Here is a 72089-nt window from a genome sequence, read left to right as displayed (position 1 = left end):
TCCTCTGCAGCCTGCCCCTTGTCGCCGTCTAGCACCACTCTCTCCCCACCTCCCGGCCTCAGTTTCCTCATCTGCAGAATGGGGATCATAAAATGTGCTCTCTGGGTGGAGCGAGCAAGTGAGATTACAAGAGACAGTCTCTCCTGCACCTCAGTGGCCACTCCTGTCTGTCCTTTCCATCACTGCTGGGATTGCTCTTCCAGGTGTCCCCAGCATCACTCTGTGCATCTCCACACTCCGCGCTGCGCAAAGGTGGGGTGGGAAGCAGCAGTGCGGTTTTTCCAGAGGGGCCTCCCCCTACAGTCAGCCCGGCTCCTGCCTGCCTGGGCCCTGCCCCGGGGCGAGAAGGCTGGGCGGCACTTCATGGGGTCCAACCAGCTCCTATGAGGGGGCAGGGTGGTTGGGGCGTGGCAGGCAGGGATCCCAGGGTGCAGGAGCCTGTGGTCACATAGGCAAAGGCCAGAAGGTGGGGCTCTGGAGCCACTGAGCAGCACAGTTACAGGTGTTCCACAGGCACAGTGAGTACCTTGCACCCTGCACCCTGCAGGCACCTAGGGTCTGCTCAGATGCACCGCAGGCCTGGACTTCCACACAGCAGCCCCTCCCCAGCATCCGGGTCCTCAGGGAGCCTAGGGAAATGCAAATGCTAGGGCTTCGGTCCTGTTCTCGGAATCAGTCTTAGGGTGGGGCCTTGGAGTCCACATTTTAGTCACATGGCCAGGATGATGCTGAGAAACATGTCTGAAACTGAGGTGGCAATGCTACCATTCCAGGATCAGGGACAGGGGACCATGCAAGATTAAGGCTGTTGAAAGATCCAGGCAGCTTTGGAATTGACCAGGGGTCCAAGGTTTTGAGTATAACTTTGGGCATAATTTCAGTTTTCCATTGTATTCCAATCCTTTGGAATGAAAAATCTGTAACTATTGTGTTTAGTGGCCCAATAACTAGAAGCCATTCTCAATAACTAGCTGCTCAGGACACCTGGTGTGAATGTGTGGGGTTTAGCGCCTAGGCTGAATGTCCCAGGCTGTGAATGAGTAGGTGGATGAGGAGGAACTCAGATGAAAGGGTCATTGGATGGTGAGCTCATTGCTACTGACTATGTGAGGGAAGAGGGGAGAAGTTAGTCAATAAGATGGCTTGGGGGCAAGGGCGGGCCCTGGTGACAGGGGCCAGGAGGAAACTGAATTCCGTGACTACACTCACAGTAATTACAATAACTGAAGCAGATGCTGAGTGATCATGACACATGTATTAAACATTCTGTGTTGGTTATTTCATAGACACCTCATGGGAATCCAGTATGACCATTTTTTTTCAGGTGAAGAAACAGAGGTGGACAGGCTGGGTGACTTGCCAAGGCCACACAGCTGCTCTCTGGTAGGGCCAGGAATTCAAATCCACTTTCTCCTCACATGTGGTGCATCACCATCACTTTCCTTTGCTGACCTGACTTGTTGAGATCATTTGCAGTGGAGTCATTTGAGAATATATGTGATTTAATAAGTCCAACTCCACGAGTATCTAGTTACTAAGGGCTTATTCTGGTGCTTGGTGCTGTGGGAGATATAAAACAAAGAGATGATGCCGCCTGCTCAATTTCAGTTACCAGCAAGGATTTCTTATTGAGCACTCCTGTGTGCCGGACACCACAGTGAGTATGGCCCACACAGTCCTTTGCCTCATGCAGCCTGCAGGCTAATGGCAGTGAGACACATTACTCCAATAACCACAGCATGTGATTGACAGCTGAGACTGTGAAATCGAGAGCTTCTCAGGACAATGGGGGTGCATGAATCTGCCTGGAGGAGCCTTCCAGACCTCCCACACCTGGCCTAGTGTGGGCAGTCTAGAAGGCTCCTCCAGGCAGATTTTGTACACACATGTATGGTGCACGCATGTAAAGCTAGAACCAACTTCTTTTTATCCATTCACTGAGCACCCCCAGGTCCTAAAGTCTCCACTTCTGGAAAAACACGATGGCTTCTCCCAAAGAGCCCACCAGCTAGTGGAGAGGCAGATGTGAAAACCTGGAGAGGGCTGTTCAGTTGGTCTGTGGGAGCCAAGAGAAACAAATGATTAACTTGACATTCAAGGATGACTTCACAAGGCTACTACAAGAGAGAAATGTCAAGGATGTCCCGGTTGACCACGTCTGCTTGTTCCTGCCATCCTCTCTTTTTTTGGCTCACTGCTGAAGGTGTACCCATGACCTCTTGTTCTGTGCCCCCTGGCATTCTGTCCTTTGCAGAGCACTGCCTATACCAGCAGATGGTAAACTCTTTAGGATGGCAGTTGGCACAGTGCCTGTCACATAGTAAGTGGTCAGTAGAGCTTTGTGAAATGAATGGATAGGATGAGGGGTAGCTTATTTTCAGAGGTTCACAGGAATGACAGAGCATAGAAGCTTCTGGGGATAGCTTTGGAGGAGTGCTATGCCGAATCACAAAGAACTATGGAGACTACGTTAAAGATTTTGGACTTGTGTCCCGTAGGCACTGCAGATGTTTGGAAGGCTTTGAAGCAGTTTTATGTCAACAAGGTTTGCTTTTCTGAAAGCTCAGTGTGGTGGTTGGGTGGAAGATAGGATTGGTACAGGAGAGGGTGGATTCTGGGGAGTTCCTTGGGGTGATTGCAAGAATCTACAATGACTTGTCTGTGTTTCAGGGTAGTGGGCCTGGAGACAAATGATTGTGTTCTAGTCCTATTTAGGAGGTGAGATTGCCAGGACTTGTTCAGGATTGGGTAGGGGACGTGAGGGAGAGGAAGGAGTCAAGGGTAATAATGGCTATAATCTGTGGACTACCGATGGGTTACCAGGCACCTACCTCAAGTATTTATACCCCTTATAAACCACCCTTCAGGTTCTGAGTTATTATCCCTGTTTTAAGGATGAGGAAACTGAGGCTAAAGAGTAAGCGAAAGAGTGAGATTTCAGCAGTGCTAGCCAGAGGAGCTTCGGAGGTGAGGTTATCACTCCCTGCTGTCGAGAATTCAGGCAAGCTGGAGAGCTCACGGGGAATTAATGAGATCAGTTTTAAGCATGTTCAGTGGTCAGGAGATAACCCAAAGGAAATGCCTTCTAGACAGCTGGAAATGTAGGTTGAGAGGTGAGGAGAGAGTTTGAGACTACGGGAAAGATTTGAGAATCACGGGCAAATGGGCGATGGTTGAAACCTCAGTGCAAAAGCAGTTCGGGGAAGTGGTGGGGGTGAGTGCTGGTCCCAGGAGAGAGGCAGAAATGGGCAGTGAGGAAACAGCACGGGCCAGGACCAGTGCAGACTCTTTTGTTAGAAGTTTGGCTCTGAAGGGGAAGGGAGGCGGGGCAGTTGCTAGATGGATGCAGGATGAAGGGAAGGAGCATTTCATGGTGTTTGTTCATTCATTTGTTTTTAAAGCATGGGAAGCCTTGAGTGGGTTAATGGGCTGAGGAAAGGAGGAAAGCTGCTGGCTAGGAGGCCATAGGTTTTTCTCCAGTGGACATTTGAATTGATGAATGTCCTCTGTACATGCTTGAATTGGGTGACCATGTCAGAAGGGCTCTGGAGGAGGTAGCAGTCACCTGCATTCATGCGTTGTTTCCCCAGTCCTCACGTGCATGTTTCTCAGGAGAGTGAAGGACTTCCTCTTTATGGACAATTAGGTAGCTGGATGGTAACTCAACAGCTTCCAAAGAGGGCAGGAGGCTGTCATCCCTGGAGACAGAGGGCTTTAAAAGCAGCATGGAGGCTGGTATCCGGGAACTTCTTGCCTTCGGTTCACATATGAAAAATGCATGGCTTTTCATCACTAGTGTCCTTCTGGCAGGGCATTCTGAGTAGCAACACAGGGGTTAGCACACAGTCTCAGTGCCATGGGCCATCGTGGTCCCCATTATGCTTCACATCCGTGCCCCAAAAAGGACCGGGCTCTGTCTCCATGCCTGACACTGGCAGAGGCTGTGGGGATATGGTAGTGAACAAAACAGGTTTGCCTCTTGGAGCTGACATTCTAATGGAGGGAAGCAGACAACAAAAGAGTTAACAGGGAAATTTACACTAAACATGTCAGGTGGAGAGATGTGCTGTGAACTGATTGTATAGCAGAGTAAGGGGCTGGGGAACAAGGGGAGGGGGTTGCTATTTTACTCTGTAAAAGGTGGTCAGGGAAGGTCCCTGAGAATGTGGTATTTGATCAGACAGCTGCAGGAGGTGTGGACAGCTGTGGAGATAATGAGAGAGGCATGGTCTAGCACAGAGGGACAGTAAATGCAAAGGCCCTGGGGCAGGAGCTAACTACAGCAAGAGCCAGTTGAAGCCCCCACAAATGTATGTGATCCTCTTGTCTCTAGGCTTCAGTCTGGCTCTGTGGTTCTTAAACTTGCCCCCAATTTGTGAATCCATGGGGCAGAGCTTTGGAGCACGTGAACCTGGATTCAAATCTCAGCTTTGCTCCTTTGTACTTACTTTGCCAACTGGGCACCTACTGGAGAGAATCACAGGCTCTTTGAGTGCCTTTCAGTTGGAGGGGAACTTTGGGCATCTCCCTAGTGCCCCTCATTCTACCTGCAAGGAAACCGATACCCAAAGAGAGTGGTTCCTTACCTAACATCACACATGGTGGCCAAATAACCCATTTTCTCAGTTTTGTTAGAAAACAAGATATCTTAACTGGCTCTTTCATCATCTCCCTGATTTTTATTTAGAGTCAACACCAAAAACTCTACAGCTTACTTAGGTCTGTAAAAGCCTGTTCACCATTCTCCAAAGAATACAGAAAAGAACCACAAAAGATTCCCTGCTCCCTGCTTCCCGCACTGGCTCCATGGGTTAGACACACCTTGGGCCAACCAGCTAGTAGCCATCTTCAGAGTGGATAGATGGATGGGTTAAGATAGTGAGGCAGCCCACACAGTTCTTTCGAACATTTAAAATCACCTCACTACCTTGTAAGACAAGAAAAACGCAGCCATCCACACCAGGGGTCAGCATGTTTTTCCTGAAAGAGAAGATAGCATAGATTTTCTGTCACAACTACTTAACTCTGCCCTTGTGGCACAAAAGCAGCCATCAAAAATACACCAGATTTCCAGAAGGGTCTGCAATCATAAAAAGCTAGGAATCACCAATTTTTGCCCTAAAACTGAGGGCATATTTCCTCATGCCACTTGGGAGGGCCTACCCTGGGAGATCTACTGGAATATCATGGAAAGTTTCCACTTGGACTACTTAACCACAAGGGTGGGACAAATGCCAAGTCTTTCCTTACATCAAATCTAATTTCTTACATCTCTCATTGAATCCTAGAATTAAAACCAAGTAGCTTCAAAAGCATCATGAAGATAGATCTTATTCTAACTCTTTCACAAACTCAGCCTGGAGAGTCTGAGCCTCCGACCTGTCTTCCTGCCTTTCTTGTCTGCGCTGGACATGCCTCAGCCACTTCTGGACAATGTGTTTCCACCAATTTGAAACTTTTCATGAGTCTCCACCCACTATTTATTTTTAATTAAAAATTTTTAAATAGACACATAATAATTGTACATACTTATGAGGCACATAGTGAGTTTCAATACTTACAATGTACGGTGATCTAATCAGGGTAATTCACATATTATTCATCTCAACATTTATCATTTGTTTGTGTTGGGAACATTCCAAATCCTCTCTTCTACATAATAAATTATTGTTGACTGTAGTCACCCTACAGTGCTATAGAACACTAGAACTCATTCCTCCCATCTAGCTGTCATTTGGTATCCTTTAACCAATCCTTTCCTACTCTCTCTCCCCTCCACCTTTCCCAGCCTCTAGTAACCACTATTCTACTCTCTACTTCTTTGAGATCAACTTGTTTAGCTTCCACATATGAATGAGAACATGCATTATTTAATTTTCTGTTCCTGGCCTATTTCACTTAATGTAATGTCCCCCAGGCTCATCATGTTGCCACGAATGACAGAATTCATTCTTTTTTTATGATTGAGTAATATTCCATTGTGTATAGATATCACATTTTCTTTATCAATTTATCTGTTATTGGACATCTAGGTTGATTCCATATCTTGGATATTGTGAATAGTGCTGCACTAAACATGGAGATGCAGATATCCCTTTGATATATTGAGTTCCTTTCTTTGGGGTATATACCCAGTAATGGGATTGCTGGATTATGTGGTAGTTTTATTTGTAGTTTTTTATATACCCAGTAATGGGATTGCCAGATCATGTGGTAGTTTTATTTGTAGTTTTTTTGAGATACCTCCATACTGTTCTCCACAGTGGCTGCACTAGTTTGCATTCCTACCAATAGTGTATAAAAGTTCTGGTTTCTCTGCATCTTTGTCAGCATTTGTTATTTTTTGTCTTTTTGACAATATAGCCATTCTAACTGGGGTGAGACAATATCTCATTGTGGTTTTGATTTGCATGCCCCTGATGATTAGTGATGTTGAGCATTTTTTATACATTTGTTGATTATTTCTGGTTTTTTTGAGAAATGTCTGTTAAGATTTTTTACTCAATTTTTTTTTTTTAGGTTAGAGTTAAGCTAACATTTTGACAACATTTTCCAGCTTTATGCTTCAAAACAGATTATAAAATTAAAATGCAAACTGGGAGAAATATGTGTTGCAAATATAATAGATAACTTATAAGTAACATAAGCATTTTTGAAAATTGAATAGAAAAATGGACATAGTAGACATGGCTAACAATTGTTGATTCTCAGATTTCATCATTTAAATTTATAATTGAACAGTCAACATTTATTGACAGCATATGTATATGTTAGTATCAGTAAAGTACAGACTGAGCTGTGTAACAAAGAAACCAAAAATATTGAGACTCAATAAGGTAGAAGTTCATTTTTCTCTCAAGGAACAATCTAAAACAAGCTTGTCCAATCTGTGGCATGCATGCGGCCCAGAATGGCTTTGAATGTGGCCCAAAACAAATTTGTAAACTTTCTTAAAACATGAGATTTTTTTGTGTGACTTTTTTTTTTTCTTTTAGCTCATCAGCTGTCATTCGTGTTAGTATATTTTATGTGTGGCCCAAGGCAGTTCTTCTTCTTCCAGTGTGGCCCAGGGAATCCAAAAGATTGGACACCCCTGGTCTAAACGATAGTGGGCTATTCAGGGGAAGTAGGCAGCTTTGTTCTGAAAGGTCCTCCAGGACCTAAGCCCCTTCTCTGTTGTTGCTCCAGCATCTCCTAGGGTGATATTATTGTCTGTATCATGCTGTCATTCCAGCCCACTGGAGGGGAAGTGGGATATCCAAGGCAGGTGACTGCATCTTCTTTTTTGAGATGGAGTCTCACTCTGTCACCCAGGCTGGAGTGCAGTGGCATGATCTTGGCTCACTGCAACCTCCACTCCCCGGATTCAAGCAATTCTCCTGCCTCAGCCTCCTGAGTAACTAGGACTACAGGCACCTGCCACCATGCCCTGCTAATTTTTGTATTCCCAGCAGAGATGGGGCTATTTATGTTGGCCAGGCTTGTCTTGAACTCCTGGCCCCAAGCAGGCGGGCAGATTGCTTTTTACTCATTTTTAAATCAGATTATTTGTATTTTTGCTGTTGAGTTCCTTGTATATTCTGGATATTAGTCCCTTGTCAGATGAATAGAATGCACATATTTTCTTCCATTCTGTAGGTTGTCTTTTCACTCTGTTGATTGTTTCCTTTTCTGTGTTGAAGCTTTTTATTTTGATATAATCTTATTTGTCTAATTTTGCTTTTGTGTTGTATGCTTTTGAGGTCTTATTTATAAATTCTTTTCCCAGACCAATGTCCTGAAGCATTTCCTCTATGTTTTCTTCTAGTAGTGTTTTATAGTTTTGGGTCTTAGGTTTAAGTCTTTAATCCATTTTGAGTTGGTTTTTGTATAAGGTGAGAGATAAGGATCTGGTTTCTTTCTTTTGCATATGGATATCCAGTTTTTCTGGCACCCTTTATTGGAGAGACTGTCCTTTCCCCAATGAATGTTCTTGGTGCTTTTAAAAAAATCTGTTGGCTGTAAATATGTGGCTCTATTTCTGGGTGTTCTATTCTGTTCCATTGGTCTATTTATCTGTTTTTATGCCAGTACCATGCTATTTTGGTTCCTACAGTGCCTTATTTCCTTTGTGTTGCTATGAAGGAATACCTGAGGCTGGGTAACTTATACAGAAAAGAGGTTTATTTGGTTTACGGTTCTGTGGGCTGTATAAGAAGCATGGCACTGGCATTAAAGTCAAGTGAGGGCCTCAAGCTGTTTCCAATCATGGCAGAAGGGGAAGGGGAGCTGGCATGTACATGGTGAGAGGAGGCAAGCAAGAGAGAGAGAAGGAGGTGCCAGGCTCTTTTTAACAAGCAGTTCTCATGGGAAATAATAGAGCATGAACTCACTCACTACTGTGAAGATAAGGGTGGCAGCCAGTCATTCATAAGGGATCTGCCCCTATGACCCAAACACCTCCCACTAGTTCCCACCTACTAACACCGCCACACTGGGGATTAAATTTTAAAATGTGATTTGGAGAGGTAAACAAACCATATCCAAACAATAGCATATAGCTATGTAGTATATTTTGTAATCTGGTAGTGTAGTGCCTCCAGTTTTTTCTTTTTTCTTGGGATTGCTTTGGCTATTAGGGGTCTTTTCTGGATCCATACGAATCTTAGGATTGCCCTTTCTACTTCTGTGAAGAATGTCATTGGTATTTTGATAGAGATTACATGGAATCTGTAGATCACTTTGGGTAGTATGGTCATTTTAACAATATTAATTCTTACAGTCCATGAACATGGGATGCTGATATGGTTTGGCTGTGTCCCCACCCAAATCTCATCTTGAATTGTAGCTCCCTTAATTCCCATGTGTTGTGGGAGGGACCCAGTGGAAGATAATTGAGTCACAGGGGCAGTTTCCCCCATTCTGTTCTCCTGGTAGTGAATAAGTCTCATGAGATCCGATGGTTTTATAAGCAGAAACCCCTTTTACTTGGTTCTCTCATTCTCTCTTGCCTGCTGCCATGTAAGACGTGCCTTTCACCTTTCATCATCATCGTGAGGCCTCCCCAGCCACGTGGAACTGTGAGTCCATTAAAGCTCTTTTTCTTTATAAATTACCCAGTCTCAGGTATGTCTTTATCAGCAGCATGAAAATGGGCTAATACAGATGCCTTTTATCTTTGCTGTCCTCCTCAATTTCTTTCACCAGTATTTTATAGTTTTTCTTGTAGAAATCTTTCACCTCTTTGGTTAAGTTTATTCCTAGGCATTTGATTGTTTTTGTAGCTATTGACAATGAGATTGCTTTTTTGATTTATTTTTCAGCTAGTTTGTTGTTGGTGTATAGAAATGCTACTAATTTTTGTATGTTGATTTTGTATCCTGCAATTTTACTGAATTCATTTTTCAGCTCTAAGAGTATTTTTGTGAAATCTTTATATATATGTATATATATGCATGTATGTATATATGAGCATGTTATCAGCAAAGAGGGACAATTTGACTTTCCTCTTTCCAATTTGGATGCTGTGTATTTATTTCTCTTGCCTAATTGTTCTGGCTAGTAATTCCAGTACTATGTTGAACAAGAGTGTTGAGAGTAGGCATCCTTGTCTTGTTCCAGTTCCTAGAGGAAAAGCTTTTTAAATTTCCCCATTCAATATGATGTTGTGGGTTGGTTTGTTATATATGGCCTTTATTGCATTGAGGTATGTTCCTTCTATATCTAATTTGTTGAGAGTTTTTGTCATGCAGGGCTGTTGAATTTTATCTAATGCTTTTTCTGTGTATATTGAGATGATCATTTAGTTTTTGTCCTTTATTCTGTTGATGTGTTGCATCACATTTACTGATTTGTTATGTTGGAACATCCTTGTATCTCTGGGCTAAATCTCACTTCATCATGGTGAATAATCTTTTTGATGTGCTGTTGGATTTAGTTTGCCTGCATTTTTTAGAGGATTTTTGCACCTCTGTTCATCAGGGATATTGGCCTGCAGTTTCCTTTTGTGTTGTGTCTTTATCTGGTTTTGGTATTAGAGTGATGCTGGAATGAGGCTCCACTGTCTAAGAACAATAGGGTGTTGCAGATTTTATCATTGTTCTTGCCTCAAGATGTGGTTGTGCCACCTCCTGAAGCAGGAGAGAGAAGGGAGACTCTGGCTTCTTTTATGGCAACAATGGCAGGTCCCTGTCCTGGGTGCTGGGAGGGGGTTGTGGTAAATAGGCATACAAAGGGTTTATTCTCCAGCCCCCCTTATCATACCATAAGACACTACCAAGGAGGGTGGTCTAGTAGCATTGGCCTCCAGGTGTGCTCCTGGCTTCCTGATGTGAATAGATGCCGTTTAGGCCCACAGAAATTTCCTTTAATTTTTTACTGGATCCCATGACTGCTGACTTGCCCATTATCTTATGCTATGTGTTTCTTTAGTTCCTATCTATTTAACCTGGAGAACTTTTCTGTGCTGTGTCTTTTTTTTTCATCACAGTACCATTTTAACTGTAAAATATCAAAAGCAAACCAACATCCAACAATGGCTAAATAAATTATCCATTCAATGAAATGTCATGCAACCATTAACATGACATTTAAAACTATTTTTTAGCTTGGAATATTGTTCAAAATATGTTAAATAGAAAAAAGGCAGGATATAAGATTGGATGTACTGTGATTTTCTTTCTGTAGGTCTTGCAGGAAGCAGGAGTCACACTTGAGCTGGGTAATTGAGGGAAATGTGGGCTGGAGGTCGGGAAACCTCAAGGGATAGAGCCATATCCTGGGGCTGGAGACAGTGAGGATGATAGGATGTGGTTGGCAGTGCAAAGGAAAATGTTACAGATGACTCTACTGTTTCTAGCTTGGCACTTGGGTTGGAAGGTGCCACAAACGGAGACAGGGACTATGGGAGAAACCACATGGTGGAGGGATGAGTTGGTTTTCATCATGTTGGTGTTGAATTGTCCTGGGGCTATTCAGGGGGTCTTTGGAACCATGGAACTGGAGCCCTCTTCTATGATCTTCTGAGTATCAGTTTCTTAGCTATTCTATTTTCTCTTTTCCCATGTTGCCACATGCCATCTGTACCTGTCGTGATTCACGAAAGAGGGCCATCTCTGTCAAGATAGAACTACAGTGTGTCTCTTCATTCTCAGGAACAGGATCAACAGCTTCCAACTGTAAGTGACGTTAGGCCTGGTGCAAGAGAAATCCAGTGGATTCTTGAGTTTTGGAGATATGTATAGACATGCCTGGCCAGGGGAGGGAGAAGGGACAAGCAGGGATGTGGAAGTGAGAACAGCTTAGCTTGGGTAGGGAGCCCCATCAATCATCTCCTTTGTCTTGTACCCCTTTCTCTTCCCTGGAGGTGAGGATAGGGGTGATTTGGGATGAAGCAGGGCCTGCCGCCTTTCCCATTTCCCCTCTTCTTGTGTTGTTTCTTCTGTCACCTATTGTTGAGTAGGATGGCTTCAGCATTCTATCCCTGCAATGTGACTCACACTTTAAAAATGGTCTCAAGGATGTCTCTATAACCTTTAGGGTTGTTGGGACAGTGGAAGTCTCAGCAGGCTGGAGTGTTCCCTCTGGATTTTACCCTTCTTGTTTATGTGGTTTCTCCAAAGTTGAGTGGATTTGCAACTGGTTAGAGTGGTGCAGCTGAGAGAGAGATAGATAGATAGAGAGAGAGAGAGAGAGAGAAGGGAGAGAGAAAGGGAGAGAGACAGTGAGTAAACAATGCTGAGGGCAGAGCTAGGCTTGGTGGAGAGGCTCATCTCTGGTACTTCCTAGCCATATGATCTTTGGGTACATTTTTTCACCCCTCTAAGCCTCAGTTTTTCCCCTTGTAAATGGATACAATAACCGGTCTCTCCCCAGAGAAGCTCATGCTCAAAGGGGGAGCAGGCAGCATGGCCTGGTATGAAGTAATGCACATAAAGTCAGCCATGGTTATTTGGAGCATGACCAAGAAGACCCTTAGGCAACCACCAAACATAAACGTAGAAAAGGAAACAATTAAAAAGTATTTACCAAAAACAAGCTAGATTTTTATTGTTTGCTGGTTATGTAAGCCACTTGTGCTTATCATGGAAAACCAAATGTTATTTATTGTCTTGAAACCTAACTCTAATGTCATTAGTGTATTCTTTCCTTTCAGTCAATTTTTTTTTTTTTTTTTTTTTTTTTTAGCAGGGGCAAGTGTGTATCTTTAAACATACTTAGGACCATTCTGTATATTCAGTTTTGCTTTTCTCCACTGAATCATTTTTTCATGACAATTAAAATTCCTTAAAAATTCTTTTTCATATCTAAATAATAATTCTTCACATTGTAGTGTAGTTCTCTGATGTACATAACCAATCAGAACCTTGTTCATCATTTTGGCTTTTCGCCTGTTTTGACTGTTTTCAATGATGCTGCAGTGACCATTTTTACATTTAAACCCATATTTTCAGTCTCTGGTTTGTTTTAGGATAGATACTAAATGTTCCTTTACTGGCTCAAAGCATTAATACATTTTGAGGGTCTCATTCAATATGGTCAGATTGCTTTCTACAAAATCTTTACCAAATTACACTCGATGGGCAGTGTCTGAGTGAGCGTCCCTTCTGAATGTGCCTTGTCCAGCGTTCCTTATTGCTTTTGTACAACCTTCACTAATTTGATAGGTGAAAAGTGACATATCATTTTAATTTTAATTTGTGTTTGATGACTGGTGAGTCTGGATGTTGTTTGAAGCATTAATTGGTAAATTACTCTTCTATGAATTGTGCTTTCATATTTTTTCTTGCCTATTTTCCTTGTCAGGTCTCAGTGGGTAGGCTGAGACCTATATGTAGGACTCATGTGAGTCCTATACATAGGACCAGCAGTAGGACACTTAGGTTGATCTCATATCTTGGCTATTGTGAATAGTGCTGCAATAAATATGGAAGTGTAGATATTTCTTTGATCTACTGATTTCCTTATTTTGGATATATACCCAGTAGTGGGATTGCTGTGCTGGATCATATGGTAGTTCTACTTGTAGATTTTTTTTTTCTTTTTTAAGAGAGCCCCATACTGTTTTCCATAATGGCTACACTAATTTACATTACCACCAACAGGAGAAACATAGGTTTTTGGTGCAGTGGTTCTCAGCCCTAACTGCACAGGAACATGTGGGTGGGGCTCTAAACTTGTATAAGTGCCTGGACCTCATCCCAGAATGTATGTACTTCTTTCTGTTTTTCTTTTCTTTTTTTTTTTTAGATGGAATTTTGCTCTTGTTGTCCAGGCTGGAGTGCAATGGTGCCCTCTCGGCTCACCACAGCCTCTGCCTCCTGGGTTCAAGTAATTCTCCTGCCTCAACCTCCCGAGTAGCTGGGATTACAGGCATGTGCCACCACGTCTGGCTAATTTTGAATTTTTAGTAGAGACAGGGTTTCTCCATGTTGGTCAGGCTGGTCTTGAACCCCCAACCTTAAGTGATCCGCCTGCCTCGGCCTCCCAAAGTGCTGGGATTACAGGTGTGAGCCACTGTTCCTGGCCGAGATTTCATCTCTTCAGAAACAGAGTTGAACTGGGACCCCATTTGGAGAAAGCTTGGGGCAGTGAGAAGCAAAGTGCAATCTGGTAGAATCTCTCAGTAGCTGGTTCCCTGGGCCACTTAACCTTTCTACGTCTCTCTCTCTCTCTCTCTCTCGATTTGTAAAACAGGAGCAATGATACTTACCTTGTAGGTAAGTGACATGCAGGCAGGTACTTAAAGTAAATCAGTATATGAAACCTTCTAAGATATGAGGAAGCAGGAAATGACACTCACGGCTAACACGTTCACTAAAGTTTTGTCTCTGTGTGTGTGTGTGTGTGTGTGTGTGTGTGTGTGTGTGTTTATTTCTTCTTGGAATATGTCTTCAACTGTCAAAATCTCCTTACAATTCCAGATTAAACATCTTTGGTCTCTGATAGTCACAGCCAGGTTACTACCTGGGAATAACTAAAAAATGTTCCACGTGTAACAAACTGCAGCTTGAAGTTTCCGTTACATTGAGCAGTCCTGTGCATCCAGGTCTTCTGTTCAAGCGTGAAGTTTGATGAAGCTGCTCGAGCTCATGAAATCTGTAGTTGTCACAAGGCTTAGAGGGGCAGTTAATACCTAGCTTTACTTTGTGGGACAAGTGCAGTGATGCATTTATAGTCTAGAATGACAATTGTACAAATACAGAATGGGCAGCACTTTACCCACTCGATAAATTTGCATTAAATTTACAAACATGCAGGCACTGGGGCTGTAAAACGACACGAAGTTGTCCATTGACAGATGAATGGATAAACGAATTGTGGTATGTCCACACAATGGAATAGTATTCAGCTTTGGAAAGGAAGGAGATTCTGACACATGCTATAACATGGATGAACTTTGAAGACGTTATGCTGAGCAAAACATGCCAGTCACAGAGGGGAACATACTCTATGATTCCACTTATATGAGGGTCTAGAGCAGTCAAATTCATGGAGACAAAAAGTAGAATGGTGGGTGCCAGGGACTCAGGGGAGGGACAGAAAGGGAGCTAGTGTTTAAAGGGCGGGGGGCATCATTTCAGTTTGGAAGGATGAAGGTCTCTGGTGATGGATGGTGGTGATGGTGGCACAACAATGTGAATGTACTTAGTGCCACTGAAGTCTACACTTAGACATGGTGAAAACGGTAAATCTTGTGTTATGTGTAGTTCACTACAATTTAAAAAAAAAAAAAAAAGACAAGGGAGTCAGTCACGAATGTTGACATATTACAGGAAGCCATTTCTATGAAACGCCCAGAGAGGCAAATCCATAGAGACAGAAAGTGCATTTGTGGTTTCCAGGGGCTGGGAGGAGGAGTAAATGGGGCGTGACTGCTAATGGGAGGAGGAGTCTTTGTGAGGATGATGAAATTCTTTTTGGAACTGGGTATAGAGATGGTGGTTGCACAACATTGCAAATGTACTTAATGACACTGAGCTGTACACTTTAGAGTGGTTAAAATAGTAAATGTAATGTTATGTCTATTTTACCACAGTGAAAGCAACCCCCACCTCCGCAGTGTGGTGCAGATGTGCATCTGCAGGCAGGTGGTGTTTTCGTTCCCCGTTGCTGCCGTAACAAATTATCACAAACCCGCCTGCTTCAAGCAACACCGAGCTATCGTCTTACAGTTCTGGAGGTCAGAAGTCTAAAATGGGAAGTTCTAGGGGAAGAACCCTTTTCCTTGCCTTTCCTGTCATCTTGAGGCTGCCTGAATTCCTTGGCTCTTGGCTCCTTCCGTCTTCAAAGCCAGCAATGTCCGGTTGAGTCCTTCTCTGGCGGCATCATTCTGACACTGACTCTTCTTCCTCCCTCTCCCTCACTTAAGGACCCTTGTCCTTCAAGTGTAAGGACCTGGCCAATCCAGGATAATCTCCCCACCCATCTCACATCTGCCCGATCGCTATTGTTATGTAAGGTAACATATGTGCAGCTTCCAGGGGTTAGGCCACGAACATCTTTGGGGGCTGTTACTGTGCCACCACAGGCGGTAACGAGCTGAGTTTTGTGCGCCCTGCTCAAGGGCTGGGTCCTGCAGATGAGGTGAGGAGATACTTCTGGCATCCTTATGGCTCCCTGTTTGATTCTGGGGGCCCCTAGGCAAAGGCCAGGCTCTGCTAATCTGGGCCAGGAGCTCTCCTCTCTGCTCTCCCTGACTTCTGTGCTCCCTGGGCCTGCAGTGGCAAGGAAAAGGATTCTTCCCCTAGAACTTCCCATTTTGGACTTCTGACCTCCAGAACTGTAAGGCAGGGCAGGGATATCAGAGAGTTCAGTCCCAGGAGGTGCCCCCAAGGGCACTGAGCATGCGAAGACTTCCAGGCAGTCAGCTCTTCATCCCCATCACATTCTTTCTAGCCGAGGGAAATCCTCCAGATGCAGTGAGTGTGGCAAAGCCTCCCGCCGCCTCTCGGGCTGGACTCCAAGGCAGAGGGCAACCCCTGAGAAGCACAGCCATACACAAGCTGAGACAGGGCCAGGGTCATGGCTGAATTGTGCCCCCCCCACCTGCACCTCCCCCCAAAAAAAACACACATGGCCTCATCCTCACCTTCTGATCTGGCAAATGTGACCTTATTTGGAAAAAGGGTCTTTGCAGAGATCATGAAGTTGAGCATTTTGAGAGGAGATGATCCTACATTACCCGAGTGGGCCTTAAATCCAATCACAAATGTCCTTGTAGGAACCAAACAGAGGAGAAACGCAGACGTGGAGACCCAGGGGAGAAAGCCACATGAAGAAGGAGGTGGAGATTAGGGCCAGGAGGCCACAGGCCAAGGGACACCTGGGGCCACTGCAAGCTGGGAGAGACGAGGAAGGATCATCCCCTGGAGCCTTCCCAGGGAGCACGGCCCTGCAGACAGCTTGGTTTTAGACTTCTGGCCTCCAGAACTGGGACAGAATCACTTTCTGTGGAGTGATTAGGTCAACTGGTTTGTGGTGCTTTCTTATGGCAGCCGTGGGAAGCACACAGAGGCAGATGTATTTAGAGGGGTACCCCCTGCTGCAAGCCTCCTGGGGGCAGGGGCCGTGCCACTCTCCTTCTTGAACTCTGCTGGCCACACTGTGCTCGCTCAGGAAACGGGTGCTGAGTCTACTGCTGCTTGAGGCAGAGCTTACGGATTTGTAACTGCTTCTGTGGTGGCAGCTCCTCCTCGCCCAGCTCCTCCTTGCCCAGCTCCTCCTTGCCCAGCTCCTCCTTGCCCAGCTCATCATATATCAATGATGCTGCCGCCACAAAACATCCCCCCAACCCAGCCAAACTCCTCCTGTCTGCCTGCACCTCTTATCTCTGCTCACCACGAGGCCCCTCCAAGGGGCCGTCTTTGCTTCCATCTCCCGCTGTGGGCTGGCAGACACTGGCGCTCCTAAGGCTCTTTTGGCATCCCTAGAGGACCCAACAGACACCTCCCCACCAAAGAAGTGCACACCTAGATATGTCTAAATCACACACGTCACTGCTGTATATGGTACTTACTATCCTATGAAACATCCACAAACTAGACACTCAGAAAGTGGTGTTGGAATAAGGGAGGTTCTATGGCCCTTCTTCTCCTGTCCCCCACCCATGCACCGCCCACCATTCCTTTCTGTGGACCACTGACCTTGAAGTTTGAACACAGAATGAGCAAGTGGCCTTTGGAGCTGAGGGTAGGACATGGCCTGTTGAGAAGAGCAGGGCCGAGGAAAGACGGAAGCCTGAGAGACACTGGCAGGGGATGGAGAAAGGACTCCTCTCTGCCTGGCACCTCATTCATTCACTTATCCGTTCATTCATTCTCCAGGCCCAGCCCCGCCTGTGGGCCTATGGTGCCACCTCCAGAGCATGTATCCTGTCCTCTGAGCTGTTGTTAATGACTTAGATTTATCTTCCCCTCGGGAGCTCTCTTCCTCTGGTGTAAGCATTATTTTTTAGTATTTTTTCAGTGCCTGGCACTGTGCTAGGCACTAGGGATCCACATACGGCTAAAGCATCGTCCCTGCCCTGGGGGAGGCTCTTGAGGGAAACAGGCACTGCACAGGCCATTGCCCTGGAGCACAGAGGCGTGGCACTCGGCTCCTTGTGGGGTTTAAGAAAAGGGTCCCTGTAGGATGCAGAACTCATTGTCTCCCCTGCACCCCAATAAAAGAAGGAAGGAAAAGGAAGCTGCGCTCTTCCTTCTACATTCCACGGCATCATCATGGACATCCGTACAGTGACCCAGCTGGACAAGCCCAGAGGCTGGCCTGCTCCTGGACTGCACCCTCTCCCCATCACATAGATCCACTCAGAAATGCTTCTTGACTCGCCCCAACTTCCACACCCCGGTCCTGGCCACCAGCTGGTCTCTTTGGGGCCATTTCAGTCCCTTTCCAGTCCCTCCACCACCCTGTTGCCAGAATGAGCTTCACAAATAACATGGACCCATGACCGGGTCACTTCCTTGCTGAAAACACCTCGGTGTCAGCCCTCCATTGCCTTTAGGATCAAGTCCCTGTGTTATACAGGTAGCTAGCCATGAGTGGGGCAGGGGAGGGCTCTTCCCCCTACCCACTGGAAATGTCCCGTGATGGTTCAGCAGTTATCGCATCGCCTCTCTAAAAGTAGTGCCGGCGCCAGGGAGAGGCCAGTTCCTGACGGTCCGCACCTGTTAACATTAAAGTGTTGATTAAAGGCAGGCCCCAAGGGAGAAGCAACTTCCGGGGCACGCACATTAAGAGACAAAAATGCTGAAGTATTTTATGATCTCGCGGATACACGCCACCGGAAAAAGGGAAAAAGCCTGAGGTGGGCATGCGTACAAATCCCTGAACACACTGGGCAGGTGCAGTCCTCAAGGGTAAGGAGGACACGGTGCGTGCAGGGAGCCCACCCTAAGGGAAGAATCATGGGAAATATGTGAGCCTATAAAGTCCCAGGGTCAAGGGGAAAGGCCCTTTTTTTCTCTTTTTCTTTGACCTTCAGGTGCCCACTTGGATCTCTTCCAAGGGTTCTTTCCTATTCTAAAACCTTTTTAAATAAACTTACACTCCTTCTCTGGAACTCACCTCGGTCCCCCTTTCTGCCCTATACCCCTCAGTTGAATGCTTTCTTCTGAGGAGGCAAGAATTGCAGTTACTGCAGACGCGTACAGATTCGCCACCAGTAACTCGGGGTAACTCGGATCTCTGCCACCGCTGACACCTGTTCCTTCATGAGATTTAGACAGTCTCTTCTGTAACAGAAAGGTACAAAGCCAAGCCAAACCTTGTGAGTGGCAAAGCGATCCATCATCAGTGATGTAGTTTGGATCTGTGTCCCCTCCCAAATCTCATATTGAATTATCATCTGCAGTATTGGAGGTGGGGCCTGGTGGGAGGTGATTGGATCCTGGGTGTGGATTTTCCATGAATGGTTTAACACCATCCCCCTGGTGCTGTCCTCGTGACAGCGAGCAGTTCTTGTGAGATCGGGCTGTTTTAAAGTGTGTGTGGCACCTCACACTCTCTCTCTTGCTCCCACTCTGGCCAGGTGACGTGCCTGCTCCCCCTTTGCCTTCTGCCATGATTGCAAGTTTCCTGAGGCCTCCCCAGAAGCAGAGTAACGCCAACACCGTGCTTCCTGCACAGCCGGCGGAACCGTGAGCCAATTAAACCTCTTTTCTCTATAAATTACCCAGTCGTCTCAGGCATTTCTTTATAGCAATGTGAGAACAGACTAATACAATCAGCAAAGTCAAAGGACAAATGACACACTAGGGAAAAATATCTCCAACTCCCATCTCAATATGCAATGAACTCTTACAGAGAAAAGGATGAACCACCCAGTGGGAAAAATGGGTAAAGGATGTGAACAGACCGTTAACAAGAAAGGAAATACAAGAGGCTCTTGAACCTATGAAAAGATGCACATCCCCAGACATGCACATCAAAAGACACTGAGATAATCACTTTTTGTTTGTTGGTTTGTTTGTTTTTACTGATTCAATGGGCTAAATTCTAAATGTCAGATCACACAGTGTTGGTGAGCCTGATGGGACATAGATGCCCCCACTGGTTGTTGGCAGGAGTAGACATTGGCACAACTCCCATGGAGGGCAGTTTGGCAAGATCCATTAAAAATTCAGATGCACAGAACCTTTGATCCCTCCACTGTGTGGGAGGAATATCCAGCCGACAGATGAACCCTCTCATAGATGAAAGAAATATGTTTAAGATCTTCAGTGCAGCATAGCTAGTGATAGCATAAGACTGGGAAAGTTCCAACTGTCCAGCCCGGGGAGACTAGTTAAATGACCAAAGGGAGAGTGATATTATCTCAGGACAGGCAACAGTGATGGGAAATGCAGATGCCACTGTCCAGGAATCAAGTTGCCATGATCCTTCATCTCTGCGTTGTGCCTGCGGGGTGGCTTTTGTGCCACAACGGCAGAGTTGAGGTCTCAAATCTGAAAATATTGACCCTCCGGCCCTGCCCAGAAAATGTTTGCCATCCCCCGCCTTCCAATGACTCTGCTCCTTTTTGTCTGGAAGTGCTTGTCCCTGCTTGGTATTGCCTGCCCACCCCTGTCCTCAGCCTGGGTAACTCCTACTCGTAGTGCCTTTCTCGCTTAAACGGTTCCCAAGGGATGCCGTCCCTGCCCACTCGGTAGGGGCAGGCGCCCTTGCCGTTGCCTTCTGTAGTCCTGTGGCTTCCCCCATTTGGGATCTTAGCACGCATCCCACTGACTTCCAGCTGCTGCTTTCGGGATCCCCTCTGGGGGGCTGTCATCTTCTGTGGCACACCTTGACTGGGGGTGTTTTGTAATCCCGGCTCCCAGCCATCTTATTGGCGTAGCATGGGTGCTCCCAAAGTGCTTCTTGAATGAATGAATGTGTCTCTGTGCTCACATTACATAGGCTTTCAGCTAGATAAACACCAGAACTGCACGTTGTGGCCGACTAGAGTAACTCAGTTTACATTCCTGTTTCATCATAGACTGGAAAAGAAATAGCAAATGCTCCTGCTTGTGTACACTCCGATTATTCTTCTCATCTAGCATGAGCCAATCCCTAGGACAAATATGGTTTTGGGCTCCACGTGCGTGTGTATATTTTTACTCAGTACCGAGCACCGTGTTGGGGGAAGGGGGATTTATTAACGCTGCAGCCAGTGGGAGAGCAGAGAGGAGTCCCCACAGGCCCACGCAGCAGCGGTGAGCCCCGCCGGGGAGACGAGACTGGGTGTGCGAGTTGGGGCTGCCAACAGAGCCAGTGTGCTCGTAGGTTCCAAATTCACACGCTGGGGCCGTGAGCCGGGCCAGGTCAGGTCAGATAGCTCAGCTGAGCATTCTGGGTACGCTAGAAGAAAATACTTTCTTTTCCGTGATGGCCAAGGAATGGATGTGCTCAAGTAACTTCTAGCAGGCCAGTGAGGTGCCTATTTCCGAAGGCCCTCTCGCCTCTCTCGGTTCCTCCCTGTGGTTGCAGGACACTGGCTGCGGGCCACAGGTCGAGCCGGCCCTGGATACCGAGAGCTTCGCCTCTGGGACGGGCTGCGGGCCACAGACATTGGCGCCTGGTGACTCTCTCTGGTGGCCAGCGTCTTCAGGTTCTCAAATCCCGGTGGTGGAAGTCCGTCGTTCTGGCTGTGACATGGAGTGTCAGTGTGCCGAAACTAAGATGCTTGGCCAGCTTTTCTTTTCCTTTCTACAATTGTAATTGTGGTAAAATACACATCACACAAAACATACCACTTTAATATACCACTTTAACCGTTTTGAAATGGACAGTTAGGAGGCGTTCAGCACATTCACGGTGTTGTGCAGTCATCACCACCATCTGTCACCGGAGATCTTTGTCCTCCCAAACTAAAGCCCTGTCCCCGTTCAGCACCAACTCCCCGCACCCCTCAGCCCAAGGCAACCACCATTCGACTTCCTGTCTCTATGAATTTGACTACTCTAAGGGCCTCATGGAAGTGGAATCTTATAGTATTTGTCTTTTTGTATCTGGCCGACTTCACTTAGCATAATGTCCTCAAGGGTCATCCATCTTGTAGCTTGGCTCAGAATTTCGTACCTTTCGAAGGCTGAATCGTATTCTGTCGTGTGCGTGGAGCAGGTTTGCGTATTCATCCACGGATGGGAGCTTGGGCTGCTTTCACCTTTTGGCTACTTCGAATAGTGCTGCTATCGGCCAGGTGCGGTGGCTCACGCCTGTCATCCCAGCACTGCGGGAGGCTGAGGTGGGAGGATCCCTTGAGCCCAGGAGTTCAAGACCAGCCTGGGCAACATACTGAGACATCCTCTCTACAAAAAATAAAACGGGTAGCTAGGTGTGGTGATGTGTGCCTGTAGTCCCAGCTACTTGAGAGGCTGAGGCAGGAGGATCACCTGAGCCCAGGAGGTGGAGGCTGCAATTAGCCATGACCACATCACTGCACTTGGGCCTGGGCAACAGAGTGAGAGCTTGTCTCAAATAACAATAATAATAATAATAATAATACATGCTGTCAAAATGGATGTTCAAAAACCCCTTTGACTCTGCTTTCAATTTAGGGGGGTATTACCTAAAAGTGGGGTTGCTGGGTAATTTTATGTTTCATTTTTTGAGGAGCCATCATAATATTTGCTTGCTTTAAAAAAAAATAACCAAATCTCTCCCCAACTTTGAAATAGAAAATAAAATTATTTTACTAAACAAAGTGATTGATTGTTTTGCTCTGGTTCTTCCCCAGGTACTATTACAATGACAAAGTATCATCATGGAAATAACATAGAGCTCACCTTCGGAAGTCAGGCTCCAGCTGGGACCACGGATGGGGCCAGGGTGCCTGTGACTGCCTGGCCAGAGAAGGCACCCTTCTAGGGGTCTTGTGCATACATGTCTGTTTCCAGGGAAGGGCCCTTCCCCCTTCTGGTTCTCAAAGGGGTTCGTGATCCCCAAGGCTGAGGATGTGCTGGGCTAAGGGACGCCTCCGTCAGGCCCGGACTTGGGCTTGGAGGGATGTTATTCCGCTCCTTAATTTCTTCTTTCTTTTAGTAACTTTGTACGAAATTTGCCTTTGATCCTCTTGTCAACTGGTTTTCCCATGAAATGAGTCCTTCTGCACTTGTGGAAGGGTGGGAGAGGCTAGGTTTTCTGATTCCGCGTATGAAGGGCACTCTCTTCTGGTGACTGTGAGAACTGTGACTATCTGTCTGTTTACTTTCTATTATACGTTCTCCGTTTGTTCTCCCTCTCCATTGTGATTTGGACTTTCTCTTTTCTTTGCCCCTACTGTGCCTGTCTTGCTTGTCTTCTATTCCCAGAAGTTTCTGCTCTGTGGGGGCCTTTGTCCTGGAGGGAAGATTTGAGAGTTAATGGGGTCCAGTCTGTTTCAGCGCCTTTAGACCTTCAGGGTGATGGTGAGCCCTCCCTTGCGTCTCCTCTGGGAGACTGTGGGCTCCTGGATAGTGGGGGCATTGGCCCCTACCTCTCTGTGTGCCTGGTGGCTGGCACAGGGGCTGACCCCACCCTGAGATGTCTGTGAAGACACTGGCCCACCAGCCCCACTCACCACGTGCCTGTGTCCTGGAGCAAGGGCTCGTTCAAGCCAGGGGCCCCTCCTTGGTAACAAATGAGAGAAACAGGCCTCCCCCACTTCCCCGAGGTCTCCTTGACCCTCTGCCCCCCCGACCCCTGAGCAGGTTTATCCAAGAGCCCTGGAAGGCCTTTTGTCACTAGGCCTGCTGGGGGCCCAAGTCACCATGGGGCCCACCTGCAGGCAGGGGAGTGTGGCACTTGCCTCTCCTTCCCGCCCTCTCTCTCCCTCTCTGCCCCCAGGCCCTTCTGACCTCTGCAGCTTCACCGTCCAGCCCCCACCGCCCCCCAGCATTCCCCTCCCCTTCAGAAGCCACTTGGGCCGCTCTAGCCATCAGTGGGCCCTCTGCGCTGCAGCTGGACCAGGAGATTGGCCTGCCTGCCTCCATTGACAGACCGCCCCCCACCACCTCGGGAGGGAGGCGGAGGGTGGAAGAGAGACACACTCACCCCTCTTGCACAGCCACATGGCCAGGCTGCTTCGAGGCCTTCCCTCCCAGCATTGTAGCTCCTCCCTGGGGCGGCCGGATGCTCCTCTCTCATGGCGGCTGCCTCTGCCTTCTGCCTGCCGCCCCGAGGCAGCTGACACTCTCTGAGGAGCGCCCTCCCGTGGTGGGATGGGCCCCCGGGCCCGTGGGGAGGCCCTCTCCAGGGTCCTGCTGCTGGAGAAGGTGGGCACAGGGCCTCACAGTGTGAGAACTCCCCCCCCACCCTGGCCCTGGGGCCCCCACTCCGGCTGGTCTACAGTGAGTCAGACCCGGGGATGCAGAAACACGAATGAACACGCAGTGGTCCAGCCTACTGCCCCCACGGCGGGAGCCTGCAGGCAGTGGAGGGAGCGCCTCAGGCCCGGCCTTCCTGTGCGCCCCGCCGCCTCAACCTGGGGGGCAGCTCCCGGATTTGCAGGGTCTCACAGCAGTTCTGGACGTGGCTGCAGACCACTGTGACCGCACCCTTGGAATTTCCCAGAACGTTTTCCCATGAGTCCTCAGGAAGGCTTCGAAGAGGGCGATGCACTTGAAAGACAGAAGCGGGATGCTCCATTGATTGAGGGTCCCTCTGCCCCTCTTATTGGTCAGGGCTCAGCGCCCCTCAAATCTGTCTTACCCTTGCTTCTTCCCCAAGGGCAGTTTTGGGCTTTGCCTGGGCAGGACTACAGTAGCAGTCCTTCCTTCAGGGCGTGGTCCCCACTGCCGAGGGGTGACCTGCTAGGTGTCTCGCCAGATGTCTGTCTTTGATGTGGTCCAGGCATTGTCCGCACCCAGGCTGGCCTGGGCCTCCAGGCCCTCTGCCCTGCTCTCACCCGGTGCATGTGCAGCCCTGCCTTGGGCCGGGACTCATGGGCCCCCTGACCCTGCACAGGTCCCTCCTCAAGTGCCCCACCCCGGCCAGCAGAGTCCAGACACTGCAGCTGCCCTGGACTCTGCTCTGCTTCTCAGGCAGCGGGTCACAGTGATCTCGGGGCCCACGTGGCAGCTTCCCTTCTCTGACGGCTGCCGTTCTGGGTGCCAGTTCTCTAGTGGGGAAACTGTCTCTTCCTCTCTGGTCCTGGCTTCTGGTGCTAGTGTGGTGGGGGCAGAAGTCCAGTTCTCTTGTGAGTCACACCCAACTGGCCAAAGGCGTGTCCCTGTGTCTTCTCTTTCAAGAGAAGTGTCCCACGTTCCTTTGGCTTTTCTGGGGACATGATTTGGAGTTCCTTTTTCACTCCGGTCACTCTCGTGTAGGGACTGGGTTGTGTCCATGTTCCCCTTTAAAATGTTGTCGGACCAGAGATGCAGCACTCTAGGTCTGGCCCGACTAGAGTCAAAGAGAGCGGAAAACAATACTCTCTTCCTCTTTGTTTATGGCTTGCACTTCTAGTCACACAGCCTCAGAAAATGTGATGTCCCGGAAGCCAGGTGGAGACACCTTGAAAAAGCAGGCATGCTCAATTACATCGAATGTTAACGAAGGGTTTGAGAGCAGAGGACGATATTGGATTCAGCGAGAGAAAAGCCACTGGGGATTTTGGCCAGAGCCACGGCACTGGGAGGTATGTATAGAAGCTGTAATACAAGTGGTACGTGTAGAAGAAGCCGTAAGACAAGTGGGCTCAAGAAGAACCCGGAGGGGAGGAGGTGCAGACAGGGAGGGAGAGGGAAAAGCCCTTCCAAGGAGCAATTCTGTGCAAGGGGAGAGAAGAGAGGGGCAGAAGCAGGAGTGGGATGTGGGAGCACGAAAGGCTCCTGCTCTTTGGAGGTGGGTGATATTAGTGCATACTGGGAAGATCAACTGAGGTGATGGGGAGAAGAGGGTGCTGGGCTAGAAGAGGGGACACCATGAGAAACGGCAGAGCGGGAGAGTGAACTGACCAGGAAAATGGAGTAGGATTACTGGGTGGCTCTAAGGAGCAATGTGAGAGGAGCAGTGATGCATTTAAAAGGAGACCAGTTGGCAGGGTTGCGCTGGGGTCTGGCCACGTTGAGTGTGATGTGAGGAGAGTGGCGTGAGGAGTGATCATGATGCCTTCCAGGATGGAGACAAGGAGGAGGTGGGAGATGTAGTAGTGGGGCTAAGTGATTGGTGGGGAATTGAGTGAGCGTGTAGGAGAGAGAGAAGGGGTGGTCAGCGGGTGGGATCCTTGGCATCAGGTATTGGTGGTAGGAAGCAGGGGATGTGACAGTGGCTGAGGTCGCATGGCTGAAAAGACTCTATGAGTTGAGAAATGCAAAGGATGGAGAGAGCAGGGAGTTAGAGGAGGATTCCAGAGGCCTGAGGAGCCAAGGCAGAAAGGTTGGTGAAGACCAGGCATGGGAGATGACAGGGAGGTGTGCGGATGACTGACTGCAGTAGGACAACGGTCCTGTGTCTTCTGGTCCTGCGGCAGGTGCTCCGAGGCAGGTGTGGGGCTTGGAAGCTGGGAGGCACCCATTCCACAGGGTATGGGCAGGGCATGAGTCATGCGGGGGGAGGAATCGGCCTCTCCCTCTCTGCCCCCAGGCCCTTCTGACCTCTGCAGCTTCGCCGTCCAGCCCCCACCGCCCCCCAGCATTCCCCTCCCCTTCAGAAGCCACTTAGGCCGCTCTAGCCATTAGTGGGCCCAAGAGAGCTGCAGTGGGGACGACACAGTCAAGGCATGGAGGCAGATGAAGGGCGCAGTGGAAGGTGACGATAGAGGCGTTTGTGGCTGGCAGGCTCTAGCATTTCCCAGCATGTGCATGAGCAAGGGGCAGTGGGAATCTCAGCCAGATTAAGGGCAGCATATGCGGTGCTTTATGCAGAAGAGAGTCTGGGTGATGAAGAACAGGCTGGGGGTGTTGGGTTTCTATGACGCATGGGTATCTAACATACAATGATCTTAGCCTGAACCTTCTCCTGGAAGAGGTGGACAACCAGTTGGATGTATCGCTTTCTGCTGTTGATGGGGTCAAGGGCCGGGAGAAGAGAGGTCTCTATGGTTTACATGGTTTAAAAAAGAAGGAATGGTTGAGTTATACTGACTGGGTTCCAGTTCACAGAGAGCATCCCGACAGATGGCTCAAAACACAGGACCAGACAAAAAGTGGGTCCCATTTTCAACTCTGGTGCACGTCCTGAATGTTTCATTGCGTCTGCAAAGTGGGGGCTGAACTAGGTGAGTACATCGTAAGGAGACGGGCAAGAGCCATCCATGCTCTGGGCTGAGGAGCCTGGCCTGGGTGAGGAGGGGCAGTGGTCATGCCCAGTTAAATTTGGAAATGCATGGGACCCCTTCTACTCAAGATAGCCATCCTTAATGGGATGTTCGAATTTAACTGGGCTTCCAGTGTTTTCATTTGCTGAATCTGGTAATCCTAGCAGTGTAGTCTGAGAGCATGCACTTCAAAGGGACTGGGTATTTTTCAGGGAGGATTGAGGGAGAATGATGTGGAAGCCACTGTGAGAAGCAAGGAGGTCACCTATGCCACCTCCGGGCCCTGTGCTCCAAGGAGGGTGGACAAGAATAGCCCTGCTGGAAAGGGCTCAGAGGATGCAGTATCCGGGGGTGGGTGTGGGGAAGTCCTGCTTCCGTGACAGCATGCAAGGGAGGTGCAGAAAGGAGTTTTCAGGAATGTTGGCGGGTGGCAAGGCTGGGGGGCCAGTCTGTGGCAGGACACGGGGCTCTCAGCAACAGGATGCTGAGCTCTGTTGGGCTTCTCCAAAATGAGACTGGGAGGCTGTCCCATCTGGAGGATGCATGGAGTTCACTTCAGTTCAAGGAGGAGACCTATTCCTCCCCTGCAGCCTCAGGAGGGTGCCTACTCAAGACAGTGGCTACCAAATGTTGACAGGCTTCCACTGAATGTCATTGCCCTGCCCAGTGGCCTACTATGAAACCTTATTGCTCATCACACACCTAAACCCTTTGCCCCACTGAGTAGCCTTGCCAGCCTTACTGAAAATCAATGATCACACATGGATGTGTTTATTTCTGCGCTCTCAATTCTATGCCATTGATTTATATGCCTAGATTTGTGGCAGTACCACACTGTCTTGACTGCCATAGCCTCACAGTAAGTTTTGAAATTGGGAAGTGCGAGTCCTCCAACTTTGTTGTTTGTTTCCAAGATTGTTTTGGTTTCAGAGTCCCTTGCAATCCCATAGGAATTTGGGGTCTGCTTTTCCATTTCTGCAAAGGGCTGTTGGGATTTTGAGAGGGATTGCATGGAATAAGTAGGTATATTGGGGGAGTATTTTCATCTCCCTAAACAATAACAATTTTATATTATAGCAACATTACATCTTCCAATCCATGGACACAGTATGGCTTTCCATTCGTTTAGGTCTTTTATTTCTTTCAATAGTGTTTTGTGGTTTTCAGTGTACATCTCCTTGGCTAAATTTATTCCTGAGTATTTTGTTCTCTTTAAGGCTATCGTAAATAGGAGTGTTTTCTTAATTTCCTGTTCAAATTGTTCATAATGTGTGGAAATGCAAATGGATCTTGCATATTGATCTGGTATCCTATAACTTTGCTGACTTTGTCATTAGCTCTGATGGCTTTGTTTGGTGGATTCTTTAGGAGTTTCTATATATAAGATCATGCCATCTATGAGTCTAGGTCATTCTATTTCTTCTTTTCCAAATTGGATGTCTTTTGTTTCTTTTTCTTTTCTTTTTTCTTGTTTTTTTGTTTTGTTTTGTTTTGTTTTGTTTTTGTTTTTTTGCCTAATTGCTTTGGCTACAACTTCAAGTAAACTGTTGACTAGAAGTGGTGAAAGTGAACATCTTGTCTTGGTCATGATCTCAGGGAGAAAGCTTTTATTTTTTCACCATCGAGCGTGATTTTAGCTGTGGATTTTTCATGAATGACCCTTTTCATGTTTAGGAAATTCCCTTCTTATTTTTCTGAGAGTCTTTATCATGAAAGAGTGTTTGATTTTCTCAGATGCTTTTTCCACATCATTTGAGATAATCACATGGTTTGTTTCCTTCATTTTATTAATGTGGTGTATTACATTGTCTAATTTTCGTGTTGGACCACCCTCACACTGATCTCACTTGCAATAAATCTCACTTGGTCATGGTGCATAACCCTGTTAGTATGCTGCCAAATTTTGTTTGCTACTACTTTTTTTTTCTTTGGAGATGGCATTTAACTCCATCACCCAGGCTGGACTGCAGTGGTACCGTCATAGCTTACTGCAGTCTTAAACTCCTGGGCTCAAGAGATCCCCCTGCCTCAGCCTCCTGTATTTGCTGGCATTTTTTTGAGGATTTTTAAACTTTGTTTTCATAAGGGTTATTGTCTGTAGTTTTCCTATGGTGTCTTTTTCTTCCTTTAGTGTCGTGGTAATGTTGGTCTCATAGAAGGAGTTGGGAAGACTCCCCTCCTCTTTTATTTTTTGGAAGAGTTTGAGAAGGAGTTATGTTAATTCTTCTTTAAAGGTGTGGTAAAGTTTACTGGTGAAGCCACTTGGTGCTGGGCTTTTATTTGTTCTGAGATTTTTGATAACAAAACCAATCTCTTTACTTGTTATAGGTCTATAGAGAATTTCTCTTTGTTTATGAGCCTGTTTGTTAGTTGTGTGCTTCTAATAATTTGTCTATTTCCTCTAGATTCATTCTTAATGTAAAATTGCTCATGATATACTCTTAGAGTCTTTTTTTTAAATACCTGTAAGGTAAGTAGTAATGTCCTTGCTTTCATTTCTGATTTAGAAATTTGGGTCTTCTCTTTGTTTTTACTGTAGAAGTGGTATTACTTCTATGTTCCTGTATTGTAAAGAGGGAGCAGCTTAGTAGGCTCCCATATGTACCTTTCTAGGTAATGTTGCCTGAACCAACATGAAGATGATGCAACATCCAAAGTACGTCATTGACAACTAGGTCCTGAGGGAAACAAACTTGGGATGGGTCCAAAGAACTACCGGATCCCCGATTAGAAGAACTTTAGACAGAACTGCATTATTTATGTTGGTAAATAGCTACAGGTTTTCTGGGAGAATGTGTGGCTGAGTGTTTCTGACCTCCACTTCCACCAATAAGCTCTGGGCCTATGAACTGACAGATCTGGACCCTTGGTTGGGGGACCACGGTTTTCCACTGCAGCTGCTAACATCAGCCTTCTGCTTGCCAGCTCAAGTTAGTCTTTTAATAAAAATCAAGTAATAGTCCAGTCAGCTGTCCCTACATGCAGACCCTTAGATACTGCAATCTGTAATGTTGCCACAGGTCCCTGTGCATCAAATGAGCCTGAGCCCACCCTGATTGTGCTGCCCAGTACGACAATGGTGCCCACCTGAGCCCTGATAATTTTGTGTCACCGTCTGGACCCTGCCGTTTGAGAATCCTCTCATTGCCTGCCAGTTCCATGGCGGCGTCGCTTGCTTCCAACCATTGTTTTGAGAGGATTCAAAGCAGAGGTTCTCAAAGATGCCGGGGCCACCCCACTAGCAAATTCCTCATTTTAGAGTGTCTTCTCAGCCCTCGAAGGGGACAACATTCACAGGTAGGGCCACTGGTCTCACATAATGAATCACATCTAATACTGCTCTCCGCTCAACCCTTTCACCAATTGGTCAATATTCTGCCAAGGCAGTTCCCATAACTCCATGTCATTTACTGTAGGCTGTTGTCCAAACGTGAAGCTGCCAACCCAGCAGGATCTGAGGCCAGCCCCAAGACAGGGAACCCCACCTTATAGCTCCGTGCTCCCATGTAAATACACTCTCCCCTATATTGAACTGTATTCTGTCTGCTGTCTTGCTGGTTCCGCATGCCCAAAACCCATTCCCACCTATGCTGTCCCAGGTCATGCCAAGGCGAACTAGTCAGCTTCTGCAGCTTATCTGAATATGAGGTATTTCCCACCCAAACAGAAACCGTATTTCTCTTCTGTGCTGTGATCTTTCCTATTCAAACTTTGTGCTTGTCAGAGCGGTGAAAGTTAGCGGGATGGATGTCAGGTAAGACAAGCAATTTTTTTTTCTTAGAGACTGGGCCTTGCTCTGTCTCCCAGGCTGGAGTGCGAGAGTGCCATCATACCTCACTGCAGCCTCAACCTCCTGAGCTCAAGGAATCCTCCCACCTCAGCCTTCCGAGTAGCTGGGACTATAGGCACATACCACCAGGCCTGTGTAGTTTTTAAATGTTTATTATTGTAGAGACAGAGTCTCACTATGTTGCCCAGACTGGTCTCCAACTCCTAGACCCAAGCGATGCTCCTGCTTCGGCCTCTCAATGTGCTGGAATTACAGGCTCGAAGGCAACTTCTTTTACAGCAGCTCCCTTGGATGAGGTCTTTACAGAGCCTCCATGAATAAGGGGATTGCTCCCCAATTAGCAAGGGTTAGGTTGGTTGCTAATGCCAGGGTGAGGGTTCAGGAGATTCTAGGTATTCAGAATTCTCCTGGTCGTCACCCTTACAAATCTGAGGGTTCTCCTCTTTCCCCATCAGTTGCTTACTTGGATATAGAGACCTACGAATGTGGTGTGAGCCGTCTGTGTGTGTGCAGCTCTGCCAAGCAACAGTTACGATCAGGGCCTGATGTGCAGCAGTCTGCCTTCTGACTGGAGAAGAGGAGGTCACCTTAACCTAGCGGGTCAGGGTGGGTGACAGGCTGGGCTCTGTCATCAAACACACAGGCACCTGTGATGGAGATCCAGCTCAGGGCAATCATGGAGGGGCCGCGGCATCCGCTCAGGCTGGAAAGGATCTCAGAGTCTATATATCCCTCAACCCACCCACATGCCCCGGATGCCTTTCAGTGACCCTGATTCAAGGAGGAGGAGAATAGATGCATGTCCGAGGCATGTCTGCCTCTCTTCAGTGGATGCCCCAGGTGTCAGTGACATCCAAGAGAGACCAGGTCTCCTCCCTTCACCCCAAGCCAACAGGCACCTATGACCTCACATAGTTGGGTGAACCTGGGGCTGCGCTCTCAAAAACAGGCCGTTGGCCCATGACACTGGTGAGAATTTCTCACCGACAGGAGGAAGCAGTGCATCCTTGTTACCTTAAAGATTAGGTTGTCACCTGAGTCACCACGTTCCCATCTGTTTCTATGTCACCTGAAGTCGGTCTTCAGAGCAGAGCCTTCAACCACACCTCACTTGCTCTCCCGACCTAGCATAAGGTCAGGAATGAATGAATGGGGTAGTAAAGTAATACTAGAACCTAGAGATAAACATGGCTCCACGAGAAAGCTGAACTCAGGTGATATGTTGGACTCGGAGAGACAGTGTTGTGGAGTAGCTAAAGTGTGTTGTCTCGGTGTGTGAGGTCCACACAGAGCACGGAGACAGTCTGTTTCCAAATAATTGCCGGGGCCATGAGGATGTCACATGGACTGTCCAGGCAGTGTGCCCAGGAGTCTTGGTCACACTCAGGCAGAGTCTAGAGAGGGTTCCGTCGGGTCTGATGTATACACCACTTGGAAGGCTCTCTTCTAAAATTTCGTCAGAATTTCCAAGCTATTATTGCTTTGGAAGTGTGTCTATATATTTCCTAGACACTCCACCTATGGATTTGGACAATCTCAAGCATGACACAGCTGAAGTTCAAGGTGAGAGACACAGTGGTTTTAAGGTGACGCCAGACAGCTCCTCTGCCAATGTTACCCAAACACATGGCCATGTGAATGCATAACATGGTCTCATGAGAACAGGTGACTTCCTCTAAGAACTAAAAAAGGACTCAGGTTCATGTTAAGGCCTTCACGTTTATTTTAACATCAAGTTTGAAAAACAAACTGGCTTTTCCATAACATTTATCCTCAAAAACCCTCTTGTTTCAAGTTAGCCTAGCAATCTGTGGGCTTCACAAGTTAGGTCTGAATTGCATCTGTTTAATATTATTCCACCAAGGGCCGGCCCCACTTAGCGGAATGAAGGCTGCCCCTGTGACCCATTTTTCCAACTCCCAGCCCTGGCACCTCTCCTTCTCTAGCAGCCCGGAATGTCTTACCAGCCTGTGTCTAGATTGTTGGGACCTGTCGGAGCTAGCCCGTGAGTAAGTCGGAAGATGAAGCTCGGTGGCATTGAGACAAATGGCCACGTCTTGGGGGATTCTGGATCCAGAACAAGGAGCTGGCTTTCCTCCAATTTATGGGCAGGTAGATGGGCTCCTAAGCAGTTGGGCTAGCCACACAGGTGGAGAGAAGCCAGGCCAAGAAGGAGATGGCTCTAGCTGCCCTCCACAGGGGACCGACAGTTAGAGGGAGAAGATCCATCACTGTCAGTTATGAAGACAGCCTGAATCCCGTTCTAGGAAACAGTTCAGCCGTTGAAGGAGGGTGTGGAATTTCAGGGAAATGCAGAGCGACAATCTTGCCTGAGGCTGACAAGACCCTCACTGCACACTGAGATTTCACTCATGCACGTACGGACTACGTGCAAGCCATTCGGTAACTTCATGTTTGGCCTGCAGTTTGCTTTTTGAAAAAGTATGGCAAGGCCGTGTTAACATAGGAGAAAATGTCTCTCTCATGGGATTCAACTCTTGGGGCTACTGTTCAAAAAATAAACAAGCATAGCAGGGAAAAGGCAGGAATTATCTGAAAAAGGAATCTGATAGTTTCTATCTGCGTATCGCCAAAAGAATGAAAAGTCTCACCGATGTTTCCATAAAAATATACACCAGGCTTTAAAGATTATTGTTTAAAAGCTGATACCAGTGGCTTTTTGTGTAAAAGAATATAGGTCCTAAATGAAAGTACCAAGTCCAGTCGAAAGACACTTTATGAAAATCAATGCTCTTGTCTTTCAAACCTATCGGGACAACTACACATCCAAAGACGTTGAGGGAAACGCAAGGGTTTGCAATCGTTTAACAAAATAGCTCTTCACGAGTTTGCGATGAAGACATGGTGATGAATGTGCCACCACCACATGCGAGAGATGGGCCCCAAATGAATTCCTCACGTTCCCAAAGTCTCGAATATCCAGAACATACTTACACGCGTTGGGGAAGGGACGAGGCGTTCTCATTAATTCTAGAAAGGAGGCAGCTCCCTGCAAAGGTATGGGTGCAGGGGGGGAGCTAATTAGCTTTACGGGTGGTTGCTGGTTCCCTTCTTGCCTTCTTTAAGATATTTCTGTCAAACAGCTCTTTCTCCCGGTAATGCACAGGTGGCCCTCGCAGGTACTTCTCCTCTGCTGCCTTGTAATCCAGCCCATCAAGTGTGGCGATGGCACAAATCATGGCTTCCGGCAGAAGAACTTCCAGAACAAAATTGACTTTGTCATCCTTTATCAGAGTCAGCATGGTTTTGTCAATTTGCTTGTAGATTTCTTGTAAATGCTTGGCCACGACTTCCAACTGATCGTCATCCTCCAGGTATGTTTCAATGCAGAGCAAGTCCTTGTGTGGCTTCAGAAACGCGGTCAGCCACCTGGACTGCTTCCTGCCTTGCAAGATGTCCAGAAGGTGGGGGTCGGCCCCCTTTCTCCGCACGATGAAGTCCACCAGCTTCTGGTTGTCTCGGTCCCGAGCGGCCCTCATCCGGTCCGGGAGGATTTTCTTGCAAGGCCTCTTCCCGCCCAGGGAGGTCTCCTCCTCCCAGTCTTCCAGGTCGCCATAATTCACCTTTGGAAAGTCAATCTGCAGGTCTCCCTCTTGGATGGCTCTCCTGATTGGGTAGCTGATGTCTGCGGCATAATAGTCCAGGAAAGAGCCCCGGAAAGAACCCCGGACCAGTCCTTCTCTGTAGTGGGAAATCAGTGAGAAGCACCAGTTGACGCTTTGCTTGTAGGCCTTCTGGGCTCTCTTCAGCAGTTTCTCTTTCTCCTTACAATCCAGGTGCTTCAGCCTTCGAAGAGGAACTTGAATGCCCCGCTTTCCATGGTGCAGGTTGGCCTCAAGCAGGAGCACCCTCGCGGTCTTGTCTGTGTTGCTGACACTCTTGACCACGGCTGGCCAAAACGGATGATCTTGAAATTTGAACCAGACCATCGTTCCCCTTTCAATGGGACGTGGCTCCTGTGGAAAAGCAAGGCTGGCGGGCTGCCCATCCTGTTTACCGCCAGCCCTTTGAACGGTGGTGACGGGATTAGCAAGCTTAGCGTCACCAGGCGTCTGAGGTCCTTGAGGTCTCCTCTGAAAATCTGGACCTGGACGCTTCCTTTTTCTATTGGCAAGCCGGAGTGAAGAAGGCAGCCTGTGCTGACGGGACCCAGAGGCTGTGGCCATACCTGCCCAGCCTGGCTTCCAGGCACCCTCTCCAGGGTCCTGAATGTTCCCCGAGAAGGCAGAACATTCCGGGGATGCAGCCAGGGCCTTCTTCGGGCGGCTGTCCTGTATCTCTTCCTTCAGAGCGGGGGGCGCAGGGCTGGTGAGACCTGGAGGCAGAGATGCACCCTCCTCCGTTACTGTGGGATGCAGGGACATAAGAGTTGAGGCGTTTGCCCTTTTCTTCCCCCTTTTCTCACAAACATGCCGCGAAAGTGTCAGGGAGTCCTGGCAGGCTTGGGGGCTTTGCAACACATGTGCTTGCATTCCAACTGGAGTAGGAGCAATGGCCATGAGCGCCCGTGACCTGTCCCTGCCCAGGGCACCTGGAGTAGGATCAATGGCCATGCACGCTGGTGAGCTGTCACTGCGCAGGACGCTTGGAGTAGGATCCATGGCCATATGTGTCTGTGACCTGTCACGGTGCAGGGCGCCTGGAGTAGGAGCAATGGCCGTGCGTTCTCCTGAGCTGTCACCACGCAGGGTGCCCGGAGTCTGAGAAATGGCTTTGCGTTTCTGTGACCTGGTACTGCGCAGGGCCCCTGGCATAGGTGCAATGGCTGTGTGAAATGGTGAGCTGTCACCACGCAGAGGGCCTGGAGTAGAAGCAGTAGCCTTGTGTGCCTGAGAGCCGACACGGTGCAGAGCGCCTAGAATAGGAGCAACGGCCCTGCTTTCTCTTGAGCTGTCACAGTGCAGGGCGCCTGAAGTAGGAGTAATGTCCCGGTGCGCTGGTGAGCTGTCACAATGCAGGGCGCCGGAAGTAGGAGTAATGTCCTGGTGCGCTGGTGACCTGTCAGCATGCAGGGCGCTTAGAGTAGGAGCAAAGGCCATGCACGTTCGTGAGCTGTCACAGTGCAGGGTGCCTGGAGTGGGGGCAATGGCCTTGCATTTCCATGACTTGTCACCGTGCAGGGCGCCTGGAGTAGGAGCAATGGTCGTGTGCACCTGGGAGCCGTCACCACACAGGGCTCCTGGAGTAGAAGCAATGGCCGTGTGTGCTGGTGACCTGTCACCATGCAGGGCACCTGGAGAAGGAGCGATGGCCCTGTGCGCTGATGAGCTGTCACCGCCCAGGTCACCTGGAGTAGGAGCAATGGCCTCGTGTGTCTGAGAGGTGTCACCGTGCAGGGCTCCTGGAGTAGAAGCAATGGCCGTGTGTGCTGGTGACCTGTCACCATGCAGGGCACCTGGAGAAGGAGCGATGGCCCTGTGCGCTGATGAGCTGTCACCGCCCAGGTCACCTGGAGTAGGAGCAATGGCCTCGTGTGTCTGAGAGGTGTCACCGTGCAGGGTGCCTGGAGTAGAAGCAAGGGCCGTGTTTGCTGGCGAACTGTCACCTTGCAGGGTCCCTGGAGTAGGGGCAATGGCCGTTGAGCTGTCATCACCCAGGGCGCCTGGAGTAGGAGCAATGGTCGTGTGCACCTGGGAGCCGTCACCATGCAGGGCTCCTGGAGTAGAAGCAATGGCCGTGTGTGCTGGTGACCTGTCACCATGCAGGGCACCTGGAGAAGGAGTGGTGGCCCTGTGCGCTGATGAGCTGTCACCGCCCAGGTCACCTGGAGTAGGAGCAATGGCCTCGTGTGTCTGAGAGGTGTCACCGTGCAGGGTGCCTGGAGTAGAAGCAAGGGCCGTGTGTGCTGGCGAACTGTCACCTTGCAGGGTCCCTGGAGTAGGGGCAATGGCCTTGCGTTTCCAAGACTTGACATCGCGCAGGGCACCTGGAGTAGGAGCAATGGCCTTGCGTTTCCGTGACGTGTCACCTCTCAGGGCCCCTGCAGATGGGGCAATGGCCGTGCGAGCTGTTGAGCTGTCACCGCGCATGGTGCCTGGAGTAGGAGCAATGGCCGTGTGCGCCTGAGAGCTGTCGCCGTGCAGGGCACCTGGAGTAGAAGCAATGGCCATGTGTGCTGGTGACCTGTCACCATGCAGGGCGCCTGGAGAAGGAATAATGGATGTGCGCCCTGGTGAGCTGTCACGGCCCAGGGTGCCTGGAGTTGGAACAATGGCCCTGAGTGCTGGTGACCTCTCAACGTGCAGGGTGCCTGGAGTAGAAGCAATGGCCTTGCATTTCCGTGACCTGTCAGACCTGTTACCACGCAGGGCACCTGGAGTAGAAGCAATGGCCTTGCGTTTCCATGACCTGTCACCTCGCAGGGCCCCTGCAGATGGGGCAATGGCTGTGCGCGCTGTTGAGCTGTCACCGCGCATCGTGCCTGGAGTAGGAGCAATGGCCATGTGTGCCTGAGAGCCGTCACCATGCAGGGTGCCTGGAGTAGAAGGAAAGGCCATGTGCACTGGTGGCCTGTCACCATGCAGGGCGCCTGGAGAAGGAATAATGGACGTGTGCGCTGGTGAGTTGTCACCGTGCAGGGCACCTGGAGTAGGAGCAATGGCCATATAAGTCCATGACCCGTCACCGTGCAGGGCCTCTGGAGTAGGAGCAATGGCCTTCCGTTTCTGTGACCTGCCACCACACAGGGCCCCGGGAGTAATAGCAATGGCCCTGCATTTCCTTGATTTACCACCTAGCAGGGTGCCTGGAGTAGGTGCAATGCCCATACCCACCCATGACCTGTCCCCGCACAGTAAACATGGAGTAGGGGCAATGCTCCTGCGTGCGCGGGACCTTTCACTGCACAAGGCACCTGGAGCAGGGGCAGTGGCCCTGCTCGCCCCTGACCTGTCACCGGGCAGGGTTCCTGGAGTAGAACCAATGGCCGTGCGTTTTCGTGACCTGTCACAGCGCAGGGTGCCTGGAGTAGGAGCAATGGCCCTGTGCACCGGTGACCTGTCACCGTGCAGGGCGCCTGCAGGAAGGGCAATGCCTGTGCCCACCCGTGACCCAACCCCGAACAGTGCGGATGGAGCAGGTGCAATGGCCCTGCCTGCCCGTGACCTGTCCCTGCGCAGGGCACCTGGAGTAGGGGCAACGCCCATGCCCACCTGTGACCCCTCCCCGCACAGTGCGCATGGAGTAGGGGCAATGGCCCTGCGCACCCGGGACCTTTCACTGCACAAAGTGCCTGGAGTGGGGGCAATGGCCCTGCTTGCCCCTGACCTGTCACTGCCCAGAGCTCCTGGAGTAGGATCAATGGCTGTGAGTTCTCGTGACCTGTCACAGCGCAGGGCGCCTGGAGTAGGAGCAATGGGCCTGCGCACTGGTGATCTGTCACCGCGCAGGGCATCTGCAATAGGGGCAATGCCTATGCCCACCCGTGACCCTATCTCGCACAATGCGCATGTAGTAGGGACAATGGCCCTGCGTGCTCGTGAACTGTCACCACGCAAAGCACCTGGGGTGGGCGCAAGGCTGGTGTGCGCCCGTGACTTTTCACCACGCAGGGTGGCTGGAGTAGAGGCAATGGCCCTGCGGGACCGTGGCCTGTAACCTCGCAGGGCGCCTGGAGTAGGGGAAATGGCCGTGTGTGCCCGTGACCTGTAACGGCTCAGAGTGCCTGGAGTAGGGGCAATGGCCTTGCGCGTCCAAGACCTGTAACCCCGCAGGGCGCCTGGGGTAGGGGCAATGTCCGTGCGTGCCGCCGACCTGTTTCCGCCCAGGGCGCCCGGATTAGGTGCAATGGCGGTGTCTGCCGTTGACCTGTAACCGCGCCGGGCGCCTGGGTTAGGTGAAATGGCCCTGTGCGCCCATGACTTGTAACCTCGCAGGGCACCTGGAGTAGGGGCAATGGCCTTGCACGCAGATGACGTGTTTCCCCGCAGGGTCCCTGGAGTAGAAGCAATGGCGCTGCGGGCCCGTGACCTGTCCCTGCGAAGGGCGCCTGGAGTACGGACAATGGCCGTGCGTGCTGCTGACCTGTTTCTGCGCAGGGCACCTGGAGTAGGGGCAATGGCCTTGGACGCAGATGACCTGTTTCCCCGCAGGGTCCCTGGAGTAGAAGCAATGGCGCTGCGTGCCCGTGACCTGTCCCTGCCAAGGGCGCCTGGAGTACGGACAATGGCCGTGCGTGCTGCTGACCTGTCTCTGCGCAGGGCACCTGGAGTAGGGGCAATGGCCTTGGACGCAGATGACCTGTTTCCCCGCAGGGTCCCTGGAGTAGAAGCAATGGCGCTGCGTGCCCGTGACCTGTCCCTGCCAAGGGCGCCTGGAGTAGGGACAATGGCCGTGCGCGCTGCTGACCTGTCTCTGCGCAGGGCACCTGGAGTAGGGGCAATGGCCCTGCACGCCCATGACTTGTAACCTCGCAGGGCGCCTGGAGTAGCGGTAATGTCCTTTGGCACCCGTGACCTGACACCGTGCAGGACACCTGGAGTAAGGGCAATGGCTCTGCAAGCCCGTGACCTGTTGCTGCACAGGGAGCCTGGAGTAGGGGCAATGGCTCTGCAGGCCGGTGACCTGCCACCACGCCTGGCACCTAAAGTAGGGTCAATGGCCCTGCTCGCCTGTGACCTGTCCCCGCACAGGGAGCCTGGTTTAGGGGCAATGGACCTGCATGCCTGTGACCTGCCACCGCGCTTGGCACCTCGAGCAGGGGCAATGGCCCTGTGAGCCCGTGACCTGTCACTGTACAGGCAGCGTGGGGTAGGGGCAATGGCCCTGTGCGCCCAAGACCTGTAACCTCGCAGGGCGCTTGGAGTAGGGGCAATGGCCCTGCGTGCCCGTGACCTGCCACTGAGCCTGGCTCCTGGAGTAGGGGCAATGGCCCTGGGCGCCCCTGACCTGTCCCCGGGCAGGGTGCCTGGAGTAGGGGCAATGGCTGTGGGCTCCTGTGACCTCTCATCCCGCAGGGCACGCTTACTCTCTGAAGGGACCGTCGGTGATCTTGGGTTTTCCTTCTTCCCAAGACTCCTCCTTAAGTCGCCTTTGCATCTCCAATCATCTTCACGAGGGACAGAGCTGGCTGGCTTTTCGGGCACCTTTTGAGAAAGCTGAGAGGGTGTGGTGCTCTCTAGTTCGTGTGGTTTCCTTCCTCCACCCAGATTTGTTCTCTCCTTCAGAATCTCCAGGGCCACCCGAAGGGTTCCTCTGTACCCCATCTTCTCTCTGAGTGGGGCACCGAGCTTCGTCTGTGCCGCTGCAGAGGCGGCAATGTCTTCCATTTCAAACTTAGTTGGGGTCTTCACGTCTGTGCTTTTCACCTTGATTTTTTCATCTACTGCGAGGATTTGAACTTCTAGAGAAATCGCCTTTTCAGGCTTCGTTTTTGGTGAAGTCCCACGTGTGCACAAAACCTTTGCTGGCCATAGTCGGCCTTTCCAAGAGCATAGGATGTACTGAGAGTCCATGATGAGCTGGGAAAAGGTAGCTAAGGGAGGCCGAGGGGTCTGCCTGCCACACCCTCTGCTACCGCAGGTCTCTCCTAAACCAAGCTGCTCTGCAGAGCATCCTTTGCCTTCGGACTGCAAAGGGTGTGCAGTGTGGGTGGGCTGTGTTCCTCCTCCTGAATCTCCCTGAGGCACTTGAACTCGTGTTTCCAATGGACAATTCTGGAGTATGCTGCAACATGGTAAAGGGAGAGCAGAAATGTAACAGGAAAGCATCCTTTCGTGAAACGCGAAGCACCCTGCTCAGTGAGGTTGATAAAATAAGGAAACATGACAAGTGAGTCTTAGACAGAGGGATAGATGGATGGCAAGTATTTGGGATCATACAGAAGGTCCACAGAAGCTTTATTACACAGCAAACCCAAGGCCTTCTCCTAATTTTAACAATTCCATCTTGAGGAGCACCTGCATGGGGAGGTGGGTGTCCCAGCAGGGACCCCACGTTTTTTACTGAGTATTTTGTGCCTTTGGGCTCCTTGGGCGGAAACCTGGGGAAATGCTTCATGTTTTTATTTCTAGGGTGCTAGTATGGACCTGTGCTTCCCAGGAAGCCCGAGGAGGTCTCCCACATGCAGATGCTGGGTGTCGGCACCATGTCATGTGCAAGAGCGTACAGAACCCAGAGCTGCGTGGCGATCATCCTGGTGATTACTGGCTACCATCGGTCGTGAGGATCGCTGCAGGCAGCGGTCACTGGCTGCCATCTGCACCTCTCTACCGTGGCTTTAAACTTTTGCCTGCCGACACCAAATCAGTGACTCTTATCCTGAAAACAAGTGTCTGTACAACGACGGGCAAGGAAAATTCCACTGTGAAATGTCAGTGTGAAGTGAATGCAAGTGAATGTTTAGTAAATGGGGAAATCTTACCCAGTGTCACATGGATCGCAGCAGGTTTGGTTCTGTGAGCTGGATCTCTTGCTGCTCACACTGCAAGCGCTGGTGTGCAGACCCTTCAACCCCACTCTGTGCCCCTGAAGTGCGCTGTTCTTCTGGCGACCCAGTGGCACCACGTGTAGATGCTCAGGACCTATGCACTCCTAATGTCAACCTGGAAACACAAACAGAGATAGGAAATTAAGCCAATCAAGTGATTTATCCTGTTCCCCTCCCCAACTCTTGAATGCATGCCCTTTTGCAACAGAACCGACGTCTTCATCTCAGGCATCACGTAGTTGTCATCTTTGTTTTCTTCCTTCTTTTGCATCTCAAAAAATTTCCCTGTTATGCCACTTAGCGTATGCTAGTCTTTTTCCATTTCAGAACCTTGGGAACTAGTGCTTTCCCGATAGCATCCCCCTAAGACAGATGGATTCCATGTTAGCAGTCTCTCTCTCTCTCTGTGTGTGTGTGTGTGTGTGTGTGTGTGTGTGTGTGTGTGTGAAATGAAATGTGCTCAACAAGATTGATAAAATGAGGAAACATGACAGGTGAATCTTGTCATGTTACTGTGTTTTTCTGATTCTCAAATAACATGAAATGGGTTAGCATAGAATATGAGATGTGTAGACAGACATATGAAAGGACATCACGTCACGGAAGCTCAGTCTACATGATAATGTGCCCGCTTCCAAGGCATTGCCGATGCGCCAGTGTGCACACACACATGCACATATCATCTTCAACTGGAGCTCCTAACCTAAGAGCGTAACTGGACACGTTGTCTTGTGAATGCCCATGTTCCTACCTCATTTGTGTGAACGTCTGTACAGTGAGGTTTCCCTGATAGTTCCAAACTTTATTTAATGAAATGTCCCATATTATAGAAACGTGCACTGAAGATGCAACTCTTTTGTCAATCCTTCACTTCCCACCTTCCACATCGAAATACTCTGCTAGCCTGTTGTTGTTTTCCATAGCCATTGTACAATATTTGGTACTGTGCAATATTGGGTATCATAGCTCACTTACATATTTTAGCTCATGCATTCTGGACTTCAAATTACAGGTTTCATAGGCCAATAATTATTTTCTTAATAAATGCATGTATGTGTGTCTTTGTTCACGGGCACTGGTAGATGTAATATGAAATGTATAATGATGATGAGATATACATACTTTAGGGAAAAGTTGTACAAAACCTTTCTTAGATGAGGGTATATGAACGTACAGGTTTAATGCCCTCTTCTTTGGAGAACTCAGAGTGCTGGGCTGACAAGCACAAATGTCAACTGAGGACCCAGAACAAAAGTGAGAAGGAATCACCAATGACCCTGGCACTTCAATCTCCCCTTAACTGGACCTGCCAGCCCATGTCACAAAACAGGTGTGACTGGGCACCCTCAAGCCCAAGTCAATGCCTACCCACATCCCCAAATGCAGAGTCTCTCCTTTCTTCCTCCCTCTCTTTCTCGCTCTCTCTCTCTCTCTCTACACACACACACACACACACACACACACGTTGGAAACTCAGGGGGCCTGGCATTGATGCATAGAATCCATGCTCACTGCCTCTACACATTCCTGCAAATGTTTCTGCTTCCAGTACAAATGCTGTTTTCTTCTCCATTTAGTTTCTTATTTTAAACATAGACAGGGAAACATCTAAAGAGATGTCTAAAATTTCTAAATAGGAAATATAGTAAGCATCAGCAATCCAATCACCCAGAAATGCTTATTGCAAGTATATGAGTCCACACACTCCAGAATTTTTGTCCTGTTTATACATGTATATTTCTACAGCATATTTAAAAGCTTAAAGCTTGCACAGCCATTTGAATATTCTTCAGTATTGGCATCTGGCAACATCTTTACAGGTGTGAAACAGTTTAAGGGACTGCCTTCTACAGACCACCAAAATCTCCATTACAGCTAAGTTCGGATGGCCAAAGCCATGCCTCCTTACGAGAGATCATCAGAAGGGAAGTGTGTGAAATCAAAATGTTAAATGTTCTCTCACCACATGCGTTGGCCCATTGCCCAAATACCTTCTATCAAGGGTTTGCATAAAGTCTTGCTGGTGACTTTCTCCCCATATTTTCTACTAAGGGAAGCACAATTGTTTTCTCTCCCTCTAGAGAGAGAGAGAGGTAGGTAGGTAGGCAGATAGATGGGGGATAGACAGATGGATAGACAGATAGATAGATGGATGCATACAAGTAGAGATGGATATAGATTGATGAGGTTGAATGACTCATAGGGATAGATAAAAATAGATGGATAAAAGGTAGAGATGGATAAAGATATATATTAGCTAGAAGGTCTATAGATATTCAGAATAATAGAGAGCCAGAGATAGAGACATAGATGGTGGAGACAGATGATGAAGAGATATATAGAGAGAAAGACAGTTGGATATAGAGATAGATAAATATAATTTTATGGAAGATAGAGGCTTGATAGATATGAAGAATGATAAGAATAGATAGGTGATAGATGGATGGATAGAGATAAAGGTAGAGATGGATGAAGACAGAGAGATGATGGATGGACAGCAGAGTGGCTAGAGATAGAGCAAGATAGCTAGACAGGTTTACATCTATCTCTGTCTGGGCTTACCTTTACCTGTCTATATTGCAGATCCAGTTAGATCATGATGTGCAAATATTGATCTACTTCCACATACCAGGATCTATGAGATAAAAAGGGAACATTCACTAAGCCCAACTCAGTTTTGTGAGTGAACCCAAGTTCTCAGATTATTGAATGAGTAGGATAATGTGTTGACTATTTTACTTCACAATGAAATCAAACACTGCCTGCACAATGAGACTAAGCAGATGAAAATAAAAGGAAGACAGGATAAATAGTGAGTCCACAATCTGTAACATCATAGTCAATTTTAGGTCCCTGAAGACATTGTCAGTAGACTATTTTCTATTTTTGGTATATAACTTTTGTTCTATTCCATTTGCTCTTTAGCTGAGGGATGAAGGAACTAGAAGACCGTGAGCTTTTATTTCTTCCAATGACGGCCATGATTTGGGGGATAATTATTTTGGAAGCCCTGTGTTAATTCCTTTCTCAAGTGAGGGTTCATTTACTTTTTAGGAACAAGTAAAAGAACACAGTCCTCAGCAGCTCTTCTCAAAGTGGGGTCCCTTTCCTGACATGGTCCCCCTCCCACCGAGAGGCAGGCATCCTCCCTCCAGCACCCCTCCCTAGCATTACCAGAGCTTTGTGGAGCTCCCGTCGGCTGCTGGGTGTGTGATTTTAGACCTTCCCCCAAACAGGTGTTTCCTTCAAAGGATGAACTGGCGGCATCCTTTAGTACAATAAAGGCACCGTGTATTAGATGGTTTCTCTAAAGGAAGTACATTCTTGTGTATTCCTACACCTTCCCTTTGCGCTGGTGAATTGCACGTAAACTTTCAACATACCTTTAGAGACAGGTCTCACGCTTTCCTAGGGTTTGCAGTGCACTTGTAGCACCACTGGGTGAGAACTGGTATCGGTCCAGTTTTCCCCTTATTCTGTTCGCTAATTGCATGCATCAATAGAGGATGCAATTAGTGAACAATTGCACCGCTCTCCGACCTGGAGAGCAGAGTCGTTTGGTAGACAATAGGAACACAATGGCCCGCCCTGGTGAAGGAGCCTGTGTTTTTCGCTTCTGTCATCGAGAAGGCGCCCTGGCTGATTTTCGCTCAATTCACCTCTTGGTAGTTAGCGGAGTGAGACCAGGAAATTCGCCTTTTACAGAACATGGGTCTCAAGGGTCAGCTACCCAGGATGAGCCCAGCATGAGTCCCGGCCTGCTCAAAGTGGCAGGAGGCCTTCCAGTCCTACCCATGGTAGCTCCTCATTTGCCGGCATCAAATTTCCCTCTCCTAATGTATGCATCGTACGTTCTTACAATGAGGAGGCGAGCAAATTTCCATCCTGAAGGAGACCTGCGACATTCCTTTGAGTTCAGAAATCCTTGCGGATCTCTGCTTTAAAGGACTGACTCGGGTGACAATGCTCTGGCTCAACAGGTGTCACCTCAGGACAGTGAGTCAGGGCAGTCAACTCAATGCCACACACATTCACACACACACAGAGACACATACTTCCTCACACACACACACACACACATCCATACACACACCCCCAAACACACACACATCCTCACACATACACATCCTCACATACAAACACACGCACACACATGCACACATATCCACACACATCCTCACAAGCACACACACATCCACACACACACACACCCCCAAACACACACACATCCTCACACACGCACACACATGCACACACATACACACATGTCCACACACATCCTCACATACAAACACACGCACACACATGCACACACCGTCACACACACACACAGACACACATCCTCACACATACACCCTCACCTCCCCCACCGCCCCCGACACAGTCACATCGATAGCAGACACCTACTGGTCTTGACGTTCCTACAGCTATTCCAGCTGTCCGCTCTGTAAATATCCTTGTGATGTGTGTCTGCCGCCAGGAAAGAAACGTTTACCTTGGTTGTCATAGAAACCGAAGTGTCGTCCCGAGGTTCTGCTGGATGACGACTTGCTACGGAGAGCAGGAAGCGCCAATACATCCCCCGAGGCTCAGCGTCGATCTGGAGCTCACTCAGTGACACCCCGCCCAATCTCACGCGGGAACCGAGAAAGGATTCGCAACATGGCTGGGAATTCTCCTTGGCCTAGGCGCTGGGGGCAGGGGAAGTTTCACAGAACGGGTCATGGAGGGAGGCAAGTGAAGGCGTCACAGGTTCTGTTCTCCCTTGAGGCACAGGGACGCGGGATCCAGGTCCCGTGAGGGGCCACCTTTCCCACCGCCAGAACACACGAAGTCGGGTACTTTGTGTACCTATAGCTTAGCTCACACCGAGAACATGCGGTATTCGGTTTTCCATTCCTGAGTTAGCTCACTCAGGATAATGGCCTGCAGTTGCATCCAAGTTGCCACAAAAGACACGATTTTGTTTTTTTTTTTTACTCCTGACTAGTATTTCATGGTGTATATACACATTTTCTCCCTCCACTCATCAGTCGATGGGCACTTAGGTCGATGCCACACGTTGGCGATTGTGAATTGTGCTGGGATAAACATACATGTGCAGCTGTCTTTTTCACATAATGACTTCGTTTCCGTTGGGTAGATACCCAGTCGTGGGATTGCTGGATCGTATGGTGTATCGACTATTCGTTCTTTAAGGAGTCTCCATACTGTTGTCCATAGGGGTTGGACTAATTTGCATTCCCACCAGCAGCGTAAAAGCATTCTTTTTCACCACATTTGCACCAACATCTATTGTTTGTTGACTTTTTAATCATGGTCATTCTGGCCGGGGTGAGGTGCTGTCTCACCCTGGTGTTCATTGGTGTTTCCCTGATGATGAGCAATGTTGAACATTTTTTCAAATATGACTTGGCCGTTTGTATATCTTCTTTTGAGAAATGTCTGTTCACGTCATATGCCCACGTTTTAGTGGGATTATTTGTTCTTTCTCCTTGCTGATTTTGTAGAGTTCCTTGTAGATTCTGCATATTAGTTCTTTGTAGCAAGCACAGTTTGCAAATATTTTCTTCCATTCTTCAGGTTACCTTGTTACTCTGTTGATAATTTCTTTGGCATATTTCTTTCGATACTTGTGTTGTTGTAAAAAATGGACTTATTTTTCATGGACCATATTTGTATGTAAACATGAATGGGCTGAAGATTATTTTTAAATGGAAATTTTCATTTAATTGACGCTTAGGATTTTTCAAAATACTTGAACATATATTGCATGGGTCTAAGAATTGTTATTTTTGAAAGAAATATTTATTGAAGTGAAACTCAGATAACATAAAATTAGATATTTAAGCATACCATTTGGTGGCATAAAGTAAATTCACAGTATTGTAAAATCATCACCTCTGTCTATTTGCACAACATTTGCATCGATCCCAAAGAAAACCCTGTACCCATTAGGCAGTCACTACTGATTCCCGCCTCCCTCCTTCCCTGGCAGCCACTCATCCGTTTTGTAATCAGATGACGTGATAACAACCTGATTTCTAAGTATTGCTAATCCTTAACATTGGCCTCTTCTGGACATTCCATATAAATGGAATCATAGGGTATGTGACCTTTTGTGTCTGGCCTATTTCACGTAACATGGTTTCCAAGTTCATCCATGTCGTACCATGTATCAGAGCGTCATTCTTTCTCATAGCTACGGAGTATCCCGTTAGGTGAATCCATCATGTTGTGTTCATCCATTTATCTGTTGGTGGTAACGTGGGATGCTCCTATTTGGCTGTTGTCAATGGTGCTGTTATGAACATTCATACACATGTACTTGCTTGAATGTCTGTTTTAAATTTTTCTTTATGTATCTAGGAGTGGAATGATGGTGTCGTATGTTAATTACTTTTAACATTTTGAGGAAACGCCAAACTGTTTTTCATAGTAGCCACACCATTTTACATTCCCGTCAGCAGTGTATAAGGCTTGCAGTTTCTCCACATCTTTAACAGTAGCAATTTTTGTCTTCCTCTTAAAAGTAAACATCCTGGGGGGTGGTTAGCTGGTAGGATTGTGGTATGATTTGCATTTCCCTAAGAGTAATGATGTTGAGCCTATGTTCTCCGTCCCTATACCCTTGCACATGCCTGGATCCTATTTTGTTTATGGCATGGGCCATCTTTTCCGTCCTCATTCGTCTGTTAAACTCCTACCCATATCTCAGTATCGATCAGCAATATTTAATCTGCTGAGCGCTTCTCTAAAAGCCAGACTCTCACCTTGATTTCTTTGAGACTATGAACGAAATAACAAAGCGTGATATTTAGGCTGTCAAATGGCCTTGAGAAAATTCTACACCACGGGCTCCTAAAACAGTGAGAAAATGTTTTGTCACGAGTCTAGGTAATCAGAAGGAGTAAATTGGCAGCGATCAAGGTGGAGAAGTATTAGCAATGTGCTGTTCTTAGAATTAGCACTGAGATGAGTTATGAAACCTTGATGTATCTATGGTACATAGACATCTATGTATTACCTCTTGGAGCACATGGTGAAATCTCCAGATATTTTCAGACTACTATATGCCTTTTCCAGTAGTAACATGCCATTGTGACGGAGATCAATCTGAGGCAATGTTTAACATGAGTAAGTGAAATGAGAGATAATTTTCAGTAAAGTTACTGTAGGAAACCCCATTCAATTATATGATCTCCCAAAGAGTCTGTAGTACAGCAAGGGCTCTGGTAGCCTTTGCCCATTGTTCCTCACCCAACACATTGGTGGCTTTCTATGAGCCAGTGAAATGCTGATGGTCACAAGCAAGTGAATCCAAAGGGAATAGCATACAATAGCCTTACCTTTAACCTGTTACTTGCACAGGCAGTGGGAAAGCACGATCAGAGTGAATACAGTCTTGAAGACTTTGCTAAATGTCGATGAAAGAAGGAAAACGCATGATTACAAACAGAAAGAAACTTGCAGAGCTGGTAGCAAACAAAGACAGGTACGAAAGTTAAAGATAATTTTAGAAGACGTAAAGACAATCTACAGCTATATCTATTTGAGTCTATAGCTATGTCTTTATGTATACCCATGCCTCTATCTATCTAGAGAGAGAAAAGGATGAAAGGAAATAATACCCGGGATTTTAAATGGAGTATTATATCTGCTTGGTGGAATTATGTGTGAATTTCATTTCCTTTATAAATTATATTTTTGTAACATTTTACAGTGAAGATGTATTACATTTTTAACTAGAACAAAGACTTGGAAGTAGAATTTAAGTTACCTTAGAGAGCCTCATATTATAATATTTCTTTATTTGTTATTAATTTTAATTTTTGTATTTTGTATATAAATTTATGGGTACATGTGAAATTTTGTTACATGTATACAATGTGCAGTGATTAAGTCAGGATATTTAGGGTGTCCATCGCCTGCGTGCAATACATTTTTTGTGAAGGACCGTCACCCTACTCTGCTCTCAAACACGGAATTGATTGCTTCTATCTTACTGTAGGTTTGTTCCCTTCAACGCACTTCTCTGCATCCTTCTCCTGCTGGCTCACTCTTCCCAGTCTCCATTCTCTACCTCTCCATTCTCTACCTCCATGCGATCAGATGTTTTAGCTCCCACATATAATAGAGGACGTGTGATATTTGTCTTTTTATGCCTACTTTATTTCACTGACGATAATGACCTCCAGTTCCGTCCATGCGGCTGCAAATAACATGATTTCATTCTTTTTTAAAAGGAATAATTGTGTTCCACACACACACACAAATACACATAGATATATGTATACATGTATGCACCATCTTGTTAAAAAACCATTCATCGGTTGATGCACACTCAAGTTGATTCCACATCTTTGCTGTTGTGAATAGTGCTACATAGTAAACATGCAAGAGTAGGTATTTTTGTATCTATTGATTTGTTTTCCTTTCGGTAGATACCCAGTCATGGGATTGCTGCATTGAATGGTAGTTCTGTTTTCAGTTTTGTTGAGAAGTCGCCATACTCTTTTCCACGGTGGCTGTAGTAGTTTACACTCTCACCAACAGGCTGTAAGATTTGCCTTTGCTTCATATTCTTGCCAACCTCTGTTATTTTGTGTCTTTTTAAATAGTGGCCATGCTGACTGGGGAAAGATGATATGTCATTGTGGTTTTGGTTTGCATTTCTGTGGTGGTTAGTGAAATTAGACCTGTGTCTCTCACCGTATACAAAAATGAACGCAAATAGATTAAGGAGTTACATCAAAGAACTGAGGCCGGGTGTGGCGGGTCACGCCTTTAATTCCAGCGCTATGGGAGGCCGAGGCGGGCGGATCATGAGGTCAGGCGATCGAGGCCATCCTGGCTAACACGGTGAAACCCCGTCTCTACTAAAATTACAAAAAATTAACCGGGCGTGGTGGCACGTGCCTGTAGTCCCAGCTACTCGGGAGGCTGAGGCAGGAGAATCGCTGGAACCCAGGAGGCGGAGGTTGCAGTGAGCCGAGATGGCGCCACTGCACTCCAGCCCGGGAGACAGAGCGAGACTCCGTCTCAAAAACAAAACAAAACAAAACAAAACAAAACAAAGCAAAGCAAAGCAAAACAAAACAAAACAAAAGAAAACACCAAAAACAACCTGAAGCTATATAAATGCTGGGAGAAAACCTAGGGAAAACTCTCTTTGACACTGGTCTAGGCAAAGAATTCCTAAGACTTTGAAAGCACAGGCAGCAAAAGCAACCAAAAATAGACAAATACAGTGCATACAACTGAAAAGCTTCTGCACAACAAAAGGCACAATCAGCAGAGTAAAGAAATAACCTATTGAATGGGAGAAGATATTTGCAAACTAATCACCCGACAGGTGACGAATATCCAGAACATACAAGGAACTCAAACGACTCGACAGGAGAAAAATGATCCCCTTAAAAAGTGGGCCAAGGAACTGAATTGACATTTCCCAAAAGAAGACAGACAAATGTCCCACAGGTGTATGAAAAAGTGATTCACATCACTAATCATCGGAGAAATGGGAATCAAAACCCATATTAATTTATTAGTGGAAAGCAGAGGGTTCTTTATTAGCTAACTTCTGGAAGACTAACTTTACAAATTCATTAAATGCAGCATTATCAGAAGCTAGAAACTTGGTGTAATGATCTGTAGAGGGGGAGTCATCCAATACCTGTGTTTTCCTGCCCTTAGATGAAAATGGAAATGTGTCCATTGGATTTACTCTCAAAACTGTAATATAGACAAGTTCTACTTTGTGCTAGACATGCCATAAAATGATGTAATTCAGTCTTGATTATTCGTGGAGTAGAGACTCCATTCATATCCTGTTTTTTTACTTCTTTCTCATTTTTCACATTTTCAATAGTTTCCTAATCTCCATGGACTGTATTTGCAAAGAGAAGACGATGGTGTCCAAAAGCCACCAGATGGAGGTGTTGAGCTGCCATTGTTAATGTCAGCCAGGCAGTCCCTGACACATAGTGCGTGGGTATGAGAACAACCTGGATAACTTATTTCCAATGCAGATTTCGCATTCCCTCTCACAGAGTTCATTTGGTAGGCCTGAATAGGGCCATGAAATCCAAACTTTCCCAAATCCCTTTCACTGTGATCCTGATTCAGGCTGGTCCACAAGTCACACTTTGAGAAACTTTGATTTCAATGGTAATGGTAGTTATGGCCATATATGAAAATAAATAGAGAAAGAGTATACAACTGGAAGAGAATTGAGCAAGACCCAAATCCCTGGAAATTCCATCTTGAAAGGGCCCCGTGGAGAAAGTGCTGCTAGTAAAGATATTGAGATGTGGCCAAAATGAAGAGAATAACAGGAGAATGTGTTGCTATGGAAGACAAAGGAAGACAAAAGGAGGAGACTGAGAAAAAGAGGAGGGCGCTCAACAGTGTTGACTGCAGCTGAGAATCAACTCAGATGAGTGCCAGAGAATGTGCATTAGATCTAGTCACATGGGAGAATCCTTTTAGAAGAGATGTGCGGGCTCACGCTGGTTTCTAGTGGATTACAGAAAATGTGAGAGATGAGACAACAGAGGCACCAAGCAGAGATAATCCTTTGGAAACTTTGACACAAAGAGTAAGAGAGTGGTGGGAATTACATTGGTGGTGAATAAGGCCCAGGGATTTTCAAGTTGAAGGAGATTCGAGTACGCGCAAATGGGAATAAGAAGGATGGAAAGAGAAAGACATGCAGAAGATAGAGGGAGGAGAAAGATAATGGATAAACTAATGGATAACACGAGGTTTCTGGAAGACAGGAGGCCATGGAACCTAGAACACAGGGGCAGGGACGTCTGTCCTCCTCTAACAGAGGGAGAGACAGGGCACGGATGCAGGTAGCTTGTAGGTTTGATGGCAGAAGTTTTGGGGGATTTCGTCTGAATTGTTCTGTCACAAAAACAGCAAGGGAGTCAAATGGTGCGTGTGACAGGGAGTTGTGAGTGGAAGTAGCAAAACTGAAGGGTGAGTAGAGCAGAGAAGAGAGAGAAAGTGATGCTCCTATAAGACAGAGATAGAGAACCCAAAACAGAAGAGTCAGGTAACGGAAGGAGGAAATGTAGAGAGATGGAATGGGGAGTGAGCAAGTAAGAGAGATACTGGGAGAAAGCTGGCAGATGTCATGAAGCTCTCCTAAGGGGACTTGGGGGAAATAGAGCTCTGGTTAAAGGGGAGGATTTCCTCTGTGGCTGAAAATAAAAATCATCATGTAGTTTTTTGGGGGCTTAATGGAGGTGAGTCATCTGTGACCCAAGGTTGCGACTTAGTGTTGCTCAAGTTGAGACTGGAGGATCCACGTTCAAGATGGCTTGCTCTCATGGCTGGCAAACTGCAGCTGGTTATTAGCTGGAAACTTAGCTGAGGCCGGGAGCCTCTGATGCTCTCCACGGGTTTCTCCACGGGCTGCTTGAGCTTCCTCAAAGCATAATGGGTGGGTTCCCAGATCAAGTGTCCCAAAGGAGCAAGGTGGGATTTCACGGCATTTTTGTGTCCTAGTCTCCACAGGCAGAAATCCTCACTTGTGTGGTCGTCTCTCACTCAGCAGCTTCATATGCTGCCTGAGTTCAAGAGAAGGACATATAGGCTGCACTCCTTGATAGGAGCAGGGCCCCAGGTCACATGGAAAGAAGAGCTTGTGGGAAAGAAGGTGGTACTGTGACCATCTTCAGAAAATGCAATTTGCCACAACCAGTTAAATGGTTAAAAAGGAATAACAGTGTAACTTAAAATTTTTTTTAGTTTTGACTTTAAAATTTTTATGTGTACATAGTAGGTGTATATATTTATGGGGTACATGAGATTTGTTTGTTTCTCTTTGAGACAGAGTCTGGCTCTGATTTCCCAGTTTCACTGCCACTGTGGGTTCGTAACTCACTGAAGCCTTGATTTCCCAGACTCACATGATCCTCTTGTCTCAGCCTCCTGAGTCACTGGGACTACCAGGACATGCCGTCATGCCTAGCTAACCTTCTTATTTTTGGTAGAAACGGGATCTCTCTGTGGTACTCAGTCTGGTCTTGAGCTCCTGGGCTTAAGTGATCCTCCCAACTCAGCCCCGCAAAGTGCTGGGACTACAAGGGTGAGCCACTGCACACAGCCCACTGTAACACTTTAAACATATTTGAAAAGGTAGAACTAATGTACTTGTATTGAAACTACAACATGATACTAGAAAACATACCTTCTCAAGTTTACAAAGAACATTTACAGCAATTGATCATATGTGAGGTCACGAAGAAAACATTGGTAAGCTCCACATATAGAGATATCACAAACTACTGCTGTGGTCGTAGTACGATACAACTAAAAGCTGTAAATAATTCCCCGTACCCCAGAACTCATAAAAATCAACTGTTAAAGAATTATTGGGTGCCAGCCTAGATATGAGGAGGAATTATCTACTTTCTGATAAATTATAATAAGCCCTATAGATCTGAATCTATGACATATATTTAAAGAGGTGATCAGAGAAAAGTAGACCGCTTGGAATACTCATAACCACGACAATGGGAGTATAGAAATGAATCAGTGACATTTCTAACTCAAGGGCTAGACATAGAACAAAGTTAAAAGAAAGCACAAACAAGTAATAATGTTAATATATAAAGTAGACATTAATGAGGGAGAAACAGAAATAGAAGACACAAATATTGAAGAGTGTCTTTTTAAATCAATGAGGCAGATGAAGCAGTAGCTAATTGAATCAAAGATGCAGAGATAGTGTTTCTGTATATATATAATAGGTACACAGACAGGTAGATAGGTAGGCAGGTAGATAGACAGCTAGATAGATAGGCATAGAGAGAGAGAGAGAGATGATAGATAGATAGATGATAGATAGATAGATAGATAGATAGATAGATAGATAGATAGATAGATCGATGATAGATAGATGTTTGCACAGGAGACACAGAACTACCAGCGTACTTTGTTTGATTGTGCTTTATTGCACTTTGCAGATGCAGCTTGTTTTGGAAGGTTCCTAATGACCCTGATTTGAATAATCTGTGGGCACCATTTTCCCAGCATGTGCTTACCTCGTGTCTCCGTGTCACATTTTGGTAATTCTTACAATATCTCAAATTTTCAGTAGGATTATATCTGTTATGGTGATCCGTGATCAGTGCTCTTTGATTTTGCTATTGTAATCACATTGGGAAGCCACAAAATGCACCCTAGAAGAAGCAAGCTTAATCAACCAACGTTGTGTATGTTTTGGCTGCTCCACTGACTGGCCTCTCCCCATCTCTCTCACTCTGCTCCGGTCTCTCCACTCCTGTGACAAAACAGAATTGAAATTAGGCCAAATAATAACCCGACGATGGCCTCTAAAGGTTCGAGTGAAAGGAGGAATTTCAGGATACAAAAATCAATGTACAAAAATCACAAGCATTCTTATACACCAATAACAGACAAACAGAGAGCCAAATCATGAGTGAACTCCCATTCACAATTGCTTCAAAGAGAATAAAATACCTAGGAATCCAACTTACAAGGGATGTGAAGGACCTCTTCAAGGAGAACTACAAACCACTGCTCAAGGAAATAAAAGAGGATACAAACAAATGGAAGAACATTCCATGCTCATGGGTAGGAAGAATCAATATCGTGAAAATGGCCATCCTTCCCAAGGTAATTTACAGATTCAATGCCATCCCCATCAAGTTACCAATGACTTTCTTCACAGAATTGGAAAAAACTGCTTTAAAGTTCATATGGAACCAAAACAGAGCCCGCATCGCCAAGTCAATCCTAAGCCAAAAGAACAAAGCTGGAGGCATCACGCTACCTGACTTCAAACAATACCACAAGGCTACAGTAACCAAAACAGCATGGTACTGGTACCAAAACAGAGATATAGATCAATGGAACAGAACAGAGCCCTCAGAAATAATGCCACATATCTACAAGTATCTGATCTTTGACAAACCTGACAAAAACAAGAAATGGGGAAAGGATTCCCTATTTAATAAATGGTGCTGGGAAAACTGGCTAGCCGTATGTAGAAAGCTGAAACTGGATCCCTTCCTTACACCTTATACAAAAATCAATTCAAGATGGATTAAAGACTTAAATGTTAGACCTAAAACCATAAAAATCCTAGAAGAAAACCTAGGCAATACCATTCAGGACATAGGCATGGGCAAGGACTTCATGTCTAAAACACCAAAAGCAATGGCAACAAAAGCCAAAATTGACAAATGGGATCTAATTAAACTCAAGAGCTTCTGCACAGCAAAGGAAACTACCATCAGAGTGAACAGGCAACCTACAAAATGGGAGAAAATTTTCGCAACCTACTCATCTGACAAAGGGCTAATATCCAGAATCTACAATGAACTCCAACAAATTTACAAGAAAAAAACAAACAACCCCATCAAAAAGTGGGCGAAGGACATGAACAGACACTTCTCAAAAGAAGACATTTATGCAGCCAAAAAACACATGAAAAAATGCTCACCATCACTGGCCATCAGAGAAATGCAAATCAAAACCACAATGAGATACCATCTCACACCAGTTAGAATGGCAATCATTAAAAAGTCAGGAAACAACAGGTGCTGGAGAGGATGTGGAGAAATAGGAACACTTTTACACTGTTGGTGGGACTGTAAACTAGTTCAACCCTTGTGGAAGTCAGTGTGGCGATTCCTCAGGGATCTAGAACTAGAAATTCCATTTGACCCAGCCATCCCATTACTGGGTATATACCCAAAGGACTATAAATCATGCTGCTATAAAGACACATGCACACGTATGTTTATTGCCGCATTATTCACAATAGCAAAGACTTGGAACCAAGCCAAATGTCCAACAATCATAGACTGGATTAAGAAAATGTGGCACATATACACCATGGAATACTATGCAGCCATAAAAAATGATGAGTTCACGTCCTTTGTAGGGACATGGATGAAATTGGAAATCATCATTCTCAGGCTTTGGCACAGGAGGTCTAGTTTGGGGCCTATCTCAGCTTGCAACATGCCCTCCTCACTGAGCTTAATAATTTCTCCCTTTTTTTAAAATTTTTTTTCTTTTTATTATTATTATTATTATTATTATTATTATACTTTAGGCTCTATGGTACATGTGCGCAACGTGCAGGTAAACTATCGCAAGAACACAAAACCAAACACTGCATATTCTCACTCATAGGTGGGAATTGAACAATGAGAACACATGGACACAGGAAGGGGAACATCACACTTCGGGGACTGTTGTGGGGTGGGGGGAGGGGGGAGGGATAGCATTGGGAGATATACCTAATGCTAGATGACGAGTTGGTGGGTGCAGCGCACCAGCATGGCACATGTATATATATGTAACTTACCTGCACGTTGCGCACATGTACCATAGAGCCTAAAGTATAATAATAATAATAATAATAATAATAATAAAAAGAAAAAAAAATTTTAAAAAAAGGGAGAAATTATTAAGCTCAGTGAGGAGGGCATGTTGCAAGCTGAGATAGGCCCCAAACTAGACCTCCTGTGCCAAAGCCTTAGCCAGGTGGTGAAAGAAATGAAAAGTGCCACTCCAGCGAACACGTGAATGATAAAGAAGCGAAACAGATTTTGTGCTGATATGCAGAGAGTTTTAGTGGACATATCATCAAACCAGCCACCAGATGCCCTTAAGCCAAGGCCTAATCCAGAGCACAGCCCTATCTTTCCTCACTTCTCTGAGGCTGAGAGAGATGAGGAAGCTGCAGAAAAAAGACAAAAAACAAAAACAAAACAAAACAAAACAAGACAAAAACAAAAACAAAAACAAAAAAACGTGAGAAGCTAGCAGATACTGGTTCATGGAGCGTAAGGAGAGAGGCCATCTCCATCACATAAAAGTGCAAGATGGATCATCAAGTGCTGATGGAGGCGCTGCAGGAAGTTCTCCAGAAGATCTAGCTGAGATCATGGGTGAAGGTGGCTATGCTCACAACAGGTTTTCCTTCTAGATGAAACGGCCTTCTATTGGAAGAAGATACCATCTAGGACTTTTGTAGGTAGAGAGGAGAAGTCAATGCCTGGCTTCAAACTTGCAAAGGACAGGCTGACTCTCTTGTTAGGGGGCTAATGCAGCTGGTGAGTGTAAGTTGAAGCCAATGCTCATTTACCACTCTGAAAATCCTAGGGCCTGTAAGAATGATGCTAAAGCTGCTCTGCCTGTGCTCTAGAAATGAAACAACAAAGCCTGGACGACAGCACACCTGTTTACATCGTGACTTACTGAAGATGTTAAGCCCACTCTTGAGACCTACTGCTCAGAAATAAAAAGATTCCCTTCCAAATATTACCACTCATTCACAGTGTATCTGGTCACTCAAGAGCTGTCATGAAGATGTACAAGGAGGTTTTTTTTTTTTTTTTTTAATTTTTATGCCTGCTAACATGCATGAAACATTCTCTCTGCAGCCCATGGATCAAGAAATAATTTTAACTTTCAAGTCTTCCTGTTTAGCAAACAGATTCCATAATGCTGTAGTTGCTATAGATAGTGATTCCTCTGAAGGATCTGAAAAAAGGAAATTGAAAACCTTGAAATGATTCCCCTTTCTGCATGCCACTAAGAACCTTCGTGATTCATGGGAGGAAGTCAACTCACCTCAACTTTCACCAACCACCCGACTGATCACTCAGCATCCATGAACATTGGGGCAACACTTCCCACCAGCTAAAAGACTGTGACTCGCTGATGGCTCAGGTGATATTGAGCATTTGTTATAATAAACTCTTTTTCAGTTAAGGTATGCATATATTTTTGACATAGTGCTATTGCACATCTAATAGACTATAATATACTGTAAACTTAACTTTTACATGCAAGAAACACCAAAAAATTCATGTCACTTGCTTTACTGTGATGGTCTGGAACTAAACCCACAATATCTTTGAGGTATGCCTGTAAATAATAATAAAGAGGAAATTTTTAAAAATCAGAGGGGCTTCTTTACACAGCTCTATGCCGACAACCTTGTAAAACTATATGAACTACGTAATTTCTTGTGAGAATACACTCACTATATAATTGACCCCAATAGTGCCCAAAAGGATAAAAGAACATTTGCACAGAGGAAATAGCCTTATGAAGGAAATCCCCCATATGAGACCACTAGGCACAGACTGTTTCATAGGCACTTTCTCCAAACCAAAGCCTACTCTTGAGAGCTACTGCTCAGATCAAAAGGCTCCACACCCACCAAAACATAACCAGGTAGGGGATACAATTACAAACAAAACAATCATTTACAAAAGCAACAAAAATGATAAAAATATTTAGGCATAAAGTTAAGACATATTCAAAACACTATACAGTGCCTTTTAAAAAGACACAAAAGCAGACTTGGGCAAGTGGGTAGAAGTCGTTTTTTCAGTGTTAGGACATTACGGCATCATCAAGATGTTAGTTCTCCCTAAGTGAGTTTATAAGTTTAATACAATTCCATAAAAATACCAACACCATTCCCTTTTTCCTGGAGAGAAGAAGATGATATTATAATGCCCATTTTAAAAGGCAAGAACAGCTACAAAGTCACGGAAAAGGAAGAGCTATATGGGAAAACTGGCCCAAAACATACTACAGTGTACACCCAACCTCCATAATTAAAACACTGTGGTATTCACTGGCATGGGAATAGAGAGACAGACCAAGGCAACATTCTAGAAAGTGATAAGACGACCCAGTAATATTTGCAAATTGGGAGTATGATAAAGGTAGCATTTCAAATCAGCAGGGACAAAGAGGGACTTTGCAGTAAATAAGCTGATAATGGGGAAAGTGTATGCTCTTCAACTAATGAGGACAAGAAAACCGAATTTCTATACGGGAAGGAAAAAAGGAATTGGTTCTCTACCTGACATCAGGCACAAAAATCAATTGTAGGTAAGTCAGGAAAAATAACTAATGGGTACTAAGCTTAATAAGTGGGTGATGAAATAATCTGTACAACAAGGCCCCATGACACAAGTTTACCCTATAACAAACCTGCACATATGCCTCTGAACTTAAAGGTTAAAAAGAACATGCAAAATTAAATCTCACAATTTTTATTAGAAAATAGACGGGAATTTTTTATGACTTCAGAGAAAAGGTAAATTTATTATAAAAGGCACAGGAAAACAGTTATAAAGCTTAGTCTCACAATATATAAGAACTGGAAGAAAAACACCTTATTAAAGTGAAAAATGGTTAATTCACCAACATGGATATTGTACTGTAAAAGGATATGCAGACACCCGAGAAAAAGAACTCAGTCTTATTAGTTACTGGAGAAATGCAAGATCCCAAATCCATGTCATTTTACACCCACTAGAATGGCAACATTAAGCAAAAGGCCTATTCCACCAGTGAGTCTGTGTAACAGTGTGAACACACTCTTCTGGTGGGGGATGCCTCTTGAAAACAATTGAGCACTAGGGAATATTCCCTGAGTCTACGATCCAGGAATTCCCCTCTCTTATACCGTGTAAACCTTTGGCACATATGCCAGACATCTCTCTTCATAGCATCCTTGCTTAGAAGGGACTGACACTGGAAAGAGCTGACATGTCCATACACAGAGAACTAAGCGGATTTTTTGTAGATTAGCCCCACAGAGGTAGGTGATGGAATAGGGGAAATGAAAGCAGCATGTCTACAGGTAACCACAACATTTAATCAAAGTCAGAGCGGCCCTAACCACAACAATAGAGCAGCCCTCTTTCACACCAGCCCTGCCCAGAGGTGAATGGACAGGAAATGGACGCACGTAGGGTGGAGTGGCCCCACACGGGTACCTGATGCAACAGGGGAGATGAGGGCAGGACGGCACCTGCCACCCCATAGGCACCCTAAGTGACTCAACGGTGAGCTAAGGAGGAAGGGGCAGAATCCCACAGAGATAAGGAAGCAGGTCTTGTGACGTGGTGGGTGCACGGGACCCACAGCAGGAATGCCTGGGATGCAGCTGGGCATGTTGGAAGCACACAGGGCATGGGAGGGAGCCTGGGCCCAACTTCCAGGGTGATAGCCATTTCTCCCAAAGGGGAAGGGTGGCTGGAAGGAGTCCAGGTGCGAGGTCCTAGGCCACAGCCACATGGCCTCCACCTCTCAGGGCAGGGTCAGTAGCTGCTCCCCACTCCGCTCCCAGGTCCTTCTGTCCTTCCCCAGGATGAGGAGCTGGAGGACCGTAGGGGTGGAAGTCCGGTCCACAGCAGCCATGGGCCATCCCTCAGGGGAAGGCGTGCCCAGTGGGGGCGTGGCTCCACATAGCCCCACCTCCCACATGCGCTGAGCCAGCCAATCAGCAAAGGGCACCCACGGTCAGGCCAGCTGCTCTCGCGAGGACCAAGGACCCAGGCCCTCAGAGGAGCATCAAGGTGCCAGGTCCTGGAGCTCCTGTGAGGAGGAGAGGCCGAGGGTACCTCAGGAGAGGCCCTGGCTGGAGGGGAGACTGGGACCGTGTAGTCCGAGGTCCTCAGTGGACGAGAGTGTGGATCTTGGGGCAGCTCAGGCTGACCTGTGAGGAAATCTCCCCAGCGTCACCTGGGGCCTGGGTCAGGGAGAGTCCCCTAGGGGCAGGCTGGCGTGGGCCAGGGAAGGGAGATCGAGGGGTCCAGGTGGTCCCCAGTGCCCGGGAGCATCACTGGGTTCTGTGCATGTGCTGGAGGCTGAGGGAGAGTCCGCGTGTGTCCCTCCTGCTCGGCCACCCATCTGGATGGGACACTTGGTCACTGGGGGTCTGCTGGGCGTCCAGGCAGGTGAGAGGGCAGTGCCAGCACCTGACTGTCGAGGACGGGTACACAGAGGTTCATTCCCATGCAGATGGCTGGGGAGGTCCTGTGTCACCCTACAGCTCTCCCGACCAACACGGGGTCACTTGCCGACCCGGGGCAGGGGCAATCTCTGTCCCAAGGGCACGGCGAGAATTCAGCAGAGGGCCTGGAGTTCAGGTGTGCGGAGCAGGTGTGAGCTCTGCAGGCAGCCCCAGGGAAGGGCTGGATGGGACACAACGGGACAGGTGGGGACGCGGGCATCTTCTCCCTTGTCCTTTCCTGCTTCACCAGTAGACACGGAGCATGCCAGCCCCACTCTTCTTCAACCTGTGAACCTCCCCGGTGGCTCTCATTTAACACACCTGGGTTCCTTAGTGTGTCTTTGCACTCACAAGGTTCAGGAGTCGTCTCTAGCCTCCCAGGACAGCCAGCCATGGTGTGTATGGACGGGAAGTGCGTCAGGAAGGCTGACAAGGCCCTGGTGTAAACTCAGTTTATGGTAGCCCAGGAAACGGGGCATGGACGTAAAAATGGAATGAAGGGTCAAGGAAACAGGTGCCCGCCCAAGGGGACGGTCTGTCTTATCTCCTTGCACCGGGTCGTGGGGAGCACATGGGCAGCCCGTGGCACCCTCGTTACTTTGGTGCCCACCTTGCATATGCTAAGAAGCCCCAGGTTTCTAAAGCAGTTTCAAGGGCTTTAGGTTTCCCATGGGAAGCTCCTGCCCCACAGCAGAGTTACAGATGCCCTTAGGGCTGCTCTTCTCGATGTGTGCAGTCCGTGACGTCCAAGGGGTCTGATCTGCAGTGCATGGTTATCTATGACTTCAGTCGTGGAAGGCTTGCAAAAATGTCTCTGTAAAATGGTCAGGGCTCAAGGGACTCCACGTATAGGTCTCCTTTAAAGCTTTAATTGGCAAAGAGCCATACAAATCCACAAATAGTACATTTCCATGTGAAAAAATGTACACAATAGCATCCTTCCTCTAAAAATGTTTGCCTTTTAACATTTTCAATGCAGCATGGAATTCAGGAAAGCACAGCCATCCCGAAAGTAGTCATTTTGCAGAAACAGATGAGGAAGACATGTGGTAATGTGTTTAATGTAATTGTGCCTCCTGATAAAGTAAGTTCAGAAAAATCAACTTTGACTCGTGGCACATTTTGTGTTGAAAACACTGGGCATTAGGCATGCCCTACAACACAAGCGTGGTATCTTATTCACACCTAGTGAAAAAAAATAATGTAATTTCTTCACAGGAATGAATTTCAAAATATGTGGGAAAGCTTTGTAGGTGTTTGGGAGATACTTGTAATTCAAGAATATTGTTGTCAGCCATATATCTTTTATAGCAAGAAATGCTAATGAGGGGGCTGCATTAGTGTTATTTAATGCTTTGTTCTCCTATCCAGGATGCCACATAAGGATTGAGTGTGATTCAGCTCCACAGATTTCCTTCCTTACCCTCTTAAGTTGTTGAGTGAAGTGGATGGTACACACAATGGTTAGGCAGAGTAATGCTTTCACTTTATTCACTGTGGAATATTAGAAAATAATTTACAAATAATATATATTCCACATTGTGTCAGATAGGAAGTGATATATCTGTTTTTCATATCCATTGCTGTTTTCTCATTCTAGTTAGTTTATAGACTTTCCCATCTCTTTTTTGGGGTGGACAGTGCAAATTGACGCCTCTAAAATAGTCTCTTATTGTTATGTTTACCTTAATAACCCCTGTAGTGGAGAACTCAGACAACTTTGCTGGCATGTGAGAGACGTGTGATCACAACCGAAAACATCTAAGTTTTAAATGGATACCTCAGCTATCAAGCATCTAAGTTTTAAATGGATACCTCAGCTATCAGTTAAATTAACTATGTAAAAGGACAAAATCTTAACCGCGTCATACTTCAGTTTTGTCTCCTCTCTATGGATCATACATGCAAGCAGATACGGGTTGAAAGCTTTGCTCTATTTTGTGATGAGAGTGTGCTTGATGCATGAGCTGTCTTATTAATTGGTTATTATAGATAGTAAACTTGACTTGTAAAATATTTGTAAAATAATACATCTCCCTTATGAATACTGGGAAATATGCATTGATGGTAGACCCATAACTTAGAATCAACCATATGGTTAGCAAAGCATTATTTGAAATATTAAAATATTTTACAATTTTATAGACTGAATTTTTACAATTTTGCAAATTTACAATATGCAACAATTTGGGCGAAAATGATATATGAAAACTTGCTTGATATTCTCTACAAAGTGTTCTTGAATAAATATTAATTTCCTTAAACTATCCATGTGTTACGGGATCTCTGGGGTGTCGATTTTTCCCCCAACAATTCCTTTAGTGGTATGATGTCACACCATAATTGAAATGAGATATATTTCCTCTAGGTCACTGAAGGTGATCCGTTTATCCCTTTCAAATTACAGCTGATTTTGCTTAACCTGAAGAAATTTGTATACGTTTTATGAATGTGCTTGCCGAATTAATGTTAAATGTCTTAAACATTTAGTTTTGTAATAGTTAATTTTATTCAATTATATAGAGAAAGATTAACTTATGCTGTAAATAATTTGTAGGTTTCACTATTTTTTTTTTTTTTTACTAGATCTTTATTGTGAAAAAGTGGGAAAAAATGAAATATTCCTGTCTGGAAATCCTAGATGATAAAGGGGTGTAATATCCTCATTAAGTCTATTTGTGATATCTCAACCTATCCACAACTCAAAAAAAAAAAGAAAAAAAAAGAAAACGAAAAATAAAACTCTTGTAGATAAAACGCATTTTTCTGGAAAACTTGTAATACAATAAATCTTCCTTAGTTTATATTGGCTAAGGCACATAAGATAGCTTCCCTCTTATCCAGTTAGGAACAAATGTTCTTGGAATTAGAGTAAATTATGCATTTTATTTTTCTATTTCCCATCATAAGATGTTACCAGCTTTTCTCCTTTACACCCTTTTTAGTATATATCATGACAAAGCAACCTGTTTTAAAATGTATTTTACTTTTTTCTTCCTGCTATGAAGTCTCACAGTATTCATTATCATGTTTTACAGGCAGAAGCTTTATCTGGAATTTTCTCAGCAGTTTCTGACTTTGTTTCAAGAGTGAGATCTGGCAGTACAGAAAGTCGAGGAACCAAAAGGAAAACTAGCTGTTAGAATCAAGCTTAGCTTTAGAATGAATCTCTTATGGCCAAGTCTCTACTGCCTTGCCTTCTGGGGAGTGGAAGTGTACTACGCAACTACATTTACCAGCCTTCTTTTTTTGGTCCATGCGTTGATTGTACCATGATCACACATTTCTTATCCAAAAGCAAGGGGATTGTTCATATAAAGAAATTATGAGTGTTGGTTGCTCAGCTCGGTTTTGGAAATGTTAAAGTTGAGGTGCATATGAAGCACCTGAGGGCAGATGTCAAGTGGGGATAAGCAATATACCCTGGATATATGAGCCTCATGTTCAGGAGAGTGGTAGGAGCTGAGGACACCAGAGCGGGAATTAATATCACACAGATTGTGTTTAATCAAGGAGACTAGGAGAGATCACCTAGGGAATGACTGTAAACAAAAAAGGGAAGTCTAAAGACTGATTCCGGGTTCCTTCAATACTTTGAGCTCCCGCAGAATTGGGGCATCAGTAATGAAGCCGAAGAATGAGTGAACAAATAAGTGAAAGAAAACCAGCTGAAACACAGTAAAGAAGACCTTTTAGAAGGAGAGAGGACCAGCTCATCACATGCTGCTGATAGGCCGAAGGAGGGAGACTTGGCATATGGAGGCCCTTTGATATCCTTAGTAAGAGTGGTTTGGTGGAATGGTGGGTGCAAAGGACTGATTGGAAAGGACAAGAGACAATTGGAAAGAAAGAACTGGGGTAGTAACCTGAGGCAAAAAGGAGTAGCTAGAGGTTTTTGTGGTTTTGTTAGGGATTAAAGAAGGACCAGCATGTTGAATGCCGACAGGAAAAATATAGAAGGAAACCATGAAAATGTTGGTAAGAGGAAGGGAAAGCTCTGAATGATGTTCTTGAGAAGCAATGAGTTCTAGTGGACAGGAGAGGAAGCTGACCTTAGGAAGGAATAGTAGTTCATGCATTTAAACAGCAGACAAGGTCAAATCTATGAGCCCTGATGGACAAAGGTGGGTGGAAGATGTGATGCTCAGACACTGAATGTACTCTTTGGGTTGCTTCTGTCCTGTAGTGAGATAAAAGATTATCAGTGAGAGGTAGAGATGGGGCAGGAGGGCAGAGAAGAAGGAATAGAATTTTTCCTGAGAGTGGGCCAGTGAGTGGAGTAGGGGAATATAATTGCCAAGCAGCATTAGGAGTCCAGGTTAGATTAGTGTCATCGTAATTATGAATTTGAGATCTGTTGGCACGGTTGTGTCAGGGCAGCTGGAGAGTTGGCAAGGGTTGGGGTTTAGCCAAGCACTGTGACAGAGGGAGAAGTGGGCAGAGCATATACACAAGGATGGAGTTATGATGACTGGCCACGGAACTTAATCTGGGAAGGAAGAAAGGGTGGACATATGGTGGGGTGTTGGGAAGCCAAAAGTGCCCCATTCAATGGGTGTCAGTTCCTGATAGACTCCTGAGCTGTAGTCCTGGGAGTGACCTATAAAGTGAAGGAGTTGGTACATGTTGGATACATGGGGAAATAGCACAGTGCAGTGGTCAAAGCCTGGACTCAAACCCCACTGTTTAGCATCCAAGTCTGGTTCGACCTTTGCTGTCTGGGATATGAGCAAATTATTTCTCTGTCTCAGCTTGCTCCACTATATTGTGGGCATAATATGAGTACCTACCTCATAGAGTTGTTTTGAGTGTTAAATGAATTGTTATATAATAAGGTATTTAAAACGGTTCAGAACAGGATCTGACACATGGTTCCTGTAGTACAACTTTGCTTTTATTAATGTTATGTAGATGTTGCAGATTCGCAGGAATGTCAAAATCTAGGATGTGGCTATGTGAGTGGTTAATTTGCGGGACATGTCAAGATCATTGGTGGTGGAACAGAAAGACCAGCTTTATTGGAAGGGTTACGTGTGTGGGCTTTGAAAGCATCAAGGACTGAAACATATTTGTAGAATATTATTTAAAAAAACACCTATTAAAAAATGGATGGTAGGATTATTACGTAGTTTTTGTAAATCATTGGTGGACACAAATTTTATAAACTTGGTCATAGTATTTGTTAATAAAGAAAACATTTTAAAATGTTTATTTCAAAATTATTACCTTTAAGGTAACAATTATTTTTTGCTAAATTTTAAATGTTACTGGATTATTATTACAACCTTTTCTTTGTATATTCGTAGCGCATATTTCAACAACTTCAAAGACTTTTCAACAATCTGAAATTGTTCAGCACCAGAGAACAAAAGCATTTAATGAGTTATATGAGGAATTCTTACAGGTCGGTTGTGTTTGGTAACAGCATATTCTCATAAGATATAACAGGTATAATGAAGATGAAAATAATGTTTTCTTTCTCAAAATTGTGTTAAAAAACATTTTGATCATAACTTTAAAATTATTAAGCATTTTCCATGTTAATGTCATTGTTTTAACATAAGAACTAAATGTATTCTTACTTTTAAGATTCATTAATGGTTGTTGGTGTTATCCAAAACAAGAAATGGTATCTTGGCGATTTCACCTGGAAGTATACCTATCATGCTGGATATTCATGCTTTATTTACATGATTCTACAACATGACTCTTTGGTCCACAGTTTTCACTGGAGTAGCAATAGATGAAAGTAGGAAGTTTCTACATCATTTCTGGATGTCGTTTAATAGTCTTTCTAGTGCCAGTGTTTCTCAAAGAGAAAGTACCCACTTGTAACAAACGGATATTTTTATTTCAAATTTATTTCCTGAATATTTCATGGAATATTTGCTATCACTATTATTGAAGTGACTACAAGTTGATTTCTATGACAAATTACAATCGTAAGACAGGGCCCAGATGTGTTCAGAATGAAAAAATCAGAACTGGATTAACAGTTTCTGACTGAGAATTATCTCCTGTCACATTTGTACTTTTGCAAGTTGTCTTCAGTGATATTGACCTTTTATTCATGCAGGTATATATCTATTTAGGTTTCTATGGAATGGTGTACATTCCTATTCATTTTATAAATTCAGAGTGTTTTTAAAACAATCTTATTCAAATTGTTGTTAAAATTTGACTCTTCTAAACTGGGATATTTCAAGAAAATTACTTTCAAGATAGTCATTCTTTACATTTTTTACTATGATACATATACTACGTGTGTGTGTATATATGTAATATGTACAATCAGTTGCTATTAAAGTGTTTCTAAGTAGAGGATGTGTTGTTCTAATGGTCTCTGAGAATCATTTAACAATTGTTATGCGTGTTTTGGAAATAAGTTATTCTCAATGTTAGTGCTAAATGTTACCACTTAGTGTAACATTTAGTCTTCTGCATTTCCTTTTCCTTCCTAGCGATCATTATCTATCACCAGGCTCTGCCATTTGTACCTCTTTAAAAGTACTTTAATATATATATATTTTTTAGATTCTCATTGCCGCTGCCCTAGTTCAGGGCCTCATCCTTCCTTGCTTTTGCTATTACAATTTTATCTGCGTTCTCTTTTTCTCCTTTCCATCCTTCATAGATCTGCAGTCGAATTCTGAAACATGCCCTTTTCTCTTCCCAGCCTGTCAGGAGCTTCCCCTTCTAACTTTACGGATATTCAGAGCCAACCCCCTTGACATGACCTTTTAAAGCCTCATTTGTTACATTCTTTCTTTCCTGTCGTCTCCCCAGGTTGATAGCCTTCTGTGAAGTAATTCACCATTATATTCAGCCTTTACTTATGCTCTTCCACCACAATAATTTTAACTCCTTTTTTTTAACCTATCAAAATCTAATTCTTCTGCCAACTAAGTAGGCATTGATCTCCATTGTCCACCACATGGTGCCAGCCAGTAGCCCTTCCATGCTTAATGTAACATTTTTTTTCTTTTTTGTTTTATTATTATTATTATTATTATTATTATTATTATACTTTAGGTTTTATGGTACATGTGCACAATGTGCAGGTAAGTTACATATGTATACATGTGCCATGCTGGTGCGCTGCACCCACTAACTCGTCATCTAGCATTAGGTATATCTCCCAATGCTATCCCTCCCCCCTCCTCCCACCCCACAACAGTCCCCGAAGTGTGATGTTCCCCTTCTTGTGTCCATGTGTTCTCATTGTTCAATTCCCACCTATGAGTGAGAATATGCGGTGTTTGGTTTTTTGTTCTTGCGATAGTTTACTGAGAATGATGATTTCCAATTTCATCCATGTCCCTACAAAGGACACGAACTCATCATTTTTTATGACTTAGGTTTACATGTTTCCGCAGGCCACCAGAATATGGAAGAGATCATGTATCCATCTTTTAATCCCACCATAGCATGTGACATCCTAAGTTTATATAGTAGTCATTATTTCACTGTTTGTTGAATGAAGAACAAAGATTTAAAATTCAAATTGTATTTTTCATACCTTGAGATCATACTACAGAGCATTTTATTCCCTCTATGGAAATCATGTTACATGGAATATTAGGGATTATAAATGGTTTAATACCTGGTGTTTGGAAAGCTTATTAATGGATTTGAAAATTATGACATGGATTTATATGGAACTTCCAGTTTTTTTGCTATATCTTCTCTTGAACAGTTTAATATCCCATTGTTTGGAGCAGATTGTAATATTGTTGTGCCTCCTACTGTAATCATAATTGACTCAATTCACACCTTTCTATGTTTCTTAAGTGAGCATTTTGGTCTTAGGTAATACTTAGAATACTTTTTTATTTGGAATAGATAATGACCATCATTGGAATTTTAAATTTTACTTCTTTTGAAAATAGGTGCACACAGTTATAAGGTGATGAAGAGTGGTTGGTTATAACTGAACTCGGCTTTTTTGTTTTAGAGTGTGGAGGACCTGGAAGAGAATCATAAAGTTCGTCTTACTGGTGAACAAAGTGAAGTTAGAAAAGAAATGGTCATGTTGCAAACAAAACTTATGAAGGAAATTGGTAAAATTGAGGATTGGTTTAAGCAGTAAAATATTTTATATTCTGAATTTTGTCTAATACTTACCTAAATATTCAACAAATGATTATTATCACTTTTCACGTAACAGCATCTGAAAGAGGTGTCTGGTGTTCAAATGTGTCTCCTATCCCAGTTATTCTGATGACACTTCAAGGAAAAAAGCTGAGCCTAAGTGATAGGATACAGCCATAAAATTAGCTCCACGAAACCAATGTGGCCTGAAAATTCTAGTTTAAATTGTCACATCCTGTTTGTTTTCATGGCGGATCCCTTTTCTGTTAAAACCCATATAAATCCTAAACAGTTATGTGAGCAGTAGCCAATCCAAAGTTGTATGTTGTAGGCTTTCAGTCCTTTCCATAATAATGGTCACCTTGTCTCCCAAGCACTGTCAATGAACTTTTAGTAATGAAGATTATCTGAGTTTCCATTTGGACTCAGTGGATCTATATCAGTCTCAAATGGTAGAAATCACAAGTATTTAAGCTTACATTGTTATTCCTAAGAAGAAAAAAACATAAGACAAAATCTATTTTATGAACTTATTTTTGTGTATCCTCACTAAGATATGAAGCCAATTTTCATGAAATGAAAGTTGAGAGGAAATATATTCTATAGACTTATAAAATTTAAAAGCAACGTAAGTTTGTGCCCCAGAATAAATTAGACTGCTAAAAACCAGTAGGACCATTGAACAATATATGAAAGTATCCATTGTGAGTCATAGATTTGTGAATACAGCATTTTCACAAGCACATCAAAATGTTATTTAATTGGTTTGGTCCACTATTTAATAACACTTGCCCTTAGCATTGATTAGAAGTGTTTCATCAATATAGAAATATGCATAATTATTTATGGTTAAATATTTCACATTTTTCTGTAGATATAAATTACCTACAGAATTTTATTCAAGTACAATATTCAGATAGTATATGCAAAGTTTATTGTATATTTATTTAAATATGAGAAAAATTAATTTCTATATCTTGTCATTTTAATGTGCTTTTAAAGATATAATAATTTATGAAATATTCCAATGAAAATATTTGATTTAACAAATATGAAATCTTTTCAGATTTAGTTTGAATAAGTCAGTTAAATGTATTCTTTGCTGAGTTACTGAATTAGTTTCATGCCATTCAAAATTTTTTTAAAAAAGAAAAAAACCATTTCCTTTTGAAGGAGAGTGGAACTTTCTCCTGTATTAGTGCAGCTTTGGAGAAGGTGATGTGTTTCACAAAATTCAAGACTCTCTCTGTAGGAGTGTCAGAGACCACTCTTATCACATGGACAGACGTGAGAACGCTATGCTTAAGTGAAACAAGCCACTCACAGGAAAAATGCTTCACGATTCCACTTTTATGAGATATCTAAAATATTCACACACCACGTTTTCCCTCCTTCCTCCCTCCCCACCATCTGTGAAGGCGCAGACCCACGCATCATTTTACAAGTCCATTTTATTTTCATCACCATGGGGCATACCCTGTGGAGTGTAAAATGTACTCTAGGCCCTGTCGGCTATTTGTCTGGGGTTAGACCTCTGGAGACCTCTCCGATAGATCTAGCTCTCTGAACTTGCCCTGAAATTACTGGCTGTCCAGGGAGGCTCTGAAAATGGTGGAGGTCTCCTCACTTTCTTGGTCCTACTGGGGCTCATTTTGATTGAGCTCCTCCTTCCTCCTTCAGCTGATCGGAGTGGCTAGATAGTGTTGGCCCTCTCCCTTCCTCAGGTTTTCTTGAAGCGGTTGTCTTTTGGGGGTGGCTTTTTTCCTGGAAATCCCTTGAAGGGTCCCTTTTCCCTTCCGGGTTGTCTTGGGAATCTGGAAGGATAAATGCTTACAGAAGGGCATTGGTTTTGGGGAAGAGGGTGGGGGAGTGGTGGGAACAGGGGCTTCATGAGAAGGGTGCAGGCTGGGGTGGGAGTTATGCCAGGCCAGGACAGGGTAGGAGTCTTGGGAGGGAGGAGTCAAGGGGAAGTGTCAAGGGGAAGAGTCAGAAGGAAGAGAAGCTTGGGTGTGTCGTTTACCTTAATAGGGCTTGTGGGCCTCAGATGAGAGGGGGTTTTTCCTCTTCCTTGTTTCTTTGGTATTGGTGGGTGCTTGTTCTTGACAACTGTGCAGAAGGCTCATGGTTTCCTAGCCATCTTCACCACGTCAGTGCCTCTCAAGGGTCTACTCCAAGCCACCTGGCCTCCCAGGACAATGAGGGGCCACGCCCCTGAGCTTTGATTGGTCAGCAAGCCACTACCCAGCCAATGGTTTCCCTAGGGGAGAGGGGCTTACACATCACAAACCACCATCAGGACATTGTCACTGGGGGACACATCTGATTAGGAATCCAGGATGCTCTGGTTGGAGAAAGGGATATTTTAGTTAGCATCCCTAAAGACATTTCTGAAAATGGTGTGTCACCCGTCTTAATCTTCCCATGTTCCCTTATGGCAGATCACATCGCAGGGGAGGGTGTTCCCTCCAAGTTTCCCAGGGACATCCCATTCAGTAGTACTTTCTGTTCTCTCTTACCTTCCACCATTATCCAGCTTTTGTCTGTCCTAAATCCCTCCATGCTAATCCGGACGTAATTAACAGTATATGAAAGCCGGGCGCGATGGCTCATGCCTGTAATCCCAACCCTTTGGGAGACTAAGGTGGGTGGATCACCTGAGGTCATGGGTTCGAGGCCAGCCTGGCCAACATGGTGAAACCCCGTCTCTACTAAAAATACAAAAATTAGCTGGGTGTGGTGATGGACGCCGGTAATCCCAGCTACTTGGGAGGCTGGGGCACGGGAATCACTTGAACCTGGAAGGCAGAAGTTGCAGTGAGCCGAGATCGCACCGCTGCACTCCAGCCTGGGTGACAGAATCAGACTCAGTCTCAAAAAAAAAAAAAAAAAAAAGACCATACGAAGATGTCAGTCATCTCTCCTCCAAATTCCTTTGATGCACCTTGGAGACTATTCACTTCTTGGTTGCTACCAACGAACTTTTCCATGTCACTTCCTTCTCCCAATGTACATTGTGCCCCCCAATTTTTCATTCTGATTCTTTAAAGCACTGGCTTCATGGTGTCAAGATCAGCAAATACACTTTCTGAGCTGGGTATCTGTATCACCCTGGGTTTTTCAGAGAAGAAGAAACTAAACCAACAGAATGTGTGTGTGTGTGTGTGTGTGTGTGTGTGCGTGTGTGACATAAATGTCTGTTTACCATTATACAGTATTTATTACTAATAATAATGTGTATGATATGGTTTTCTCT

General features: G+C 45.8%; 1 protein-coding gene across 1 annotated transcript; it reads right to left on the bottom strand.

Moving 5' to 3' along the window:
* Positions 1–32181: 32181 nt before the first annotated feature.
* Positions 32182–40043, bottom strand: LOC129053101 (PWWP domain-containing DNA repair factor 4-like). The gene is made up of 4 exons (XM_054545217.1): positions 36358–40043; positions 35953–36213; positions 35467–35790; positions 32182–35412 (listed from the first exon to the last, which is right to left on the bottom strand). The coding sequence occupies exons 1-4, from the start codon at positions 39953–39955 to the stop codon at positions 33521–33523; spliced, it is 6075 nt and encodes a 2024-aa protein (XP_054401192.1). The 5' UTR covers positions 39956–40043; the 3' UTR covers positions 32182–33520.
* Between the last annotated feature and the right edge of the window lie 32046 nt (positions 40044–72089).

This window comes from Pongo abelii, chromosome X, assembly GCF_028885655.2.
Source record: "Pongo abelii isolate AG06213 chromosome X, NHGRI_mPonAbe1-v2.0_pri, whole genome shotgun sequence".
In the NCBI taxonomy this organism is placed as follows: domain Eukaryota; kingdom Metazoa; phylum Chordata; class Mammalia; order Primates; family Hominidae; genus Pongo; species Pongo abelii.
Note: the sequence above shows the minus strand (reverse complement) of the source record. Positions and strands in the feature narration are given on the sequence as shown.

What these genes read in the sequence shown, in the direction of transcription:
- LOC129053101 (XM_054545217.1), bottom strand. Translation starts at nt 39,955, where the DNA reads ATGGACTCTCAGTACATCCTATGCTCTTGGAAAGGCCGACTATGGCCA. An exon ending in AGGGACCCTGCAAGGTGACA is followed by an intron (nt 36,214 to 36,357) that starts GTTCGCCAGCAC and finishes CTCCTTCTCCAG; the next exon opens with GTGCCCTGCATGGTGACAGG. An exon ending in GGACATTACTCCTACTTCCG is followed by an intron (nt 35,413 to 35,466) that starts GCGCCCTGCATT and finishes CTCCTACTTCAG; the next exon opens with GCGCCCTGCACTGTGACAGC.